This window comes from Equus przewalskii, chromosome 13 (assembly GCF_037783145.1).
Source record: "Equus przewalskii isolate Varuska chromosome 13, EquPr2, whole genome shotgun sequence".
Classification (NCBI taxonomy): domain Eukaryota; kingdom Metazoa; phylum Chordata; class Mammalia; order Perissodactyla; family Equidae; genus Equus; species Equus przewalskii.
In genome coordinates, this window is record NC_091843.1 from 14,094,387 (window position 1) to 14,166,475 (window position 72,089).

At 35.8% G+C, this 72,089-nt stretch overlaps 1 long non-coding RNA gene across 3 annotated transcripts; it reads left to right on the top strand.

Annotated features, from left to right (window-relative positions):
* The first annotated feature begins 19,062 nt into the window (after window positions 1–19,062).
* Window positions 19,063–45,193, top strand: LOC139075045 (uncharacterized). 3 transcript variants are annotated; one of them, XR_011525070.1, is made up of 4 exons: window positions 19,063–19,276; window positions 19,663–19,768; window positions 43,711–43,844; window positions 43,953–45,193. It is a non-coding gene; the product is annotated as an uncharacterized lncRNA (long non-coding RNA). The 3 variants fall into 3 exon arrangements; XR_011525071.1 differs by lacking the exon at window positions 19,663–19,768; XR_011525072.1 differs by lacking the exons at window positions 19,063–19,276; window positions 19,663–19,768 and adding an exon at window positions 40,163–41,738.
* The last annotated feature ends 26,896 nt before the right edge of the window (window positions 45,194–72,089 follow it).

Sequence of the window (72,089 nt, forward strand, 5' to 3'; positions counted from 1 at the left end):
TACTCAGGCAAGGGAAACTTAGGGAAAAATAAACAAATGGGACTTCATCAAACTAAAGAGCTTCTGCAAGTCAAAGGAAACCAGGAACAAAATGAAAAGACAACCCACCAACTGGGAGAAAATATTTGCAAATCGTATATGCGACAAGGGGTTAAGATGTTCAACATCACTAATCATCAGGGAAGCGCAAATCAAAACTACACTGAGGTATCACCTTACACCCATTAGAATGGCTGTAATCAACAAGACAAAAATAACACTTGTTGGAGAGGACATGGAGAAAAGGGAACCCTCACATACTGCTGGTGGGAATGCAAATTCGTGTAGGCATTATGGAAAACCGTATGGAGATTTCTCAAAAAATTAAAAATGGAAAGATCATATGACCCACCTATCCCACTACTGGGTATTTATCCAAAGAACTTGAAATCAGCAATTCAAAGAGACTTATGCACCCCTATGTTCATTGCAGCATTATTCACAATAGCCAAGATGTGGAAGCAACCCAAGTGCTTCTCCACTGATGAATGGATAAAGAAGATGTGGTATATAAATACAATGGAATATTATTCACACACAAAAAAGGCAAAACCGTCCGATTTGTGACAACATGAAAGGACCTTGACAGTATTATGTTAAACAAAATAAGCAATACAGAGAAAGACAAATACCATATGATTTCACTCACATGTGGAAGATAAGCAAACACATGGACAAAGAGAACAGATCAGTGGTTACCAGAGGGAAAGGGGTTTGCGGGCACAGACATAAGGTGTAAGGGGGCACATTTATATGGTGGCTGGCAAATAATAATGTGCAACTGAAATTGCACAATGTTATAAACTATTATGACCTCAATAAAATAAAAAAATTAATAAAAGAATACATTGCACGTAAATAACTAGGAACCATGGGGATTTAAAGGTCTCAGACTGAAAAAAATAACACATATAACTTGGAATCTAAGCAGCAGGATATTAGAACTGTGGATTGTAGTTCCTGGAAGGCCTCCTGTGTAGCCTCTTTCTTTCTTTTCTTCCTCCCCCCCCCAGCTTTATTGAGGTATAATTGACAAAATTGTAAGATATTTAAAGTGTACATGATTTGATTTACATATACATTGTGAAAGGATTCCCACATTGAGTTAATTAACACATGCATCACCTCAAATAGTTATCCCTTTAGTTTTTCTTGGGGAGAAGACATGAAGTATTTGGATGAATCTTCATTCTGTCTTTTGTTTTATGAAGTTTGCTTTTCTAATAATACTACCAGTATGATGTTTACCTTGTCCAAATTCAAAGACATGAAGATATTCTCTTTTTGTTTAACTTACTTTATTTTTAAAACATTTTAATTGGAGTTCTGATTAATTAAATTATCTACCTTCATCAAGCATTTAATCCATGTATATTTAATGTAATTACTGGTAAGGTAGAATTTATGTCTGCCATTTTGCTCTTTCTTTTATATGTCTTACATCTTTTAGTTTCTTTATTCCTTTATTAATTCTTTTGTGTTAAATAGACATTTGTAGTGTACCACTTTAATTTCCTTGTTGATTCTTTTACCATATATTCTTAAATTGTTTTCTTAGTGGTTGCACTGGAGATTACAATCAGCATCTTAATTTATAAAATTCTAGTTCAGTTTAACACCAACTTATTTGAAATAGTACAAAAACAAAAACAAAACCTTGCTCCTTTATAGCTCCATTCTTTCTCTCCTTCTTTGTGCTGTTATTGTCATGCAAATTACATATTATACATTACATTCCCATGAACATGGATTCATAATTATGTTCCACACGGTTGTCTTTTATATCAGATAAGAGAGAAAAGAATTACAAACAAAAAATCCTTTTGTATTGTTTTGTATATTTATGTATGTTGTTACTCTTACTGGTGCTCCTTATTTTTTGTGTGTGGATTTGAGTTACTGCCCAGTGTCCTTTCATTTTAGCCTGAAGAACTCTCTTTAGTATTTTTTGTAGGGCGGGTCTGCTATCAACAAAGTTTCTCAGATATTTTTTCTGGGAATGTCTTAATTTTTCCTGTATTTTTGAAAGATAGTTTTGCTGGATACAGAATCCCTTGCTGACCCTCTTTTTCTTTCAGCACTTTGAATATATCATCCCACTACATTCTGGCTTCCTGGTTTCCGGTTAGCAATCAGTTGTTACTCTTATTGAAGATCCCTTGTACATGATGAGTCACTTCTCTCTTGCTGCTTTTAAGATTTTGTCTTTGGATTTCAATAGTTTCATTATGATGTGACTAGGTGTAGATCTTTTTGTGTATATCTTGCTTGGATTTTGTTGAGCTTCTTGGATATGTAGATTGTTTTTCATCAAATATGAGAAGTCTGTAGCCATTATTTCTTCAAAAAATATTTCGGCCACTGTCTCTTTCTCTCCTCTCTTCTTGGAGCTGCCACTTTGTGTAGGTTGGTACACTTTATGATGTCCTAGGTTTCTGAGGCATTGTTCCTTCTTCTTCATTCTTTTTTTACTTTCTTGTTTTATGCATGTCTCATAATTTTTTTGTTAGCAACTGGACATTTTAAATAATACAATGTGGTGACTTTGGAAATCAGATTCTCCCCCTCCCAGAGGGTTTGTGGTTGTTGTTGCTGTTTGTTGTTGTTTCTATGTCTAGTGATTTTTCTGAACTATTTCGGTAAAATTCTATATTCTTTGTGTTGTGTGGTCTTTGAAGTCTTTGCTTTGTTAACTTAGTGGTCAGATAAGTGTCTGAAGCCAGTAAGTCTCCCAGTCTTTGCTGGGAGTACCTTTAACATTCACCAGGCAATTGACAACTCAGCCTCAGCCTTTACTTCCTGCTTGTGCAGAGCCTCAAGGTCAGCCAGAGGTGATGACTTAGAGACTTCTCAGTTTTTTCCTGAGCATGTGTACAGACTAGGACACAGACACAGTACTACACATACATGTGTACTTCTGGATTACCAGGGATATGTCAGAGATTTTCAATGATTCTACAGATATTTCACTCCCTAGCTTCCCTTTTTAAATGTTTAGTTAGTCTATTGTTTGCACCAACTGTTATCCATTGCCTCAGGCAGTAATGAAGTGAAATAATTGTCTGTAATTCTTTTTGACAAACACCCCCAGGCACAAGGCTTTTGCACTGAGGGAGCTCCAACTCAGGTCAAATAAAGCTAGCTTTTCCTGGGAGCCACCAGACAAGTCAAATAAAGACAATTTTCTGGGAATGAGGTTTTGAAGAAGCCCCAACTCTGTTCTGGAGGCTACGAGGCTCCTTGTTTTCGTTGTAATTGTAGGATGTTGATTTTTAAGGATAATGTGAAGCTGGACAGTAAGGGATAGGAACAGGGAAAGTTCAAATGCCTCAGAACTTGTTCTTATTTAGATTCAGCACTTTTCTCTGGAATAAATGCTTTGTGGGTTGCTGCAATCTTTGGTTAATTTCCAGAACTCTGAAAAAGTTGATTCTAAGAATTGTTTTCCAGTTTTTCTGTTACTTTTATGGAGAAGAAAATTTCTGGAGGTCCTTATTCCACAATTTCACTGCCATTCCTCCTCAGATACAGCAGTTAACAAAAGAAAACTCTAAAGTAACAATCATGAATAGTTCAGGAAAATAGAGGAAAGAAATGGACAATCTGTAAGAAAGGATGGAGAATTACACCAGCAAATTGGAATCTATTAAAAGCGTCAAGTGAACATTATAATAAAGAAAAATACAGTATCTAAAATTATGATCTCACTGGATAAGTTTAACAGCATACTGAACACAGCAGAAGACAGAATTAGTAAAACAAAAGAACAATAAGAAGACCAAAAGAAGTACAGACAGAGAAAAAAGAAACAATGAAAAAACCAAAAGATAACAGTATAAGACACCTGTGGAATCAGCTCAGATGTTCTACCATATGCTTAACTGGGGTTCTAGAATGAAAGGACAGAGAGAATGGTGTAGAAGCAATCTTCAAAGAAATAATGGCTGATAATTTCCCAAGCTGATGAAAGGCATAGGTCTCAAGATTTCAAATGCTCTGCACACCCCAAGTAGGTAAACACAAAGAAAACCACACCTATGCAGATCAGAGTCAAATTATTGAAACCCAAAGACAAGTATAAAATCTTAAAGTTAAAGACTATGATGTGACATTTCAACAAAAGTAATGGAAGCCACAAGATAATGGGAACACCACCTTCAACACATTGAAAGAAAATAATAACCAACCTAGAATTCTATACCAGTAAAATAACCTAAAAGATGAAGGTGAAATAAACATTTTTTTTAATTTTCTAATGTATTAGATAATTTGAATAAGAAAATGTGTCTCATCTCTGTTTTTAAGACTAGTTTTTAGACCAGCTTTAGATTTACAACAAAACTGAGGGGGAAGTACAATGATTTCCCATATGCCCCTGAGCCACACACATGTACAGCCTCTCCCATTATCAACATCACTCACCAGAATTGTACCTTTTTTTTTTTTGACAAGGATCAACCTACATTAACACATCATAATCTTCCAAAGCCCATAGTTTTATGTTAGGTTCACTCTTGATATCATACATTCCCCAGGTTTGAACAAATGTATAATGACATGTATCCATCAATATGGTATCATACAGTATGTTCACTGTCCCCAAACTTGTGTGTGCTCTGCCTATTCATCTTTCCACACCCCTAGCAACCACTGATCTATTCATTGTCTCCATAGTTTTGTCTTTTCTAGTATGTCATGTAGTTGGAATCATAGTATGTAGCCTTTTCAAATTGGCTTCTTTCACTTAGCAGTATGCATTTAAGTTTCCTCCATGTCTTCCCATGGCTTGATAGCTCATTTCTCTTTAGCATTGATTAATACCCCATTGTCTGGATGTACCACCATTCACCTACTGAAGGACATTTTAGTTGCTTCCAAGTTTTTGGCAATTATGAATAAAACTGCTAAAATCATCTATGTGCAGATTTTGTGTGGACACAAGCTTCTCCTCTTTTTTTGAGACTTTTTTTCTTTTTAGACAAGTTTTAAGTACACAGCAAAATTGAGAGACAGATACAGAGATTTTTCATATACTGTCTGTCCACACACATGTGTAGCCTCTCCCATTATCAACATCCCCCAGCAGAATGGTATATTTGTTACAATTGATAAACTTACACATCATATTGACACCTCATATCACCCAAAGTCCATATTTACATTATGTTTCATTCCTAGCGTTCTACATTTTACAGGTTTGTCAAATATATAATGATATGTACCCATCATCATAGTATTATATGGAGTATTTTCACTGCCCTGAAAATTCTCGGCGCTTTGCCAAAATAAACATTTTTGAAGAAGCAAAAACTCATAAATAAAAAGAACATTATAGAAATAGCACACAAATAAATATAAAACTCTTATCATGATAAGCACTATGAAAAAGAGTTACAAAGTGCTGTAAGAGTATTGAATGAGATTGCATCTCATTCAGGATAGGCTCAAGGAAGCAACCGAATAATGAGTAGGAGTTAAAGACTGAAACTAGGACAGCATGAAAGTTTAAAAGAATGTAACCTCTCAGTAAAGCGATTAATCAAGGATTTGCAATCACACCCTGTGTTTAAAGTTAATTCTTTCTTTTACTAGGTAGGACTAGATATTTAAGCAACTTTTCATGAATGATGATACTATTTATTATGAATATTAATAGAATTAAATAAAATAAAGTCTATAGCAAATTTCAGGGGCAATAAAAAGACTTCCCTTACTGGAAGACTAATAGGTCAGAATCCAAAATTACATCCCTATTCATGTATTTTTTAATTTTTCTTAACTTATTTTGAGATAGAATTGATATAGCCACCCTAGAGGGTCTAGTGGTTAAGATTCGCTCTCTCATTGCCGTGGCCCAAGTTCGTCTCTGAGTCAGGGAACCACATCACCCATCTGTTGGTCGTCATACTGTGGCAGCTGTATGTTGCTATGATGCTGAAAGCTATGCCGCTGATATTTCGAATACCAGCAGGGCCACTCGTGGTGGACAGGTTTCAGCAGAGCTTCCAGACTAAGACAGACTAGGAAGAAGGACCTGGCCACCTACTTCCGAAAAAAAAAGGCCATGAAAACCCTATAAATAGCAGCAGAGCATTATCTGATACAGTGCCAGAAGGTGAGAGGATGGCACAAAAAGAGGGAGCAGGGTCCTGCTCTGTTGTACACAGGGTCTCTATGAGGCAGAATTGACTCAAGGGCACTAACAACAAAAAAATAATTGACATACAACATTATATTAGTTTCTGGTGCACAATGTAATGTTTTGATACTTGTACATATTGTGAAATGATCAAGACAATATGTAGTTACAAAAATGTTTTTGATGAGAACGTTTAAAATCTACTTTCTTAGCAACCTTAAAATATACATTACAGTAGGGTTAACCATAGTCACCATGCTGCCATAAGTGTCACCCACTAGTATGTTTTTAAAGATTCATTTTCTCTACAAAATTAAATGCCCCATTGGAGAAGTGAAAATTTAATCTCTTAGTTATTTACTCCTGGTTAATAATAGTTATTTACTCAATGGTAAATGCAGTTACCAGTGGGTTTTTAAGGACTAAAAGAGAAGAGAGAGAACAGATTATTTGTGTATTGGGTGTCTGTGTCAGGGTGGAATAAAGAGGAGAAATTATGCATTGCTAGAAAACATGACATATCTGGCAGGATAAGGGACAAGAAAACACATTTCATCAGCATTCCTATTATGAAGAAGAATGAATTTTACTCTTTCTCAAAAGTGGGAAGGTTGGATGGGGACAGGATTAGAAGAGGAGTGCATTTACTACTTAAAATTAAGTTAAAATGCCAAGCTGCAAGTGTTCCTTCTCAGAAGTACTGTAGAAATAATTTGAGATTCTGGATATCTTCCTCCAGGAAGAATATAGTTTTGCTTTGTGGCAGGCGGTTACAGTAGGGGTAGATGATATTTGTCTTGTCTGGATTTTAACTAGATCAAAATTGGCTTTTAGTCATTTTGAAGGACTCGTCTATTTCTTGTCTGCAGTTGCCAATTCCCTAGTCTAGCTTTGACTGTCAAGCAGACATTCCAGATATAGTTACTATGTGGTTGGAAATCATCATGGTGACATAATTAGTGGCTTAAAATTTGGGTCATTTTGTTAGTAGTTTTTCTTACTTGCTGTGCGTGTGTTCATTTCAATTCTAGTGTCAGAATGTTGGTACCAAACTTCCAGATAAAAACATAGAAAACTCCGTTTTCATCCATATTATACCATTCTCTGTGTGCCCCTCCCCCAACACTCTCTCATGGTGACTCTGAAGTCCCTCATCCTCACAGTCTGGGTCTCTGTTTAATTACTGATGAGAGATACAATGTAGCAAATTCAGCTCCCTGGCCTACCTGGACCTATGATCTGTAATACCTTCAAGGACTTCTTTCTTTCTAAATGGGGAGATTGAACAAATGTGTTTTCTCCTCTCCCTCCAAAATAGAACTAAAATTACTGTAGAGTAATTTTGAAATAGCCACGCAGACAAAGACAATGTGAGAAGAGACAAACTCAGATGACAGAAGTTAAGCCAATTTTGGAAGATGCAAAATAGATTGATATCTGACTTAGAGAGAAGAAAGCTAAAACTGAACTTCCTGCAAGTGAGTAGAGAGGGTGGGAAGAGCTAACAAGACGTGGGCTAAATGTGTGGCAAGCCTCGGGAATTCAAGACGCTAAATCTTGAGGCAGAAATGTGGAGTAGAGATGAAAATTGGAGGATTGGTTGAATGTCTGAATAAAGGAGCAGTTAGACCTTGTCTTAGGTAGGGATGAATTCTAAGAAAAATAGCTTAAAATGAGGATTCTTATGCAACTGGTTTATTGAATAGTGTTCTCAGGAGAAACCTGTAAGGCAAAGAGGAAAGCAGGATAGAGCAGGGGAGGAAGCTAAGTAAAATGCAGTTTCAGCTCAAATCTGAACTCAGCCTGATCTCTGATCTCTAGATCCTGGTCTACAGTATGAATGACCTCACAGAATTTTCTCCCATTTAGGAAGGGAGGTCAAGTTTTTGTACCCTCGTTTGAATCATTCATTGGCTGCAGAGACGACCACTAAAATGTGTGTGGCCCTGGGCAAATATGTTTTTATGGAGCTGCATCAATTAAGAAGGTTTTATTTAGGGCCAGCCCTGTGGCTGAGTGATTAAGTTCATATGCCCTTCTTCGGCGGCCCAGGGTTTTGCTAGTTCGGATCTTGGGCGTGGACATGGCACTGCTCATCAGGCCATGCTGAGGCAGCGTCCCACATGCCACAACTAGAAAGACCCACAACTAAAATATACAACTATGTACTGGGGGGATTTGGGGAGAAAAAGCAGAAAAAAAAGAAGATTGGCAATAATTGTTAGCTCAGGTGCCAATCTTTAAAAAAGAAAAAAAGAATGTTTTATTTAAAAACATATAAAATGAACAAGTTCATGTAAGGTATAGTGATTTACTGATGAACATTTTGAACAATGAGGAAGAGAAGATATAGATATTAGGGTTATCATTTTAGAATTTCAGCAGAAAGATAAAACAACATAGTTTTCATCTATGTCTTCTCTTGGGCTCTTTCAGCTATAATCACTACATTCTTAGAGTATTGCTGACACCTCTGCCTTCCATACCACCTCCATCAAGGGGGATATGAAAGGGGTGCATGGGCAGAGCGAGGAGAGCCATCCTATAAACACAAGGAATGTCCATTTTTTACCCGACATGGCTAAAAAACAAACTAGGAGAGTATAACCTCTCCATAGAAGACAGAGGCAAGAAAAATATTGATTGGAAGGGCACATTGGATTGCAAAGCAAAGGAACTGAAAATTTTAGGAGGAGACAGAGACAGGCACGCAGACTATCTGACATATGGTGTAGATTCTGCAGGGGTGTTGATGATACTGGAAAACTGTGAATAAAGTAAAGAACATCTACTGACACCCCCCATCATTGGGGGCTGTAGAACATAGGTAGTATGGTGGTGGGAACATGGACAGGCAACAGGCAACACATGGGCCCACACACAGGCTAAAGCTCACAGGTCAATGATAAACCATTGGTAACCAAGAGATCTGATCTTATCCTGTGTGTGACATAAGTGACAGTCACCTCAAATCAGTATTTCAGCACCATTCCAGTGGCCTAAACTCACATGATTCTATAAAAGAAATATTTGCTGGTCAGTGAGAGGGACGTCAGGCTGCTTTTCTGGAATTGGGGTCAGCCATGGGACCCTAGGCTACCCCCTAGTCTCGCATCCTGGATTTCCTCAGGATATCTGGTAGACCTCACATTAGCAGGGTTAGGGAAGTGCCCCAAAGGGCAGTAATGGAGTATAGGTCCAGGGCTCAGGCTTAAGACTCTCCCCACACCCAAACCTTCCCAGATGGTGCGTCTGGCCCCAGCCAGCCCAAAGTGTGAGAGGGGGACTTCTGCTGAAGAAGGCACTCTGAAGCACAAGGGTCACTCAGAACACTGGCACTCACATCTCCTCTATGCCCAAGGAAGAATATTGTACTATGCTTCTCCGAGAAAGCTGAGAAGCCCCATATAAAAGATATTCAGATACTAAAGACTGGAGGATTCCCAACAAAGTACTTATCGCCCCACCGTGAGACCCCGCCAGTAAACAAGGCTTGCTCCAGCACATAGAACAATCAACCTTTTATATAGTATCTCACTGTCGAATGTGAATAAACAGTCCATAATCAAAATTCAAAACCTCCTATTTGAGAAAACAGGAAAAACAAACCAATTCACAGAAACTTGGAGGAAACAAATAATGTAGGGAAAGCGAAATACTTCAAAATCACTATATACAGTTTACTCAGAGAAACACACAGAAAAAATGTCACATGTGGATAACACTAAATACAAACATATAAAAAAAGAAGTTTCTGAGGACAAGGAAGAGCTCATATAAATAAAACTAATAGCATAAGCATAATAAAAGGTAGATCGAAAGATTAGAAGAAAAATGGAGGAAATCTCCCCAAAAATAGAACTGAAAGACAAAGAGGTAGAAAATAAAAGAGAGCAAAAAAACCACTATGAAATGAGAAGATTAACAAGGAGAGCCAATGTCCAATTAAAAAGAATTTCTATTAGAACTGGAATGAGGTAAATTAACAAATAATAACAATAAACTGTAATTTGACAAAAGCAAAGGACAAAAATTTCCAGATTTAATTGAAAAAGACTTATGCCAAAGCATATTACCAGGAAATATAAGAAGAAGAGGAACAAAGAAAAATTCTTTAAAACTTTCCAGCTTATAAACAAACAAAAAGTAACAAATAAAAAAGGATCATATTAGAGGATTGGATATCAAAGTAGTATTAGAGAGTTGTACTTCCAGCACTGTTGGATTGTTCAAGGGCTTATTATGAAACACATTACCTTACTTTCAGCCATGAAGTAGATGCTAATTTTCAAAAGGATTATACTTCGACCTATTAGAATTAATTCAGGTGCCTCGAACATTGGCTGATAAAAAAAGTGTGAGGTACTTGGATTAATAAATAACATTTTTAAAGGTGAGAAAGAGGCATTTTTTATCCTGTTATATTAAAATAGGTGATAGATCTATACAATACAAAGGACATGGGTAAATTTAACAATTTTACTGAGGAAAATACATCAAGAATGCTGATGAGATATCACTCTGACAAGCAAGGAGTAGTCTATAAAAATGAACCAACTTGCTCCTTGATGTGAAGAAAAATCAGAAAAAGGATAAGACAATTAGGAGATCAAGGAATCATGTCTAAGACTTAAGTGGCAAATGGATGATAATTTAGGCAACAGCAAGAAAATTATTTTGGAGACACGTTAATTATATTCGCATTTTGAAAGCTACATTGTAGAAAGGTGAGGGATCTGGATAAAATCCTCAAAAGCCTGAAAAATTCACAGTTGAAACCTTAACTCTCCTCTCACCTGTACTAGTTTCAGAATTAAAACACTCCATTAGGCATTAATAACTTGAGATTCTCTTTCAGTTCAAAAGTACAAGTTGCCACATTATCCAGAGAAGAAAAGTCACACGCACACACATACACATGACCCATAATCTGTCAAGCTACTAAATTATTTTACATGTTTTTCTACCAACAAGCTGGCTTTCTGTCTATCTTTATGAAAACAAAGATTCACTTCTCAGAGCCTAATGGCTGACATGCTCCATTCAGCCCTGTAACAAAGTGTCCCAGTTAGAAGGGTAAATATTTGGCTTCCAGCTTAGATTTAACACTGCCAATTCCTTTCCTTTTATTGGTGTTCTTCCATTCCCTGAAAACTTCTTTTTCCTTTTAGAAAAAAAGAGGACATGGAAGGCAAAGATATTGCTTGGATTTTAAAAGGCTGAAAGTTAAAACCCTGCGGCCAGTTTTCCGGTTGGTCTTCAGGGGCGTCAGGGAGCTTTATAGAGCCAGGAACCCAGGCTGTAAATTAGGGTCTACGCCCTCTCTAACCTCTTTTAAATTGTTGCAGAAATATGTCATTCTGATGTTTAAAATCACTTTTGATTAAAATATTAAGCATTTTTGACATAAATTCATGACTCTATAGAACATTTGACTGAAGAATCAGAAGATGTGTTTTTCCCAATTGTTGTTTTAAATAATATTTGAACTGATATTCGGCTGAATTGCTCTTTTTAGGGGGAAGAAGATAAAGCTATCTTATGAATATTTATATACAAATGTTAATTTAAAACAGTACGTGAACTACAAGATTAAATTAAAAATAAAGTGTTTCAGTCTGAAATATAAAATCATCAATTATAAATTTAGCAGTGTGGTCCAGTGTATAAGGCCAACCATGAAGCCAGATGTCAAATTCTGCTGTGAGAAATCCAGTTTAGTTATTCAAACCATTTTCTTACCCTAGTGGTAGTCAAAAATATATTTTAATTAAAAAGTTACAAAATTTGGGGGTGGGAAAGACCTTGTAGACAATCTAATCTAATATCACCATTTTAGAGAATGAGAAACAAAGGACTTTAACAAGACAGAATCTCATCTTTTGCAAAGCTTGGTTTATGTGTTAATCTAGCAGTTGCTGATATTGATAGTTATAAAATTTCAAATACCTGATTTGACTGATTTTTCTATATTTGACTACCTATTTGAATTGACTTTTTTGTAGTCAATATTCAAATGAATCGGGAATTGGGAGAAAACATTTCAACAATTAATCTATCCTCTAGAAGCGATCTTGCAGAAAATGTTCACTGAGCTCAAATTATCTACTTTGGCTTCCAGGTTTATCAGTCTCACCAGTAAATGACAACTTCCCACTTCATTTAACCTGCCTCAAAACGGGCCAAAGGTAGGAAAAAATTGTGTCTGAACAATACGGGACCCCATAAACAACAACTAGATGTCTAGGGAAAGCCATGAATAAATAATTACTCTGTAAACCAAATTAACATATAACTTTAAAAGGGGAAAATGAAAAGAAAAAAATACAAGCTGAGCCAATCCTTTTCAAGGGGAATAAAAAAAACAACTGTCCTTTCCCGTTGAACCCAATTCTATCTCTTGCCCTATTTGCTGGCAACATGTTTAGAATTTGTCTTTGTGTATGTGCGTATTGCTTTATTTCCCTTCATTGTTAGCAGCCTTATCCATTCTTCTAACAATAGAAATCTCAGGAGAACATTTTCTCTAATCCTACTCCCAACTGTTAGTTCGGTTTGTTTATCTACTTTCTTGACTCACAGCCCAAACCTTCTGTATCAGTTTTGTTCCCAACAAGGGGAGCAGGAAAAGGACTCGTATGGCATTTTTAGAGCCATTTGTTATTGTGGCAGTGAGGAATCTGTAACACTCTGCACAGATTGTCAGTTTGTCCTATGATGGGAGAAATGGTAGTTAGACGAATAGGAAATTTGTGGTTTGCTTCTTAAAAATCCTTGTGTCTTTTACAATCACGATGGAAATGAAAGTGAAAAGAGCCTAGGAAATGAGAGTTAGGAGATAAACGTTATATCTTTCCTCTTGTTTATAAATTGTAATCTCAAAGGGGACAGGAGAATGAGTCTACAGCTTCATACCCCTTCGTTTAATGTCTCTGACTCATAGATACCCCAGCACACGCGTTCACAATGCCCGCTCAAGTATGCACACATCACCCTTCTCAGTTTCCTCATCCACAAAGAGAAGAAATAGACTGAGATTAACACGAAGGAAACTTCTAGCTCTACCATTCTGTGAAATGCTCTATTAAAGCAATAAAATAGAATAAATGCCATCAGTTGGCATCATTAAAAAGAATGTGATAAGCTGTTCTTTATTCTTTTTAGTGGAGCTGATATCCTCCGCTTCTGAAAAATTTATTCATGCTACACATTTCAAAGTGGGATTTACTTTGCTTGGATGTAGTTAGCTTTGAAGTAGAACTTCCTTTATCCAATTTTTTTCTTCTCTTTTGTTAATTTTTAAAAAGTTATATTTGCTACAATGTAGAGAGTTGGAAAATATTTTTTGGCATAAAAATCCACATTTTTAATGCAAAGATAATTTTAAGGTATTTTCCAGTGTTTTCTCATATCCACTTGGCATATTTATAATGATGAGAGACTAATAACATTATCCTATATTTCCACATAACATGAAATAAGCATTTCCCATGTTTTTCCCAGTCCTCAATACAATTATTTTAATGGTTGAAATGGTCTAATCATAGAGAGGATATACCCAAATTTTCTAGTCTATTTCATACAGTTGGACATACGGATGGTTTACAACTTTGCACTACTAAAAAGATGGTTCAATAAGCAAGTTTACACAGCTTTTTTCTTTATGCAAGGTGACTTTTCATTGCCAGCTAATGAGATTTGGCATAAACTGAAAGTAGTTACAAATCCATGTAGTCACTAATTGTTACCTGCTCTTCCTTCCCCCAAAAGCAATCCCAGCCCCCTTCCTTAGTTAATCTAATTTGCAATTTTTCTCTGAGTCTCAACCGAAAGTGTTACTTCCTTAAGAAGTCCCTCGCTGAGCCTCTCCATACTGTAGGTGGTTTCCACGATTATGTATTTCCACGGTATTTCCCTTCAGCGTTACTAGATGTTACACGTTTAATATCAACCTTCTATAATAGATTCTAAACATTATGAGGAGAGGAAAAGACACCTTTCTTGCTCATCTTAGTAATCTAGTGGATTCCTGGTGCCTAGTAGGTATTTAACAATGTTGTAAATTTTAATTTGAGAATAGGACTAACAAGAGGTGAAAAAGAGTTCTACATACTCAAATGACTTTCTTAAAGTATTTCAGTTCCAACAGCTGCTTTTGAAGTGAAAGACTTAATTAAAACTCAAATAGGTTTAATAAAAACACCCACAGTCTCCCATATAAATGACTATTCGCATTCAAACCAACAAGTTACTAAAATAGAGACACCCATTTGTTTTCTTAATTCACTGGATGTGGTTATTTGCATAGAACCTTTCCCAAATTGGTTTTGGTTTCCCTAGCTGGATCCAAGAGCATCACAGAAGGACCATTTCAACATTCTTTTCTCAGGTAGTTGCAGGGAAAGCTCATGATAAAGGGTCCACATACTTGCTAAAGAAGCAGATAATAATGTCAGTAATGAAAAGAAAACATTTTAGAGAAATTCAAATTAAGAAGAATATCACATGAATGCATTTTAGAGAGAACAGAAGTATTTCTTTTAGTGAACTGGCTTTCAAAAATGAGATCCAAAAGAATAATAAAAAATGAAAATTCATACAAGTTTCTTGGCATCATGTGCCTGTGGTTTTTACATGAAATTGCATAGAATCTTAGAACTATTTGCAGGCCATTCTAGAGAATAAGAGGAAGTACAAGTGAGCTGGGCTGTCTATTTGTCCTAGCGTATTTTTATATTTTCATCTGTTTTTTAAAACTGAAATAGAAATATAAAATATTTCTTGATTAAGAGTTTCCGCCACTAACTCATTTTTTTTTCTCTAAAGGATTTAAGGTTAACTAAATACTTGACTAAATATTTAACTCCATTAGTTCATTTCTAAAATGTTTATAAACATAAACTATGTGGCTAGGACTGTGATATTTAATCACAACACAAGATGAATAAAACATGACTATCCAAAACAGGAGACAAACGTAAATTTTATTGATATATTAGAGTTATTATGTGCTAAGTGCTGTAGAAATATAGGAATAACACTGTCTTGGAAAAATCAGTGAAAGCTTCATATTTAAACATCTTCTTTTTTGGGGGGGTGGGGAGAAGATTAGCCCTAAGCTAACATCTGCAGCCAATCCTCCTTTTTTTTACTGAGGAAGACCGGCCCTGTGCTAACATCCGTGCCCATCTTCCTCTATTTGATACATGGAACACCTGCCACAGCATGGCTTGACAAGTGGTGCCATGTCTGTACCCGGGATCCAAACCAGCGAATCTCGGCCGCCGAAGCGGAACTTAACTGCTGTGCCACCAGTTTGGCCCCTAAACATGTTTTTGATGGATAGAGAAAGGACTTCAAAGTAGAGAAGGTGTGTCTGGGCATTTAAGGCAAAGAAGCAATTCATGTGAAAAACATGGATGAATTGTGAAACGTTCCCTATGGCTGGAGTCTATGATGTATGACGTGGCATTGGAAGAGATAAGTTTGAAGAGGTAATTTGGGGCCATATTTTGAAGAAATGCAAGTTCCTGGTACACTATGAAAGGAAAAAAACAAAAAACATTGAACTGGGAGATAGGATATGTTAGGAGAACCGGATGGAACTATCAAAATAATACAGATAAGAATTAAGGAGGATTTAGATTACAAGGGATATACAATAAGGGTAAAGGATGCAGAATAGATTTGTGAGCTATTTCTGAAACAGAATATATAGAACTTTGTGGCTGATTGTATGTGAGTGGCAAAGACAAGATAAGCATGATTTTAAATATTCTAACTAGAAAGGGAGCCTGCAGGGTCACAGACAGGAGATAAAGAGAATAACTTTGCAGACAGACCTAGGTTTGAACACTGACTCAATTCTACTTGCTAGTCAAGTGATTTTAGGCAGGTAACTTCATTTTTCTGAGATTCAATTTCCTCTTTTGATTAAAACAAATATTTTTGTGAGTATTCAAAGAAATAATGTCTACAAATGTTTCACGCAGTGTCTGGCACACTCTAAGTGTTCATTAAACCTTTATTGTTATCATGATTGGTTCAGAGGCCAATGTCTAATGTAAAGTCATAAGATTCCCCATTTTTCCAAAGGTGCTGACTTTTTCTTTTCCAGATGGTTTAGATGTGAGTACTGGATGTGTGCATAATGATTGTTCTGTTCTGTCATCCCAACTAATGGGATTACAATGGACTCAACAAATATTTATTCAGGACTCAATACATGCCTGGTACTCTTCCAGATGCTCAGTTCACCTACATTAAAAGGTAGAACTTAAAAAATGGGCAGAGGAACTGAACAGACATTTTTCCAAAGAAGACATACAAATGGCCAACAGGTACATGAAAAAGTACTAAATATCAGGGAAATGCAAATTAGAACCACAATGAGACATCACCTCACACCTGTTAGAATGGCTATTATCAAAAAGACAAGAAATAACAAGTGTTGGTGAGGATGTAGAGAAAAAGGAACCCTCATGTACTATTGGTGGGAATATAAATTGGTGCAGCCACTACGTAAAACAGTATGGAGGTTCCTCGAAACTTGAAAATAGAACTACCATATGATCCAGCAATCTTACTTCTAGGTATAGATCCAAAGGAATTGAAATCACTATGTCAAAGAGATATCTGCACCCCCATGTTTACTGCAACATTATTTGCAACAGCCAAAACATGGAAACAACCTAAGTGTCCACCAACAGATGAATGGACAAAGAAAATATGGTATATAAACATACATACGTATATATATTATATATGTATATATACATAATGGGATATTAATCAACCATAAAGACGAAGAATAAAATTCTGCCACTTGTGACAACATAGATGGACCTTGAGGGCAATTATGCTAAGTGAAATAAGACAGACAGGGAAAGACAAATACTGTATGATCTCCTTGGACATGTGGAATCTAAAAAAACAAAGTGAACTCATAAAACAACAGATTGGTGGTTGCAAGAGATAGAGGGTGGGGGTTAGGGAAATGGGTGAAGGTGGTCAAAAGGTACAAACTTCCAGTTATAGGAGCAATCAGCTCTGGGGATGTAATGTGCAGCATGGTGACACAGTGAATAATACTGCATTGTATATTTGAATGTTCCTAAGATAGTAGATCTTAAAAATTCTCACCACAAGGAAAAAAAATTGTCTAACTACGTGAGGTCATGGATGTTAATTAAATTTATTGGGGTAATCATTTCCCAACATACACATATATCAAATTACTGTGTTGTACACTTTAAACTAATACAATGTTATATGTCAATTATGTCTTAGTAAAACTGAGAAAAAAAAAAAACAAAAAAGAAAGAGGCCCAACTTGTTTAAGAAAACGTTTAATAAAAAACAAACCAGCAAACAGAAACCACTTTATTTCAGAACTTGTCTAAGTAAACAATTTTAAAAAATGGATCATGTAAAACAATTAAATGACGTAAAAAATGAAAGTAGTGTCTTTCAGTAGAGTGGCCAGGAATGATCTCTTTGAGGCGCTCTGAAGAGGATAGAGATTGAATGTGTTTGAATCCCATAGGATGATCTCGAAGATTACATGAGGTAATTACGTTGAGCTTGTCTTCGGGAGAAATGAATGCAGCTAATCTGGGCTTCTAGCTAAGTACAGGAGTATGAAGTCCACATTTTTCCTGTTACTACCACATTTCTCCTTCCTCTCCAAGCACTGAGCCCTCTATCTTTCTGTATTTCTAAATTTTTAAACAGAACAACCTGGACGAACCGTACTCTCTTTGTCTTATAATATTTTATCTTGTCCTTCTTACTAGTTGGTATAAAAGATCATGGGGTTTTGGTATTTGTCACATCCACTGACGCTGAATGAGGACTTTGGAAAACACCCTTGGAACATGTGAAATACGCTAAAACCCAACAGCGATTTTATGAAGGTATAAATGTTACATAGTGCCACAGATTCATGAGGATACGATAGGAGACTTCTAAGGGCAAAGTTCCAAATAAAAGTGAAAATAGCAGTGGCAAGCTGATGATTCTCCCTCTGCCAGTGCTCTTCTTGTTATCCTGCTGGGAAGCTATAGGAACTCGAAGAGACTGAAATGTAACAATGGAAAAAGAATCTCCTGTAATTTACATGTAACATTCATAATTCAATTCTTGAAACCAGGCAAGAGATGTCCATGGAACTGTCTCATCAATAACATTTTCCAAATTTCTATTACCTGGGACTCAAGCGAACATTCATGATAGTTGCATTTGTGGTCATTTATCTGCAAAGACCATAGTTTAGAGCCTGACTCACGGAGACTATTCAATAAATAGCTAGTAATTGGAATAATCCAAGAATGATATGATCTCTATTTTTGTGTTAATTTTACTTTGAATATTGAAAATACATATTTAGGTATGTATTTATTTTAAAGTAGTTAAAATGATAAGTATGCTGGATACTGCTTCTCTTGAATTATTGCATGATTTTCCATCTCTCGCAAACTCTGTAAATTTTTGGTCCTCAAAAGTCAAGTAAAACTAATTGTTTCACAACCTTGTAATATTTTATACAGGAGCACTTCATTTGTTTCTGGCATTTTATCAGAACTGAAACTGCTTAAATCACAGAGTATTGAATTTAGCTCTTCTTTTATTAGTTTCAACATACTGTACCAGAAGGGTGAGATGGTTGTTGGCCTCAAACGACTGATTTCTACTCAACAAGGCATAAAGGAAAAGAACTCCTGGGCAACTTGATAGGAAATATGTCATCCACAGGTCAACAGGCTGCAACCACCCAAATTCATTTGTTTAGGCCTGATTAAGTCCAGCAGGGGGAGTATGAAAATGAATTCAAAAGGATCAAATAAGAGAGAAGCATCAGGAAAACCAAGTATCATACGCTTTCATTTCTTCCTACAATAGGAAGCTGTTGCCCTGTGCTGTCAAGTTCATGAACTTGCTAACAGCTTTTTATAGGAACAGTGCGTTTTCTACATTTGATCTAAAAGAGACATATCTGAGTGTTCACCAGTGTCCACTTGCATCCTGAATTGTGGCAGCATGGAACTCTTCACTGTCTGACATTTCCAAATTGGTCTTGGATACAACGCTTTGTGTGAGGTAAACCTGGTGCACTCCCAATCCTTCCTTGAAAAGGTTGACAAGAAACCCCAAATGAGACCATGTTTCACCGTCTAGTTGGCATTGCATGGTAGAGTGCAAGTTGAAGGTGGAGGGAAGTGGGGTCAGGAAAGAAAAGACGAAGCATGTAATTAAAGTACTTCTATCAGTAAGAAAAAGATCTATTTTTCTTTGAAAACTAAGGTAACTTTTTTTTAATCAATAATAAGGGACAACTGATATTTTAATAATGTATTATTTCTGATTTAAATACTGAAGTGTTTGGTTTCTATGCTTTTGGTGGTCTTCCTTTTTGTTCCATGGGTCTTTTAGTCATTTGGGAACGAATGGGCCCAAGTAGATGGAGTGTCTATGTTGCCCCCTAGTGGAATGCAGTGTTACAGCCATGATCTTCTGTTGAAGTTGGAATCAGTGCTCTTTGCCGTGCCAGTCTTTGGATCTTTCATATTCTCTGGCTCATTCTTCTTAACGGTAAGAGTAGAACTTTCACCTTGTTCCGCTTTCAAAATTTACTAGTTCTAAACTTTGAACAATTTTCTGACTTTCTCTCAACCATTTTTTCCTCATCCATAAAATGGGAACATTAATGCCACCTACTTCCAGGGGTGGTTGTGAGCACTAACTTTGATAGTGCCAGTGATGTCTACTGTACAATGCTTATCAATAGTAACTACTTGGTAAAAAGCTAGCTCTAATAATAAGTAATACTAATATTCTAGAAAACTCATATGTGTGAAAAAAAGGGAGGACATAGCGTTTCCTCTGGCGTTTGCTTTTCATTCTGATATATAAAGCTGTATTTGTAGATATCTACGAGTTTGAAACCAGTGAGGTCCTTACCTGTGTAAACTGTCATTTCACTGCTTCCACTTAGCTATCTCACAATTAAACACTCACCCAAAATTATCCTATTCACAATGAAGTAACTAGTGGGCCATGAAATGTTCACACTATGGGTTAGGACCAAATGCACGATTCAATTCTCTCTCTTCTTAGAAACTGTCGCTTTTGAAAGGCCACACAAAGTGATAGAAGTAATATGGAGGCAAGTCTTCTTATACATTGCACTGGCAGATAGATATAAAATATCCATCCCAATAATTAATTCCTCAGCTGTCTCTGCCACCTACTCTCCAATAGATAATTCCATTAAACGTGTGCTGAGCACATATGCTAGAGGCTCTTTGCTGCAATTTACACACATTGGTTCCTGATTCCTTTTAGGAAATTTTAAATGGTGAAAAGAGATAAACACTCTGATTATCTATGTGTCTGATAAATGAATGCCGCAACAAAATTTTACAGCTAAAAAGGTTAGCTAGTTAAGTGAGATTTTTTTTGTGCATTGAAAGGTCAGATTTTTTTCTTCCATTGCTGTGAAATTGCTTCTGCTTTTTAGCAAATCTTCTAAGACAGCTCTTCTCCTTGCAATGTTGACAAGGACACGAGAAGGATGTGGCCTGAGGAAATCAAATGAGCAGCATAAAATCCTGGCTGGAATCGCAGGCAGCCCACAGTTTGCGGTTTTTGAAAGTCTGTCAAAAAAGTTGCGTAATATGAAAGTGGAGACAGGACTTCTGAACAAAAATCAATAGCTGGATCTTTTGAACTGCCCATGTACAAAGTTCTAATGAAAATGTCCTTGAGGGGAGTTTTAATAGTGGACTTTGAGATCAGCTTCACCACCGGTCTGATAACACTACAGAACATTTGAAGTTTTCAAAGGATCCAAGCCCTGAAAAGTTTGGCTCCAACACTGAGGATGTAAATGCCTCTGAGGGATTTGAGAAATAGCAACCCACTGCTGAAGAATATACAATGTATGTGTTTCCTGAACCGTGTCAAATTTTAGCCACAGGATACAATTTACTTCAAGGGGGTTGATAGCTCTCTAAAAAGCGGCACTCCACGTTCAAACCAATAATTGATAAGGCACCAGGTACCACGTACTCAGGGCGCAGGGATGACTGAAAAGAAATCACCCAGGAGAGCTGATTAGAAGATACATTTTCTAAATAAGTTTGATTTAATCTTCTGACCAAGTGGGTACTTATATTCCTTGACAGTGCTTTTCTCTTTCTTTCTTTTCCTTTTTTCTTTCATTTCTTTCTCTTTTTTTCATATTTGTTCACCTCAGTTTCAGCTAGAAAATTATATTCACAGCTCTAAAAATCACTATAGTAGCACCAGTGTACAAATCGGAGGTGAACATTTTAGGTCAATTACTGCCAATTCTTTAGTTTTCTCATCTCCAAATCTTAAACAAAAATATCCCTTAGCTGTGGATGAAAATTTCTTACTCGGTAGATTGGAAAATATCAAACAAATAAGCAAAATACACATTCACTAACATTCACAAAATCTGGCCTCCAAAACTGGAAATGTTTCAGTTCTCAATTAAGCTGCTTTTGGAAAATTTATATTTATGCTATCCTTGAAAATATCAACCTACCTACCCAGCAAAGGTAAGCAAAACTGTTTTTGTGAAGTGAGTGATAAAGAAAATTGATTTTTTTTCCTGTTGGTCTCTACTCTAGCTGTCAAATCCCCCTGTTGCACACAGAACAGAGTAATAGCTTAAAAATAAAATTACCAACTAGTGTTTAGAGGGTTGTATCATTGATTTGAACTATTTTTTCATTTTTATATTATTTTTTCTTTTTTTTGAGGAAGATTAGCCCTGAGCTAACATCTACCGCTAATCCTCCTCTTTTTACTGAGGAAGACTGGCCCTGAGCTAACATCCATGCCCATCTTCCTCTACTTTATATGTGGGACACCTGCCTCGGCATGGCTTGCCAAGGGGTGCCATGTCCCCACCCCGGATCGGAACCAGCAAAGCCCTGGCCGCTGAAGCAGAATGTGGGAATTTCACTGCTGCGCCACCAGGCTGGCCCCTGAACTATTTTTTAATATTAAGTAAATATACTACAATTATGTTGTTATTAATATGATCTGGATAGGACTGTTACTTTTTATTACTACTAATTATTCATTCAAAGTCACTATGGCTAAACTGAGGGGTTTTTTCCTGTTATTTCCTCTCAGACAAATTTTACAAGGCAAGAAGATTATTTTAAAAACATAGGAGGTTGTGTAACTTGTCCCACATTAGGATTTAAACCCGGACTATCTGACTTCCCCATCCCGAACCCAAGCTCTCAGTCACTCTTTAGCCACACTGCCTCTGGAGACTCCTGATCAGCTGCTCAGATGCCAACAAAAACAGCATAGATGGCATCACCAGAGTTCGGTGTTAAAACTCAGCAGTCGTAATTGATGGTTTGAGTCTCGGGATTGGTTACTGTCTTAGACGGGGCTCCAGAGGAGTAGAGTCTGAAACAGGAAGGCTTGTGCAGGTGACTTATTGAGGGAGCACTCTCGGATAAAAACCAACAGTCACAAACCTATGTGGAAGTGAGAGGAGCAAAACAGAGCAGGGGGCAAAGCCAAGCAAAGATGTGGGATCTACTGAAGTCTAACCTCAGCCTGCTCCCACAGGGAGCTCTGGAGCCTGAGGAATACCACAGAGTTATTCCACCTTGACACAAGGGCGTCAGGCATATCAGTCGTATATAGACTATTGTCTACCATGAGAGGGGGGAGGAGGGGCATAAACTGAGAAGTATCTCTGTGTAAATTGATTCCCAGCAGGCAAGGGCAGTTCCCCAGAAAAATGTGCTTCTGTGAGCCACTTAGCGTCAGTAATCACAGCAGCCAGGGGAAAGGTGTCCTGTCAAGCAAAGAGGATGTGGGAAGGGCAACAACAGCAGCTCCTGTAGGTGGGAAGAGAAGGTAGGAGGTTGGTTGAAAGATGATGCCATCAGTGTACTTTGTTTTCCAGTATAACTACCAGTAACCTGGAGGAGAGACTGGCTTCTTCTCCCAGTCTGCTACTAATGTTGTCCTTCATTAAATGTTTCTTAACTTCTTTAGGTCTCCGGTATCTCGTTAGTAAAACATGCTTCGTGGACCAGACTATCTCCAAGGTGGAATGCAGTTTTTAAAATCATGGTTCCATTTCCAAAATTTTTTCCCTAGAATATTTTTTCTCCCCAAAACAAATGTTTAGTTAATCTGTATTTCCTATGTCTGGAGTTTAATTATAAGTTTCCTACAATAAGAATTAGACTCCCTGAAGAAATGGGAGTTTCCCTTTTAGACATGGGAATAATCTGAACTTTATATACTACTGGTTATTCACATCTGTCTAGATTTTATGAAATTACTGCAGACTCAGCAAGTCTTATCCACTTAGAATATTTCTCCTGATATTGGCCTCAAGGAATGCGTCTCTAGATCATTAATTAGAGTACCATCATTTTCCCTGATGATCAATTTTGAGTAGAGGACTCATCTTTGAATCATATTTCTCCAATTTTTATCATGTCACACTTTCTTTCATTCATTTCCAGTTACTGCCATCACTTGGGTTCACACGCTTAACCCTTGATGGCTATGTTATCAATGGTTCTATTCCTCTCCCCTGACACATTTTACATGCTGCTGCAGGATGTCTTCCGACAGCTGTACCTTTTTACAGAATCCCCTCCACTGAAAATGGGAAACAAAAAAAAAACCATCACCGCAAAAAAAAGTAACTATGTGAGCTGATGGATATATAAACTAGCCTAGTTGTGGTGATCATTTCACAATGTGTATGTATACTAAAACATAAAGTTGCACACCTTAAATATATACAAATGCTGTTTGTCAATTATATCCCAAGAAAGCTGAAAATGAAATAAAAGAAACTTTAATAGAAAACAAGAAACAAATAACTTCCCAAGTTCTTTTACTTTGGTATCCAATGACCTTCAAAAGAAAAACGTTTCAAAGTCGTGCTTACAACTTTATCTACAAAAGAAGGTATAGTATAGAGTTAAAAGCACAGGCTGTGGAGACAGACTGAATTGCAATTACTGCTTTACCAGTAATTGCTGTGTGAAGTTACTTCACTTTTCTGTGTTTCATTTTCCTCAACTATAAAAGGGAGATGATAAAAGTACCTATCGAACTAGGATATTATGAGTGTTAAGAGTTAACAAATGTAAAATGTTTAGATCAGTGCCCGACACACATTAGGGCTCACCAAAAGTTATGATTATTAATTATTAATGGTTATCTCTGTTTCAGTCAAACAGGTCTATTCAATATTTCAAAATATTTCTTATAATTTTCAAACATTCATTTTCTTGTTAATTCTTTCAACAGCTATTTATTAAGCACCTAACTTGTGCAATGTGAACAGCACCAGTTTAGGGTATAAAAACAAAAAAGGACTCTGCCTTTATGTAAATTACAGTCTAAAGTGAAAGTAGACATTAATGAGTAATGCCAATAAATGTCCACATGCTCATTCTATGTTCTTCCTTTCTCCCACTTAGAATACCTTCCTCCTTATTCTCTACCTGTTGATTTCTAACATTTTTGTCAAGGCCTAGTTCAAACTCAAGGGATTTATTTCTTTGGAAGAGGATGCTTGAGTCAAAACAAATTTTCTATACTGAATATTGATATAACAATTATGTTCTATTCTATTATGGAGTTACTAATTTACACATTGCTTATATCTTCTCCTTAAATTTAAATCACATTCTCATGTTCTTTGGATAGATACTCAGCAGTGGAATAGCTGGATCACATGGTAGTTCTATTACTAATTTTTCCAGAAATCTCCATACTGTTTTCCATAGTGGCTACACCAGTTTGCATTCTCACCAGCAGTCTATGAGACTTCCCCTTTCTCCGCATCCCCTTCAACACTTGTTATTTCTTGTCTTGTTAATTATAGCCATTCTGATGGGTGTGAGATGATACCTCATTGTAGCTTTGGTTTGCATTTCCCTACTAATTAGTGATGTTGAACATCTTTTGATGTGCCTATTAGCCAACTGTATATCTTCTTTGGAAAAATGTGTGTTCGAATCTTTTGTCCGTTTTTTAATTTTGTTGTTGTTGAGATGTATGAGTTCTTTATATATTTTGGTTATTAACCCCTTATTGGATATAGTTTGCAAATATGTTCTCCCAATTGTTAGGTTGTCTTTTCGTTTTGTCGATGGTTTCCTTTGCTGTGCAGAAGTTTTTTAGCTTGATGTAGTCCCATTTGTTTATTTTTTTATTGCTTCCCTTGCCTGGTCAGACACATTATTTGAAAATATGTTGGTAAGACCGATGTCAAAGAGTGTACTGACTATGTTTTCTTCTAGAATTTTTATGGTTTCAGGTCTTCCATTAAAGTCTTTAACCCATTTTGTGTTAATTTTTGTGTGTAGTATTAGACAATGGTCTACTTTCATTCTTTTGCATGTGGCTGTCCAGTTTCCCTAACACCATTTATTGAAGAGACTTTCCTTTCTCCATTGTATGTTCTTGGCTCCATTGTCAAAAATTAGCTGTCCATAGACGTGTGGCTTTATTTCTGGGCTCTCAATCCTGTTCCATTGATCTGTGTGTCTGTTTTTGTGCCAGTACCAAGCTGTTTTGATTACTATAGCTTTGTAGAATATGTTGGAATCAGGGAATATGATACCTCCAGCTTTGTTCTTTTTTCTCAGGACTCCTTTGGCTATTCAGGTTGTTTTGTTCTATATAAATTTTAGGATTCTTTGCTCTATTTCTGTGAAAAATATCATTGGAACTTTGACAGAGATCACACTGAATCTGTAGATTGCTTTAGGAAGTATGGACATTTTAACTATGTTAATTCTTTCAATCCAAGAGGATGGAATATCTCTTAATTTCTTTGTGTCTTCTTCAATTTCTTTCAACAATGTTTTGTAGTTTTCAAAGCACAGGTCTTTTTTGGTCCAAAGAACATGAAAACATGAATGCGTAAAGATATATGCACCCCTATGTTCATTGCAGCCTTATTCACAATAGCCAAGACTTGAAAGCAACCTAGGTGCTCATCAAGGGGCAAATGGATAAAGAAGAGGTGATATATATAAGCAATGGAATACTACTCAGCCATAAAAGAAGATGAAATTTTGCCATTTGCAACAACATGGATGGACCTGGAGAGTATTATGCTAAGTGAAAGAAGTCAGAGGAAGAAAGTCAAATACCACATAATCTCGCTCATAAATAGAAGATAAAAACAACAAATAATCACAGAGAGACAGAGATTGGAGTGGTCGTTACCAGAGGGGAAAGCGGGGAGAGAGGTGGGCAAAATGGGTGATTAGGCATATGTGTATGGTGGTGGATGTTAATTATTCTTTGGGTGGTGAACATGATGTAATCTACACAGAAATCGAATTATAATGATGTACACCTGAAATTTATATAATATTATAATCCAATGTTACCTCAATAAAGAAAAAAAAGAAAAACTTAAATCACAGCATTCTTGAGGACACAGACCAAAATATTCTCTTGTGTCTTTCTTCAAATGCCTACCAATGTCTTGAACAGGAACTGTGAAAAGCATATTAGTTGACAAGTGATCAATCTTTCAATCTGTTGCCTCAGACAAAGATTTTAGCTTAATGATCTGTTGCCGCAGATATTTTCTGGCCTGCTTTGTCGAGATGGTCTGATAGTCTTGTTCATCAAAGAAAGAATGATAGTGACCAAAATCTATTCCATTGGCAAAGGGAGGCTTCAACAAGAAGAACCAGAAAACACTGAAGACTAAATCTCTGATTTCTCCAATGTAAAGAAATAGAAAACAAGAAGTCCTTGTTGCTGAAGGTACAGCCTTTGTTAACAGGGAGCTCTTTCTTCAAGATGGAGAAGAATTCATCTAGCTTAGAGCTGGCCAAACAGATTGCCAAGCTCTAGGGGAAAAGGTATCATTAACTTCAGATTTCGTGCAAGCAAAAGAATTTCTTAAAACATCTATGATGCTTGCCACAGAAGCAGAATTCTAGCCTGCCACACCAGCTATCACACACACTTACTAGCTTCAGCTCAAGATACATGCCCTTATTTGGTTTCATCTCGCTTGCTAGCCATGCATGTGACATTCGTCCTGGAATTTCTCTCATCCCATCTCATCTAATCATCTCTTTGTCTAAGTCCCTTTGTTATTAGAGCCTTGAATTCTCCTGGAACCCTCTCAGTTTGATCTTAGCTGGGAATCCCCAAAGATTCACATTCCTTATGTACTTAACTATTTATTGGGAGCCTGCTTCAGCCTCGCATTGTTCTAGAAATTTGGCATATAACATAACCAAGGCCAAAGAAACAATGTTTCTATCCACAAGGACCTTATACTCAAGTAGAGGAAGGCTAAAATAAACAAACTATTAAATATATATAATATATGCGGGGGTTTATAAGAGCTGTGGAGAAAAAGAGACAGGATAACAGGATGTAGAACGCCAACCTGATGGTAGAGGAGTCGAAGGAGTGATTACTATTCTATATGGAATAGTCAGGGAAAGCCACTCTTTATACAGTAGTTAAGAATCCAGGATCTAGAATCACATTTCCTGGATGTGAATCTCAGATCTATCATTAACTAGTCTTATGATCTTTGGAAATTTTTTGTTTTCGTTTTATATTTTAGTCTCTCGCTTGTAAAATGTGAATGTAAAATATTATCAACTGCATAAAGTTATTGTAAGGAGTAAGTGAGATGACATTTAACACTTAGAAAAGAGGCCTAGAATGTATTAAGTACTTTGCAAATACTCATTATTATTGTTATTGTTATTGATCAAATCTAACTGCTAACCCCTCAAAAATCTAGAAGACCACAACTTGGCCTTTCATAAGAGTTTGGGCATGTTTGGAGAAATAGTGACGAGGCAATTTGACTGAGCATCTTACTACTAGTAACTTCTGGCTCTCTTTTTCATGAAGGATGTGATGCGGTTACATATTGCGGTTACAATATGTGTAAGGGTGTACAGTCATACAGGCTAAGGTACAATATGTAGCACGATCCTACTCCCATGGAAAATAACTGGGGAAACTAGTTGAATGAGAAAATAAATATAACTCTCTACATTAGGAACACTTCATTTATTAAGTATTGTACTTGAATTTGGATTTCTTCATAAATACTTTAAAAAGTTATAAAAAAAATGTGTTCCCATTTTCAATCTTATGGGTAATAGGATAACATCAGCTATGCACAAATTCAGCCTTCAAATTAATAGGCATCCTAAGTGACCTCTTGGGATTTATTCCCCCTTGACAACCAGTGGATGCTAAGGAGAAGAGCCAAAATCATAATTTTTGATTCTAGTGGTTAGAAAATACTACTTTTCCCCCCCATACTTTCCATAATGGAAGAGAATTCCAATGGACTGCTTCTCTCTTCTATAATGCACTTGAGTCAATTCCATATCAAACGGCAGAGAAGGAAGTCAGGATTTAATCATCACCTGCCTCTTGGTTAAATTGATGAAGTCCACTTTTCTCCTGGTGAATATTCACTTAGCTCTGATTGAATCAGTACTTTAATACCATAAGTGGACAGAAGTCTTTAGAGAGATTTCTCTACCCCAATCATTAAAATGTTTTCTGCTTTAACTATAGACCAAGTATAAAGTATGCCACGGTTTCCTACCACTGTAACAAATGTGTAAGGCAGACATATAAGTGATTTAAGGACAGTTGGAAATGAAACAAGATTTTTGTCATTATTCTCATTCCACTAATCTGTTTTGAAACACAAAATGCAAATCCACAAGGGTATGCTTAATATAAAACAATGAAAAATGAATGAAATGAATTTTTCATTATGTTTTTCAAACTAGCATAATATACAAAGAAGCAAGTTTTCTGCTCTACTAAAAACAAATCAAAAGACCACCAGAAAATTAAAATAAAACATAACAACACTAGAATTATAAAAGACAAAAATTCAATTTAAAGTCAAATAAAATGTCAATTACTTTTTTCGACTGAAGGAAGCAAATGTATTCTAGAAAGGCTAAATATATTTTTCAGTATAAAAGAATTAGCAAATTCTATGCATATAGAAGATTCGAATGTTGATGTGCTTTAATAAAGAAAGATAAGTAATGGTTATTCCACTCAGGAAGTATTGTGTAACGCTCTGCTTCCATATCAATTAACACTAGCAAGGAAATCGCTTTCATTATTATTATTAAATTATAATCTAGATGACTCATTGAGGCCAAGAATATACTATATAACACTTTGTCACTAGTGCATTTGTCCTTCTATATTTAACAAGTTTTTCAAGAAAGCCTTCCCAAAATTTCTCCCCACAGCAAAAAGCTCTCATATCTTCTTCCATGGAAATCCTGATCTGACCAGTAATCCATCAAAGATCAAAGCAATGGAATCCTACAAAGAAGCTGATCTGTACAAGCTTGGACAGGATGGAAGGATCTGTGATCTTTGAGGCTGAACAGAGCCTCTGAGACCAATAGCTTTAAACTTTGAAGTTGCATGGCTTGTTGAAGTGAAAAATCAGCTTACAGTAGGAGGGGAGAGGTCAGAGCAGGAGAGAGAAGAAATAATAAACATATCTTCATAACTTTTAATTGGTGAACCTCGCTGGTGGGGAAGAAATGATCTCAATATGGGGATAATTTAACTCAGTCCTTTTCCATTACATATCTTCTTTTTAGCACCAAATGTGAACACCTTCTCTTCTTGCATCTTATCCTACCACCACGCAATGAATCAGCAGAGACTGGTTGAGCAATGTCGGAGGGAGCCATAAGTTGGCCCTAAAGTTAATAGTATTAGTCTGAAATATAAAAAGCTACTGTTTAGTGGATCCAAAATTGCTGATTATTAGCAACTGCATGTAGTTCAACCAAAAAAGGAAAACCAGAATAAAGGATAGATAACTAGAAATTCTATTTTTGTGGGAATATACTGTAGGACATTCTACTAAATTGGCATGGGGCAGGTGCCAGTGGAGTGGAACACTCCAACTTTCCAAATATCTTTTACACATTACTTCATTCTAGCAGCAGCAAATCTTGTTAAAAAGCGTGAACATATCAACAAGTAATGATATGGAAGGATACCCAAGATGTACTACTGAAAGCAAATAAAAACATTGCTAAACTACGTCTCAGTTTTATAAGTCTGTTTATTAGTAAATGTATACAGAAAATGTAGCAAAACATACATGGTAATTGTTAGCAGGAATTAACAATGATTGTTGTCTCTGGGGAGTGAAATTATGGAAGCCTTCAAATTTCTGTGTTATATTTCTGAAATGTCTAAATTTATTTTGTAACCTGTGTTACTTCGGTAATCAGAAAAATAAAGACACTATATTTAATAGAAACAGCATTTATAATAAGTTATTGGCTTGCCAACAATTCTACCTTTTAGAATACAGAGAAAATGACAAACTAACTTCCATTCTGAGTGATACAGACCTAGCTGGGGAAGTGAATGTAAAGGAGAGCTCTTTTGCCATCTCTCATTCCTTTTCTTCCTCATTTTCATCCTCTGCCTTAATTTTTTATTCATAGGTCTTTTCCATACTACATTATCCGTGTAACTTAATTTTAATTCCTATCTTACAGTTGGGAAAAATGAGATCAGAGTTACTCAGCGATAAGTCCCTGAACATAGAGCTAACAGGGAACCCACCAAGAATTTGAATTCAGGTCTTGAAACTCTATACTGCTGAGTTTTTCCTGTAGTCTACATTACCAAATAAACTTGTTACCTTAAGCTTATAATTCAAGCAGGGAATCTGGGGCATATTTAAATCTACTTAAATCTCATTTCATAAAATCACAGGAAAAAAATCCTAACAGGCATAACTCATTGTTTCAGATGGGGAAGCTACTACAAGAGTTTTGAGAGACTTATAAAATTAGCATCTGATAGTACAGTTGGGGGGGTCTTAAAGAAGAAGAAATCATGAATTCATTGAAAGAGAAATCCACAACAGCGTACAAAAGGCTTAGAACTTTCAGGGATGAAGAGAAGTGGTTGACTGGATTGCAAAAATGGTAATAGCAAAACAAAAGCTGAAAATGAATTAAGCTGGTGAATAATGTTAAAAGTAACAATTGGCAATTTTGTAATATTTTGAATAGGAACAACAACCAGGTAAAGAAGGGATGCTTGATGAAATGCAAATGGTATAACACAGTCAAATACTATGTTTGCTCAATATTATTTGTCAAGAAAATGATCTTCAGACTAGAAAATGTAGAGCAATAACTGAAGGTCAATTCAGTGAATATATTACTTTTAAAAGCTTATCTAAATGAGTACAGATACAGACGAGCTGCATTCCAGGGTCCTGAAAGAACTTAGAAATGTGATTGTTGGCAGATAGGCAAGTTTTTAAGAATTTTATATGAGGATATTTTCTAAAACATGAAGAAGCTGGGATTAAATAAACTGTGGGCCAGACAGCTCGTGACTGACTCTGTGAAAATGATGTATGAGTATTTTAGAAAGCAAGGAATAGAAGCCAATATCAAAATGCTTGTACCACAACTAGCTTTTTTTTTTTTTTTGAGGAAGATTAGCCCTGAGCTAAAATCCACCGCCAATCCTCCTTTTTTTTGCTGGGGAAGATTGGCTTTGAGCTAACGTCTGTGCACATCTTCCTCTATTTCCTATGTGGGATGCCTGTCACAGCATGGCTTGACAAGCAGTGCTAGGTCCGTGCCAGGGATCCAAACCGGTGAACCCCAGGCTGCCAAAGCAGAGTGTGTAAACTTAACCACTGCACCACTGGGCGGGCCCCAGCTTATTGTTCTTTTTTATAATGAAACTAGACTGACAGAAAATTATATAAACATAGTTTATCTGGAGTTTGCAAGGCATTTAACAACATATTTCATGATATTCTTACAGGATGTGATGGAGAAGCACGCTTTGATAATAATATACAGTCACGTGTCACTTAATGACAAGGGTTTCATGGTTGTGTGAACATCATAGAGTATACTAATGCAACCCTGGATGGTACAGCCTATTACGCACCTAAACTGTATGGTAGTCATCTTATGGGATCACTCTCATATATGTGGTCTGTCGTTGACCAAAATGTCATTACGCTGTGCATGATTGTAATTAGGTGGATTTACAATTGGTATTAAATCCTTACCTTGAGGGTCCTGATGAAAGGATATGTGACAACTTGGAGAAAATTCTCTAGTGGTGTGATGTCTAGCAGCACTTCTAAGTTTGTATGAACATATCCTTGTACCATTCAACATTTTCCGGGTGAGTTGTATGAGGACATTAATCTAATACTGATTATACTAAATTTGCATATGACCCTAATTTGGAAGATATGACCCATGAAGATCTAAAATAGTGAGAATGATAGACCAAATCTAATCATGATACTTAATTAGTAAATGTAATTTCTGCACTTTGATCTATCTAATCAGCAACTGTAAAAGTAGAGAATAGATGAGGCCTAGGTTAATACAAAAAATAAATATATATATATGCATACACACATATACCCATTTGTAGGGAACATCTCTTTTTTTGTACACCCCAAATTCATTTACTCTTCATCAAACAGCACCTTAGTTTTCCATTAGGGAACCAGTTTGCTCAACTCTCAGGCCCATAGCTGACTCTCAATGTCTGATTTCATTTCCTGACTCCTGGGTGTGGGCATGTGATTCAGATGTGGACAATGAGAAATTTGCATCCCTGTAGCCAAAGGAATTGGTGCAGATGAAGGAAAGTAACACAAGATGGATGAATCAAGCCATCTCCAAGACTTTTGCTAGAACTATTGAGAAGACCATCTCTCTACTGAGGTTGCTCAGCTGTAGGACTATAAGCCTTGAGCTTCTGGCAGCTATCTTAGTAATTTATGGGAAGAACTTGCATGAGAATCAAGCCAACATAAAGGAAAGCCAAACTGGGAGTTGGAAAAAGACGGATTCTTGATAGCATTGTTTGAAACCAGGATCTAGACATGTCTAAAGCCAGAGACCATTCTTGGAGTATTATATCCAATTTTGAATCATGTGTTCCAAAGGCAAGCAAAGACAAGCTGAAGAGTATTACATATTCTTCAATTAAATTCAACCAAATTCTGATTGGTTTAACCAGCTAAATGCTAAAATTTGCTTCCAAACTTTAAATAAGATTTCAAAAATTATTAAAATGGATTATTATAAAATGTCTACTCAAACCTAGCTTCTATATTTCTAATTAGGAACTGTATTTGCTCCTTATAAAATTCTGATTAGGCTCTTAGTTCATTATTTTAAAAGATTCTATTCTTTCATTCAGTAAACTACTATTGTAGTGATAACTATGTGTCAAGAATACATTAATCAAAGCAACACGCAATTGGGAAATTACTGTAACTGATAAAACTATGCATATGTTGCCAAAATAAATTCAATACATTTTAAAGGAAAATTTCAGTAAGATTCTTATATACATTTCAAACTCCTCTACTTATAAAAAACATACAAAATGAAAGGGCAATAAGTACCTTGAAAGAATATGTGCAATAAACAAGGTGCTATTACGATTGACAAAGAATGTTCTCAAATCAAGAAAAGAAAAAAGGGAAGCAAAAACGAGAAAAAATTCACCAACTAAAATGGAAATGGATCATGCATGGAAATTAACCATAAAAAACAACACAATTATCAATAAAACTTATAAAAAGTTAAACTACATAAGAATAAAAATTATCCAAATGAAAACAATAATGAGATTATTTTGCCTGTTTAGCAAAGATTGTCAAATTTTATTGTTTTATTCCCATCAGTTGATTGGGAGTATAAATTGGTAAAATATTATTTTATTTTGGTGAGGAAGATTGATCCTGAGCTAACATCTGTAGCCAATTCCCTCTTTTTGCTTGAAGAAGAGTGACCCTGAACTAACATCTGTGCCAATCTTCCTCCATTTTGTATATGGAACGCTGCCACAGCATGGCTTGATGTGCAGTTCATATGTCCGTGCCTGGGCTCCAAACGCTTGAACCCTGGGCCACCGAAGCAGAGCATGCGAACTTAATCACTATACCACTGGGCCAGCCCCTGGTAAAATATTTTTTGAAAGCAATTTGATAAATTTATCAAAAGCCCCAAATATGATCGTATTCTTTGACTCAGTTATTACACTGCTTATATTTAATCCTGAAGAAAATCAGCGATATAAAAGTATGTTTGTTGCAGTATTATTTATACTATTGAAAATGCACAGCAAAATATCCATAAAGAAAGAAATGATTTTAAATTAATTGGTTTTTATTTATACAATCGGATGCTAAGTAACCATTAAAGTCATGCCCTCAAAAAAATAAAAATAAATACACATTACATTGCTAAGTTTAAAAAATAAAATAAACTTTAGGGGCAAGCCCAGTGTCGCAGCAGTTAAGTTCGCATGTTCTGTTTCGGTGGCCTGGGTTCACCTGTTAGGATCCCCGGTGTGGACATGACACCACTTGTCAAGCCATGCTGTGGTAGGCGTCCCACATATAAAGTAGAGGAAGATGGGTATAGATGTTAGCTCAGGGCCAGTCTTCCTCAGCAAGAAGAGAAGGATTGGCTGCATATGTTAGCCTAGGGCTAATATTTCCTCCCCCCCAAAAAAGTTTACATGTTATGTTTCCAATTTTTATGTTAAAAATTCCAATTTTTAAGCATTTTAAATGGTTGCAAATGAACACACCAATGCATATTTTTTCTTTGAGTGTATGTGATTTTCTTTTGTAAATATTATCATACATTAAGAAAATACCCAGGGGCCAGCCCCATGGCCGAGTGGTTAAGTTCGTGTGCTTCGCTTCCACGACCCAGGGTTTCACTGGTTCAGATGCTGGACGGGGATATGGCACCACTCATTAGGCCTTGCTGAGGTGGTGTTCCACATGCCACAACTAGAAGGACCCACAACTAAAATATACAACTCTGTACTGGGGGGATTTGGGGAGAAAAATCAGAAAAAAACCTCAAAAAACGATTGGCAACAGTAGTTAGCTCAGGTGCCAATCTTTAAAAAAAGAAAAAAAGAGGAAGAAAATGCCCAGATCCTAAGCATAGAGTTTGATGAACCCCCTGAAACTAACTTGTGCCCCTTTCAGTCCTTACGTCAGAACAAAGATAGTTACTATCCTGACTTCTCATACTATGAATTAGCTTTGCCTGTTTTTGAAGTTTATATAAATGGAATAGTGTGATATGTACTCTTTTGTCTGGCGTTTTGGGCTCCTTATCACGTTCATGAAATGCATCCATGTGGTTATGTGAAATCACAATTCATTCATTTTCATTGCTTTATTGTCTTTCATTCTCTGAATACACTACAACATATTTACATCAATTCTACTGTTGACCACTTGGGTAGTTTCCAGTTTTAGTTATCACAAATAGTGCAGTTATGAAGATCCTCAAGGTTTATGTCTTCCAGAGAATGTATATATGCATTTCTATCGGTTATAGTCTTGGGAGGGGAGATAGAGAGTCATAGAGCATGGCTATGATCACCTGCAGTAAATACTGCTAGAGTTTTCAAAGTGTTTTCCACCAATTTTATACTACCACCAGCAGGATTCTTGTTTCTCCACACCCTTGACAACATTTGACATTATTCTTTGTCTGTCTTTGTTTTAGCCATTCTGGTAGGCATTCAATAGTATTTTTTTGTAGTTTTAATTAACATATTTTGATGACTAGTGAAATAGGATTATACTTGATTTTAATTTTCTTCCCTATACTGTCTTGTATTTTTAAATATCTCTACTATGAACAAGTATAAATCCAATAATTACAAATACAAATCTCTAAACAAATGTGCATGTACTGCTTTGTTACCATATAATTTTTCTGAAATCAATTGTTGCTTGTACATTTTATCTCATAAATGAAATTGCAACTTCAAAATCAAGGATAACAATTCTTATTTTATTCCCTATAGCTTAGAACAGAATATTTGTAATTTGGAAATGCCAGTTAGCAAGATACCCTTGTTTAAATTTCTTACTCATTATTCGAAGGCTTAGGCTTGACATCATTTATTTTATATGGAGGAAAGAAAGAAGGAAAAAAGTAAATTGAATGTTTTTTTCCCCCAAATTCAATTCAAACTATGGTTCTTCCTATAATGTTAAATAAACATATATTTCACGCATATGCTGGTTTTTGCATGTTTACTATGAGCATATATGACCATTTCAATAAAAAAAATGGGCTTTTAAAATGAATAAGTATTACAAACTATTACAAAATAAGCATACGATTTATTTATATGCTCATCAATGATATTAAGCACTTAAAAGGATTAGCATATAATATAATCAATAAGTTTAGACTAAATATTTGCCTACGAACCGCTCCATAATGCCTAGGTAATGTCCAGCCACACTAGTTGTAAATTCTCTGGGTTCTAACACTTTTCATTAACAAATATCTCTGCCTGAGTAAATCACGCCTGGAATTATGGGAGAGAGCCAGCTCTTCCACCTTCCTAAAGCACAGACATATGTGACTAGAAAGCTGTCATTGTTCTATACTTTCCCTCGGAGTGCACAAAGCTGGGTGTAGTGAAATATCAAGTTTGCATAGGTTGGAAGGTGAGGACAAGGAAAATCGGGAAGATATTTTCTTTTTCTTCATTGATATTTATCTATAAAACTTGTTCGTAGAAAGGAGGAAATCATTTTAGTGTAGAAAAGCTGTTTCTGAGAAATACAGTGAGAGAAGCTCTACTCACTGCAAAGGACACACCAAAATGTCAGCAAGTATAAGCGAATATTCACAAAGCCTAAATTGGTAGGTCTGTCACCTCTTAAGAACTACCTTTATCTTCCTTATCCCTAGAAGAAGATCCTTCAGTGGAGATATTTCCTCTTATCCTTTAGAATAGCTCTTTGCAGACATTAGAAGAGATTTTGAGGGGAGGAGGTACTTGCTTAAGACGAAAAGCACCATTGTGTGTAGAAGGATGTCTGATACTTAAATTATGAAGCAAATGAAAAGATTATGGAACATTTCTCATACAAATCATAAGAACCTTTTAGAAACTAAATCTGATTTAAGAAGGTAAACGTGTTGTCATAAGGCATTTTGAATGACATTATTAAATGTCGTAAACTGAAGATTAACTTTCCTTGGTATAAATTTGCTTCCATCTGAACAGCAAAGATTCTAAATAATCCCTCAAAAGACTGGGGAGAAGTTGGCAGCTTGTGTAAGCCTTTTACCCTTCTTTAATGTGAAAGTAAACTGTGAAAGCCATCATGTCTAAGAAAAGGGTAATCAAGAAAAATATCATTAAAGTGTGTTTGAGATTAACTGTTGCACGAAAGAGCTTGTCTGATACCTTACACAAGTAACTGGATTTTGTTTTCCAATGTATGCTGATTGACTCAACGGTCAGAGCAGACTGAATTGTATTTTTGTAAGGCTCTTCAACAGGCAGCCAAATAAATAGCTTTTGCCCCGCTGCATGGTCTGCTGTTTGCTTAAGCAAAAATCCAATTTCTGGAGAGGACTCCACGAAGGCTAAATTCCCTGCCATTTACAAGTGTCCCATTAGAGTAGCTTTCTATATGGAAATAACATTCCAAGACAAGGAGAGAAACGTTAGGTCTGAGGTCCGCTGTTCCTGATGTGTTTTATTATTTCTTTTTCATTTGAAGAGGAGAGCTGTTCTCCCAGGAGAAAGGAGGAAAAAGAGAGAGTCGTGTTTGAATACAAATGTCTCAAGAAACTGGAGCTTCTTTTAAAAGTGAAATCTCTCCTTTTTTTGGTATGCATCAAGGACAAGGGGAAAACTGACAGCTTCGCACTCAGGCTGTCTCTCATTAAAAGATTTTTTTAATTAAGAATTCAAAGGAAAAAACTCCAAGTGGAGCAGCATATATTAGAGATGGGGAGGCTTGGGTTTGATTACTGTTTCCTTTAGTGCATCTGGAGGAAGCTTTTATTTGAAAATAGCCACGATTAGACTGAGACAACCTGTGTGTCTGGTTCATAGGGTACCATATGAAGGCCTGGAAGTTTTGCAATAGCCTTTTTCTTGAAAGTGAGAAAAATAAATCTTAATAGAGGTTCATAAATTTTCAGGAATGTTTTAACTAACAAAACTAGTGTCGCTGATGTTAATAAAATGCTCATTGATTTTTTTAAAATCAATTATTGGCATATAAAATCTCTGTAATGGATTAAAGTGTCTAGTCAAATATATGCTTGTTTTTTAAACAATTGATTTATATTCTTGCAAATGAATAGCCATGCCCCTTTACATTAGCTGCCTTTAGCTTTTAATTTAAAGAAATGAACACACATTTAGTATCGTAATATAGTTATTTAAAAAGAATTTACCTAAAAGGACAAATAAACTCATAGAAAGTGTTCTAGAAAACGTAGTTGTATTACAATGTTAGTTTGTTTGAATTAGATAAATGCCTATTGACTTAGTTGTTACACATACTATAGAAACTAAAAAGTAAATTGATGTTTCCACGAAAGCTTCACAAAAGGAAAAGTCTAAAATATCACCATGAGGACAAGGTAATTCTGTTTATCAAATTTCCTTTTCATACAGCTCAAGAGTGGTGGAGTTTGTTTATTCATGATCATCAGGGCTCGACTTTAATATTACTAAATGTCATGTAAAAAATAATAATAAGTCAAGTAAAGCTCCAGTAGTACACAATCTTTGGGAAACAAATCTAGTCAAAGGAACCTGAAAGGGTTTTTCTCTGAATCCTATTAGTCTCACTTCATGTTAGGAAATAACATTAGAGTGAAACATACCTTTAACTGAGAGCCTTTATTTAGTGCAAAGAGAAGCATTCTACTACTTCTTTGAGTATCATGATTCCCACTGGGAAAAAAACGAGAAAGACATATAATCCAAGGCAACTAAGAGAACTTGACTGTTAGAGAGGTCTTGTATCTTGACCGTGCCCAAATCTTTACACAAATGTAACCAAAGCAGGACTATTGGAAGAATATGGAACAGAGGAGAAAACAGTAGGCTCAGGGCAACCTCCATGATGTTGGGTATTTGCTCCATCCCTTCGCCTTTAAGTTTCCTTATTTGTAAAAGCAAAAATTTTATTTATGTCTTTATTTTTTTGGTGAGGAAGAATTACCCTGAGCTAACATCTGTTGCCAATCTTCTTCTTTTTGCTTGAGGAAGGTTGGCCCTGAGCTATCATCTGTGCCAATCTTCCTCTATTTTGTATGTGGGTTGCTGCCACAGCAAGGCTTGATGAGTAGTATACATCTGCATGTGGGCTCCAAACCCCACGAACCCATGTTGCCAAAGCAGCGCATGTAGAAATTAACCACTTTACCACTATGCCAGCCCCTTGAAAGCAAGGAATTTTGAGTAGGTTTTCTTTAAGTCCATTTGACCTTCCAACTTAGTGATCCTATATGACTTGCAGGACTTTATAAAAATTTATTTCCTTGTACTTAAGCTGTCCTGAATTTGATCACCTTTTCTGACTTATCATACATATAAGCAGAGCTGGCTTTGTCTTTAGCATCACTTTCACCAACATGTTGGTGTTAGGAAGACAGGAATTTGGTCAAGATAGATCTGTGTTCACAAACTACCAAGTGGTTGTTCATGGTTAGAAATAGAACTCCATTTACGGGATTTGCACTGTCTACATGATAGAACTTAATTTTTCACAACAGCCAAATGTTTGCTCATATTTCCTTCACTTGCTATGTATACCTATGGTTGAGATGCTGTATACATCATACACAGAATTATTCCACGCTCTTAAATTGCCAGTCAAGCTGAGGAAGTGTGTCAGCCAGAGACCAAGATAATATTTTCAGGTGCTAGATGTGTTTATTTAAAAAAGGGATAAAACACTTCATTCAAATTAGATAAAAATGCTATTCAGAATTATTTGCAGGTGTCAGGAAAAGAAAAAAACAACAAAGTACCCTACACAATCATATTCCTTCCTGTCACTAGGACTTAGAATTTCATTTTGAGAAGTATCACTCATCATTGGACAACTACTGAGCTAGAAGCCTATTGCTTTTTGATGGCATTTTAAGATGAAGCCATCAAGGTACATTTGGTTCTGGCCACTTAATGTTAAAAGGGAGAGATAAAGAACACATTATCATTTTGTTTCTTGATTCAAAATTTAAATTGAGTAGCTGGGGACGATGATATAATCCACAATATGAGTTCTGATTCTATCCTCCAGAGACTATCAGACCTTTGTTATCACTGAGGGCTGGATTCACTTTTGACACATAACTCGTTTAGAATGAGAAACTCACAGGGCAGGCAATGGGAGGTTTACACTGAAGCTGCCTCCTAGAGGCCAGCAGCTCAAATGAGAAAGTAGGATCCTACGGACATTTTCATTTGGTACCATTCTGCCTGTTGCTGAGATCTTGGAAGCATTTTGGTTGTCTCAGGAGGTGAAGAGGGAGCTGAACAAATCCAGATTGGATTTTTGCTCTTCTCCATCCAGTAAAGAAAAATGGAAAGTTTCATTCCAGTGAAGCCTGGGTGATCCATGCCAGCGCCTCTGGATTCAATTTGAAAAAAATTTTTTTATCCGGTGGTGAACACGATGTAATGTATACAGAATTCGAAATATGATGTACATACGAAAAAATAAAAATTAAAAAAAAAATTTTAGAGCATCCATAAAAACTAAATAAGAACAAAATTCTTGCCTACTCTACATAATATCCAGAATACTATTTTCATCATTTTTTAGTCTGTCAATTATATTTTGTTTCCAGTAAACTTAAGGCTATCTTTTCTTGATTATTTCAGAAATATTTAAGATTAACAGATAGTAGTTATCTGTTAACGATTAAAAGTACTTATGAAATTCATGTTAACAGGTTTCAGAACCCTTAACTTATGTAGAACCAAATTACAATATTATAATAAAATTCATAATATTAAAATTATTTAAGGGTTATCGATTTGAATGAGGTGTGTATATGTGGGTAACTTTTCATTATGAGTGCAAATTTTTTGACTCAAGGAATTCTTAGAATTAAACTATGCAGATAACTGAACACTGTCAGTGTGAGCACAAGCAACATTTCTGTGTGCCTGTTAGTCTATGTCTTCTTAACTTAGAACTGTCTGGTACCCATATTCCTGCCTCCCTCCCCTATTACCCACATCCACTGCCCCCAAATCTCTTGCTTCAATTCTGATTCAACTACTCCTGCTGAATGAACAGTTGTACTCTCTCCTTACCAGCCTTGGCCACAGCCTACTGGATTAAAGGTGAACACTTTAGCCAAACTGGATCATTCATATTTTCTCTACCTAGGAATTAGAATCAGAATGAAGAGATTCTATATAGTGATGAGAGTCTATCTTTCCCTAAAACTAGGGCATCAAAGCAGAGAGAGCCAGTGCATAGAGTGAAGTGCACACATGTCCACAGAAAAGTACAGTCAGCAGAGCATATAGCGCCAGAGAGACAAAGAAGCCTTTCTGCCATTCCAGTTCTGTGTTCATTCCTGTTTGGAGGAAGAACTATACCTCCTCACCTTTGATCGAGATGGCCTGTATACTTCTGGTAAATTCTACTCTTTGTCTTTTTCTTTCACCATAAGCTGGTCTGATTGAGGTATCTGTTACTTGTATCCAAAAGAACCGCATCATGCACAGCAGACGAGAGAAAAACAGATTAATATCTAACTGCCCTCAAGAAAAGAGATAACGAGCAAAATAATTACCCCAAGTAAGTTTCGAAAGAGGAATGGAAACTGGAAAATATAGTGCATTTTATTATCATATTAAACTGTCAAGCCCAGCATCTTTTTAATTAAATAACATTTGTTTTAGGAAGCTCCAGAGCTATCCTGAGCTGAATCCAAGTTTGTCCATACCACTGCTGATCTTGGCCTTGTAAGAAAATGGTTTGGATTCTGACTTCTGAGACGTTCACTTTGATCAGATTCTTACTTTAATACTCAGACTTTGGAAACTTTGAAATAACTCAAAATAGATGTATTAAAAAGTGTGTTCTGAGATAGTACATGTCATCATGGAGTTCTGGATTTTATGCTTAAGGCAGGAATAATAAATATAGAATTGCATTAATCTTGTTCAAAGAACTTTCTGCAGCATCTCCTTCTGACAATTATATTTTATACCAAAGTCAAATTGAAATCAAATTTTTAAAAATTAAGAAGCATAGAAGACTTAATCCTTTATAGATCCAGGAAATACAATAATGGTAGTTTTTTTAGAGGAAATTTTGATCTTTAAAATAAGACAGAAACAAACTCAATTAATTATATTTCAAATCTTTTAAACAAATTTAAGTTTTAGAAACATATCATCTTCACTTATTAACAAAAATATATATTCTCATCAATCTACCAATGTGGCCAATTTTCTGTTAGTAGTAGAATGTCGATTTTAAATGATTGTGTTAGCGATGTGATTTACATGGTTGTATGCATATAACAATTCACATATACATATATCACTCTTTGTAAAGTTTTTGATAAAGTGCTAACTTTAATTGAGTACTATCAAGAGTTTTAATAAATGTGAAGAAATCGTTTTGTGACTTATTTTAAGAATAAATTTTACCTCCATGTAAATTGCTCTTGTCTCTCTCCCTACCTAACCGTCAATGCAGTGAATACTTTAGTAATATATTCAAAAATTGATATTTCAAGTGCCATTAAAAAATCTGATCAACAATTTGCCATGGGCAAATCTAGAAATTCACACTTGAAGTAGTAGAAATTCTCAGTTCTTTTTTTCCCCACTAAGCCTCTCCTATCCCTTCAGATTCACATGCATAATGATTCAGTTTTCATATTAAACTTTGCAACTTCTATCAAAAATTACTGGAGTTGAATGCACAAATATTATTTCATCTTTTATTGTGTGATTAACTAAAATCTCTCAGACACACTTATAAAAATGAAACTTTAAACATGACGGTTAGGTAATGGCTTATCACTTTATAGTTTTATTGAAACTGCAGATGTGACAAAATGTGTCACAGAAAATAATTAGTGTATAATACAAAATTAAAAATAGTAGATGCTCATAAAGAGCTTACTGTGTCCTAGGTACTATGATTTATATGTATTAACTAATTAATAGTCTTAAAATATATGTTTTGGTCCTATTTCTATTTTAAAGATGAAGAAATTAAGTTATAGATAGAGTAATTAGCACACCCAGGCTGACAGAGCAAGTAAGTGTGTAGAAATGAGATTTGACTTCAGGGCATATGGCTCCTCAGTCTATGCTTTCTGCCATTAAAGTTTATCATCTCACAAAAGAGGACCAAAAAAAAAAAAAAGGGCTCTCATACTGATAGTAAGGTATGTGCTGAGTAATTTACTATTTAATCTGTGCAAAAATCCTTATTTATAATCAAAGAGTGAGTTTGAGGAGATTAAGTAACTTGTCTAAGGACACACATATTTGGAGCAACATCCCCGGTTCAGAGCAATAGCCATTAGCATTGCAGCCTAGTTTCTTCCTCTGCCTAATCCTGCCTCCTTCCTTCCCTTCCACAGGTGCTGATCCCATGAGCACTCCCTAATAAATTTCTTGCAGGTTAATCTCCATCTAAAAATTTGCTTCTCAGAAAACTCAACATGCAACACATGATAAAAGGCATTTATTCGCTCAGACAACTGAACATCTAGTGGTAAGTTTGTCATCAAAGTTCATTTGATTAAGAGGTTAGAATGAAGTTCTTTCTGTTTTCTGTTCTCCCTTTCAGTGTCAGCTTCACTCCATGGCTTATTTTTTGCAGGGGTGGAAAAATCATTCCCATACTTCCAGTCCTCACGCTTGCCGGTCACCCCATCCAGAAGGAGATTCCAAATGAAGTTCACTGTGATTGGACTGTTTAACTCACAAAATAGAGAGTTGGAAAGTGCTAACTGGCTTAAACAAATGAGTGGTTACCCCAAGAGCTTGAGGTGGAGTCATCTTCCACTGGGTTGCTTTGAGGAAGTGGAGCGTGGCCAAAGCAAAATCTGGTTGCCGTTAGAAAAGGAGGATGAATAGGTGTTGAATGTTGGGTAGTTGATAAACATCTATAATACTCCCTAAGAGGGAGAAGAGAAACAGAATAGTCCTCTCTTTTTTCATTCAGTTCCCTCCGCAGTTTTCAAATGAGAAATATTCCCCTCAACTTTTTATTAGCTAACTCGGATTATCCACAGTTTAAAATTCATTTCCTCCACAGTGCCATCTGTGTCATGTCAAAGACAAGTTTAGAGGTTCCCCCACAATATTCCCACAGAGTAATGTATCGACACTACCACATTTTATTTAATCACCTGTTTAATACTTTTGTCTTAGAGAGGACAATTGATTCTTTGAGGGCAGATCCCGCATCTTGTTCATCATTGTATCTGCTGCTGGTAACCCAGGGCTTGACAAGCAAAAGACATTCCATTGTTTTGGAATAAGTACATAAATCAATGCGAATGCTGGCTTTTCCTGGACATGTGCCCAAGAGGTTTTTAATAGTGTGAAGGATCCATAATTCTAACTTCTCTACTGATGAGCTCATTAATAACAGAAAAAAAAAATAGGCCAAGAGGAAGAAAGCAAAGGATCACTCTCCCTCACTAGATTGTAACTTCCCTGAGAACAGAAAATATAAACACAGATAAATCTTGCCTGTTGAGAATGTGCATATTAAATGTGCATTCACAGATGAGAGAAGAAAGCCAGGCTCGTTCATACTTATGTCTAAACTGCTGGTAAGAATTTTTTTAAAAACCACAGAGGACAGAATTTCACGGAGGAGAAAGTGATCATGGTTTTTAGGGTGCTAAATAAGTTTGAGGTCATTAAACAAGATAGGAAATTCAAAAGAAGGAGCCTTTGCTTTTTGAAGCTGGTGCATCATGAGTTTGTTTATGAATATGCCGAAGTTGGGAAACTGAAGAGGATTTGAGTGAACAAATGTAGAAAGCAAGAAGAACCACCAGTTTGTAATAGTTGATACTTCTATTAAGAAAAATATATTTTGTCTGTACAGTGCTAGTTCCTTAAGAATTTTGTTTATAAGTAAAGTTACTGGTCTTCTTGGAAGATCGTACACACCTATTCCTTGCTTATTCACTTCAATTTATTCCTAGAAATTCTGCTGCTAAGTGAAAAAGTTATAACATGAAAAAATATTTTCCTTTAATTTTAACGAGAAAAAATATGATATAGTCCAACCTAACCCAAGATATTTTTACAGGTAGAAAATTATATCAATTAACAAGAAAAACAAGTTTATACAAGTGATAAATAACAATCTGAAAATAAACAAACACAGTCGTTTGTATGTAACATGTAATATAATGAATACATATTGTACTTGCTGAAGCAGGATACCTAACAGCGGCTGGGGACCGGCAGAGAATGTGTGTAAGGGAGTCATTCTTCGGAATTCACTGTTTTTGAGACATTTCCTTAATCAATTTTACAGACTTTACAGGCCCATAGTCATTTTACACTCAACTTAAATGTAAAGTTAAAATACTTTTGGAGGAAAATTAAGGACAAACAAGAGGGCACTTTAAAACAAGTATGAAACACACGTATGGATAACAGACAAATATTTATAGAAGATGCTCCCTCTACATCCTTCTCACTTATCATATATAGACAAAGAAAAACATGTTGGGATCATTCAAAAGTGAATGGTGCACAATTCAATTTTGTTCCATATGATATACTCTGAATACAAACTATTGTGTCATGAAAATTGATGAGTGTTTCATTGCCTAAAATCGTCAGGTGAAAATATCATTTCTTATAGTGTAGTTATTTAGTAAGTTTTAGGATGAATGACTCATTATACTGAAAAAAGGAGCCATTGTCAATAAATAGTTTAACTCGTCAAGAGCTATTACGGGGAAAAATAATTAATTGAAGAGTAGTTATGCAAAATGTCTCTACTTGTCTGACTATCTATATATCCTGCTATATTAGAACTTATCACATTAAGAAAAATATATTGTTCTGATCACCCCAGAGTGCTTTTATTCCCATTATGTTTTCATTTTTGTGCAACTAATCATAAATATTACACTTTGTTTTATATATAGTACTCACTCACTCACTTACTCACTCAGAGTTTCATTATTGAGACAATAATGAATGCAATTCACTGTAGCCTACTATTTTCCAAGCATTGTATTAGATGTTGTATACAAAATTATGGCCATTAGCATAAAAATAATAGAGATAACGCAATTCTAATCAACTTTCAAAAGCCAGGCTAAATTCCAGATTTACCTCAAGGTTCTATAGCCCTTTCTGAAATCCCACGTTTCAGTGCAATTTTTAAAAATATAAAACAGATGCAGAAAAAAAGCACAAATCATAGGTTCACAGCATAATGAATTTTTACGAAATGAAGAAAGCCCTCTGACCAGGCCCTGAATCAAGAAGCAGAACATCACTGGAACTCCACAAGTGTGATCATGTCTCTTTACCAACCGCCTCCCTAAAGGGTAACCTCCATTTTGAGTTCTCACACCATAGAGAGTTTGGACTTTATTAAGTGTAACCATACAGTTTGTATCAGAAAGAAGTATATGTCTTCTTTCACCCAATAGTGTGTGTGCAAGATCATCCTATTTTTACATATTGTAATAATTGACTAGTTGTCACTATTGTCTGGTGTTGTTGATTGGACTAATACAGAATTTCTTTTTCCATTCTACTGTATGTGGGGCTTTTTTCCCATTTTTGGGCTACTATATATATGCTAATATATATATGTGCTAATATATGTGCTATTAATATGTACAAGTTGCATATTCATGTACAATTCATGTTGATACATTTTCATTTCTTTTGGGTAAAAACCTAGGCATGGAATGGCTGGCTTAAATGATAAGCATATATTTAAATTAATCAGAAACAAAGTGTTTTCCAAAGTGATTGTACCATATTCCATTTTCACTGGTATATCATTTTAAATTTCCACTGGTTTCTAAGAGGACTGAGAGGAGGCCTGGCATCACCCTCCCGGGTGTTCGGACAAGCAACAAGGGGACCCCCTCCACCACCCATCCCTGCAGGGCTAGGATTAGCTGCCTGTGGGCTTCTCTATCCCCAGCCAATCACCAGGGAGGAGTTCTTGAAGGGTTTCTTTCTTTCCCTCCTGTTTAGCTTCCAGAAGCCAGACCCAGAGGTCTGCCGGTGCTCAGTAGTTGCTGGCATAGGGAGGGTGAGCTCTGTTTAAATTAAATAAATAAATAAATAAATGAATAAATAAATTTCCACCCCTTTCAGTGCTTCCACATCCCCTCCAATACTTGCTATGGTCAACCTTTTAATTTAAGCCATTCTACAGGGTGTTTTATTATGTCTCCATATGGTTTTAATTTGCACTTCCCTGATGACTAATGAGGTTGAGCACATATGAAAATATGCTTAGCTGCCATTTTTATAGCTCCTCTTATTTTTTTTGGTGAAGAAGATTGGCCCTGAGCTAACATCTATTGCCAATCGTCCTCTTTTAACCTGAGGTAGATTGTCACTGAGCTAACATCTGTGTCAATCTTCCTCCATTTTATGTGGGAGGCTGCCACAGCATGGCCTGACGAGTGGTGCTAGATCTGTGCCCAGGATCCAAACCTGCAAATTCTGGGCTGCTGACGTGGAGTGTGCGAACTTAACTGCTATGCCACAGGGCTGGCTGCTAATCTTGCTCTTTTTTTTGCTTGAGGAAGATTAACCCTGCATGGCTGCCTTTTTGAAGTATCTAAATATTTTGCCTATTTTTTTCAACTGAGTGGTTGTCTACTTACTATTAAGTTGCAAGAGTTATTGGTATTTGATAGACAAAAGTTTTTGTCATATATATGTTTTGAGAATATTTTCTCTCAGTCTCTGACTTGCTTTTTCATTTTTTCTTAATTGTATCCTCAAAGGGCAGAAGTGAAATTTATCCATTTCTTAATTGTTGTTTTTTGCTTCCTAAGAAATATTTACCCTCTTTCCCCAAGTCATGAGGACTTTCTCAAGTGTTTTGGTTTAGAAGCTTATTATTTTTCTTTTATACTTAGGTATATTATCCATCTTGCATTAATGCTTGTATATGGTATGAGACGGGAGTCAAGGTTCATATTTCTTCAAATAGATATTGAATTGCTCCAGGACCGTTGGTTGAAAAGACTTGCTTTCACCCATTACATTTCTTTGATGCCTTTGCTGAAAATAAATAAACCATGTATGAGTGGACTTATTTCAGGACTCTATTCTGTTTTATTGGCCTAATTGTCTAGTCATATGTCACACTGGTTTGAATAATTTTACTTTATAATAAGTTAGAATCAGGTACTATATGTCCTCCAAATTTTTTTCTTTTTAAAGAACACTTGCCTATTCAAGGACCTCTGCATTTCTATATAAATTTTAGATTTACCTTGTCAATTTTACAAAACAAATTAAAAACAAATTAAAAAATAAATTACAAAAACAAATTAAAAACCTGTGGGACTTGGATTGGGGTGTCATTTTATCTATAGATCAGTTTGGGGATAACTGACCTCTTAATTATACTGTGTTCTAAACAATTCATTTAATAAATCCTACCAATCAATTCAATTAATTTATTTAGATATTCTTTCATTTCTCTCAGCAATGTTTTATATGTATATTTTTTATGCTGTGAACTTGCTAAATATATTAGCTTTAGTATATTTTCTGTAGATGTATTAGGACTTCTCGCATTCACGTTGTGTGTAAATTAAAACAATCTTACTTCCCCCTTTGAAGATGTCTTTAATTGTTTTCTTCATGGTCAGGTTCTACAGCACAATGTTGAAAGAACTGGTAAGAAGAGTATTTGCCTTGTTCCTAATCTTAGGGGAAAAAAAATCATTCAATCTTTCATCATTAAATATTTTGTTGGCCGTAGGATTTTTGAAGATGCTTTTTATCTGAATAAGGAAGTGCCCTCTTATTCCTAGTTTTCTGAATGCTTTTATTATGAATAGGTGTTAATTTTTATCAAACAATTTTTCTGTGTTTATTGAGATGATCATATGGATTTTATTCTTTATTCTGGTGATTGATTTTCAAATGTTGAACTAGCATTCCTGGAAGTAACACAAATTGGCCATGGTGTATCTTCCTTTATACAGGTATAGCTATATTCAAGTTGCTAATATTTGTTAAGCATTTTCACATGAATTTTCATGAGAGATTTTGTATGTAATTTTTTTTATTCTTGTAATGTTCTTGCCTGATTTTCTTAGCACGATTATGCTGAGGTGAAAAGTGTTCCTTTTCTTCTTTATTTTCTGAAAGAATTTATTTAGAATTGATATTATTTATTTCTTAAATATCTGGGCCTGGACTTGTCTTTGTGGGAAACACAAATACAAATCTAGTTTCTTTAATAGAAATAAGGCTATTCAGATATTTCATTTTTCCAGTGTCCTCATGTGATCAAAATTATAAAATGTATTTGTATAAAATTGTTTATATATTGGGGCTAGCCCAGTGGCCAAGTGGTCAAGTTCTCGAGTTCCACTTTGGCGGCCCAGGGTTTCGCCGGTTCAGATCCTGGCTGCAGACATGGTGCCACTCATCAGGCCATGCTGAGGTGGCATCCCACATGCCACAACTAGAAGGACCCACAACTAAAAGTATACAATTATCTATTGGGGGGATTTAGGGAGATAAAGCAAAAAAAAAAAAAATTGGCAAGTTGTTAGCTCAGGTGCCAATCTTTGAAAAAAAAATTGTGTATATACTCCCTTATTTCCTTTTAGTAACGGTAGAATGGAATATTTAGTGGTATACTTTCTCTGACTCTACTTGTTTTCTATTTTTTTCGTGGTCAGTAGTAAGATAGTCAATCTAAGCTTTCATATTTTTAAAATGCTAATTCTTTATTTTCCCCATTGTTTCTGCATTTTACATGATTATATTCATCTTTGCTTTTGTTGTTGTTTCTACTTATATTGCATTTAATTTTTTAATATAGTCACTTCAAGCAATAAGTTTTTCTCTAAGCACTGCTTTTGCTGCATTTCACAGATTTTGATATATCTTTTTTCATTCATATTATTATCTAATTTTATTTCTGATTTCTTCATTGACCCAAAGATAATTTAGGAATGTTAGAAATCTGTAGTTTAATTTCTAAATTTTGAGGAAGTTTTCAAATATTGTTCTGATATTGATTTCTAATGTAATTCTATTTTGATCAGAGAACTTTGATGAATTAAACCCTTTAAAATTTATTGAACCGTTGTGTGGCATATAATATGATCTATTTCATGGAACATATAAAGTGCATTTGAAAAAGTGTATATTTTGTTAATATTGATTGGACTCGTATAAATGTCAATCGGTTCAAGTTGGTTGATGATCTATCACGTTGGTGGTTTAAATCTGTCTTTGTTGATTTTTTGTCACCTTGCTTTATCCATTTCTGTTACAGCAATGTTAAGTATCCAAACCTGAGTGTGAATTTGTCCCTAGGTTCTGTCAGTTTCTGTTTTTATGTGTTCTGAAGCTCTTTTAGTAGGTACATACAAACTTAGGGTTGCTATATCTTCTTGATGAATTATAAGTTTAATCCTTAATAAATATTCTTCTCTTTTGCTGATAAAATGCATTGTCTCGAAGTTTGCTTTTTCTGATCATAACATATTCACTTCAGTTTTCTTATGATTAGTGTTCACATAGAATATATTTTTTCATCCTTTTACTTCTAGCCTATATCCTTAAATTTAAATTTAAATTTCTTCTCTTGTAAACAGAATATATTTGGGTCTTGATTGTGTTCATTTAGTCTAACAATTAGTGCTTTTAATTGGAAAATTTTGTCAATTAGCGCTTAATGTAACTATTGATATGGTTGATTTCAAGTCTACCATCTGTTATATTTTCTCTATTTGTTCCTTCTCTTCATTTCTCTTTTTCCTTCCTTTTTTGCCTTCTTTTGATTAGTCAAGTATTGTCTGGTATTCAGTACTTATCTCCTCTATTGACTCCTTAGGAATACCCTTTTGTTATAATTTTTGTTGTTGCTGTAAGGATTAAAATATACTTGAAATAATATTTAAAAATTCACATATAATATGAGGGCTTACAAAAATGTAATTTCATTTGCCACCATCCAGTCCTTTGCGATATTGTCATGTATGTTTATTTTACACAAGTTTTAAATCCAAAATACATTGCTGTTATATTGGTGGTTAATTTTTTTAAGTAAATCTTTTTTATTTACCTAAGTCTTTACAGTTTCTTGTACTCCATTCTTTCATGTAGATCTGGGATTCCTTCTGATACAATTTTCACTCACCCTGAGGGACCTCCTTTAATATTTCCCTAATGAAGTTGTGCTTGTAACAAATTTTCTCAGCTTTTGCTTATATGAAAAAGTCTTTGTTTCACCATCATTTTTAAATTTTTTTATTTTTAAATATTGGCACCTGAGCTAACAACTGTTGCCCATCTTCTTTTTTTTTTTTTTTTTTTTGCTTTTTCTCCCCAAATCACCCCAGTACATAGTTGTATGTGTTTTTTAGTTGTGGGTCATTCTAGTCGTGGCATGTGGGATGCCGCGTCAGCATGGCCTGACGAGCGGTGTCATGTCCGCGCCCAGGGTCCGAACCAGCGAAACCCTGGGCCGCTGAAGAGGAGCGTGCGAACTAAAGCACTCGGCCATGGGGCCGGCCCTCTCACCATCATTTTTAAAGGATATAACCCATAGAATTAGACTTCTATGTGGCTTTTTTCTCTTTGGCTGTTTAAAAATATGATTCCATTGTCTTCTGACTTACATTTATCTAATAAGAAGTTAGCAACAGTTTCATTATTTTCCTATTTATACTGCTTCTCTTGTTCTTTGGCTGCTTTTGCTATTTTCCCCTTGTCTTTAGGTAAGTTTATCTTGCATTGATGAGTTTTATATTTTCTCAGATTTAGAACATCCCTCTTCTGTCTTCTGTTTCTTCAATTACATATAAATTAGACAACATGAATTTTTCCCACAAGTCGCTAACACGTTTCTTTTTCCTAGTTCTTTTTTCTTTCTATGCTTTAGTTTATTTCTCCTAATATGCCTTTAAGTCTACTGAATTTTTTCTTCTCTAGTATCTATCTTCTGTTGAGCTATACAGAAAAATTTTCATTTCTTGAATGTCTATTTGGTACTCTTTTATATTTTTAATTTTTCTGTTGATTTTCTCCACCTGTCATTCATTGCATACACTTTTTAACTCAAGTACTGAACATTTTCATAATAGCTGTTTTAAAGTTCTTGTCCACTAATTCCAACAAATGTGGATCTCTAGAGGTATTCCACTGACTGACTTTTCTCATAGTAATGGTTCGTCTTTTCCTTTTTTGGCAGATCGGGTGAGGGAATGTTTACGTGTTTTAGAAATTTTCTACTTTCAGAGTCTGAATTTTGTTTTCTTTCTTTAACGGTTATTGAGTTGTACAGTTTTACTCTGTTGAAGCTTTGTTTTGAGCTTTGTTAGAGTAAGTTTAAAATAGATTTACTGTTAAACTTTGACCTTCCTGTGGAATCGACTGAGTGTTTGTTAAGTTCGGAAAGGTTTCTCTCTTATGGATGGTATGGACACCAATGTCTCCCAGCGCTGTGTAATTTCTGCATTGTTTTTTTGGCTCACAGACCTTCAATAGCTGTTCTCTGCCAAATATTGCAGTGTTTTACCACATGCACATATTAGTATTGGTTAAATACTCAAGTGGAACTTTATGCAGATTTCTCACACTCCTTCTCTGCACAGATCCCTTGTCCCCAGTACACTGTTCCACAAATTCCAACACTTCAGCAGCCCCAAACTCTGATTTCTATTTTCTCCAATCAGTGAGATTTCTAGTTTCTGTTTGAGCACCATTTCCCTGTGTCACATTTTGGAAAGTATTTCTGGGTAAAACTCTGAAATGGAAGTTGAGCACATCTGCTACATTTACCTTTTCTCAAGGATCTCTTCCGTGTGCTGCCATTAGCTAATATCTGAGACTAGTGGCCTCATATATTTTATCCAATTTCATAGTGATTATGGAGGCAAGTCTGATACCTATTACACCATCATGGTTGAAATAAGAAATCTGTCCATGACATCTTAGTAATTTTTACATCCTTTGTTTCATCACATTTGACTAAAATTTTGATCTCCTCTGACCACTCAAGCCATTCTTTAGTACAACTGCCTCTTTGAAATAAAGCTCATAGTTTTGCTTATGCCATACTAAATAGACCCTTCTAAATGAATGAGATGGGCGTAGTAATTTTTTGCATATGGAGAAAAAAATAGAAATAAAATTTTAATTTTATATAGTTTTCATTTAAAACATTCCCTGAAATGCCCTTTTTCCTCAGTATTTGGTGATTGAACAACCCGATGTCATATAATTTTACAAAGAATAATAAGTGACTGTCAAGACCATTAAGGGATTAATATAGCTGCTGGTGACTCATTGTTAACTACCTTCAAATCTCCGGGTAAAAAAAACAAGTGAAATAAAAACCTAGTGGTGCATATATCTTTCATGCCTGTATGGTGCCCAGAAAAGTTTGAGTCATTGATACTCATTGGCTGAGTGAGGGAAATAAAGTCAAGAGTTCACACCACTGGAAAAATATCCTCCTCTATAATAAATGAATCATTCCTTATCCCAAGTTTCAATGCCTGTTTAGTGAGAATTTAGAGGATTTGAGTGGGAGATGGAGTACTAACAATATAACCCAATCCCTTCATTTTACAAAGGAAAAAACTCGTGTCAGAGAGATAGCACAGAATGGGAGGAACAGGTACTTTGGGGTGAGATTAGGTCTAGTATCGACTATTGACTCTACTGCTTAACAGCTATAACATATGAAACAAGTCAACATCGTTGAAGTTCAGTTTCCTCATTTCTAAAATGGGCATAACTGTTAAACTTACAGAATTATTATGAAGAGTAACACTCAAATACTTACAATTCACCTGGAAGAATGTTCAAATTTTTTAAAATTCTATTTTCTTTCCATTTTATTTGCCCAAAGACACATCGTAAGTAATTGAGAGCTCTACAATCAGGCCCAATTTTCTTTATGTACACACACTGAACTTCACAATAGACCAAAATTCATTTCACTTAGCAACTCACCTATAGAGAACATAGACAAGTTATATACTTATTACTTTGTATCTGTATGACCAAAAAAACGGCATTATCTGGTGAAACTGTAGAAAAGTTTGTTGGACAGTAAATTTCAAGTACTTTTCAAAGGACCCACTGCTGCTTTTATAATATATTTTTCATGTCTGATTAATGAGAAACTTTTGAAACAATTTAATCTATCTAGGGATGTGAATGTTAGTTTCTATTTTTCAAGGCTGATTACAGAAGAACTTCTAAAGCAGTTTAATCTGTTCAGGGATGCTAAACAAATATGTCAACATTCATTTTGCATTTACGTCTGCAGCAGTTAAAGGAAGAAATGTGGAAATAAACAGAATTTAGAATTTGCTCTCCCTCTCTTTTAAGAACTCAGAGACTCCAGTGCATTTCATCTTTTCATAGAGGATTCAAACGCCTAACTGAGATAAATATATTTTAGATTGAAGTTTTTAGTAGCTTTACCAAGCAGTTTATGGGTTGGCACTTTGCCACAAGTGATCTATAACCTTATAGCTCACTATTATGCAAATACAAATTTGGCAAGAAGACATGTGTTCTAAGATTTTCTCTAAGGACAATCACATATTTCAAATTTTGAATACAAAATTATGTTTGACTTCTAATTTGAACCTGCCTTACTCTTAAAAATAAATAATATAAAATCTGTCCTGTAGTACTTTGGTTGAGACAATTTCTTTTCTTCTTTTTCTATATTTCAATTTTAGTTCTTTATATCTGCAGTAAATATTACATATGATGCACATACACATGTATGTGTTGCCTCCTGAATATATATATAAACATATTTTTATATATATTATATATATATAACATTTGGAATCTTCTCTTGAGAGAAACATAAAACATTTTCTCAATAAAACCATAGAATGGTGGAAAATATATTTTATATTAGTAAATATATTCCAAATTGTTAAAATTCATACATCCAAACACCGTTAATTAATTCTACAAAATGAGGCTGACAAGTTCACATGCATTCAATCATGTTTTATAGGGAATTAGTACTGGAGAGTGACAGATGAAATGTAATCAAGATTGGATGTGAGTAATTAATCTGAGAAAACTCAGTCTGGGGAAAAAAGTTTTTCTTTCAGTCTTCTTAAATTTAGCAAATTGGGTTCAATACCACGGTTGTGGTAGACAACATTTCCCATCACGCTTGCATCTACTCTGATACAGATACGGCCTATTGTCGAATCTCAATGGTGTCAAATGAAGGTAAACAACAGTTTTCATATCTGAAAATATACTGAACACTGGACTATTTATAGTTTTCCCAACAATCAAATAAATGTCTGACAAACTTTGTTTCAATGTGCTAGGTAAATCAGGACACACATGAAGCAAGATGTATTACTTAAAATTCATTGTGAGTTTTTAGATTGTTTCACCCTGTTTGGGGATTTTCAATATCAGATTAAATTGCACAATGAATCAGGAGGCTAAAGGACTCTAAGGAAGGAATGCAGTTAGGTGAGATGATAGGGACCAGATTTAGCATAAGATAACATACAGACAACTCTTGGCAGAGATTCAGGTCTACGGTAGACACTCAATAAGTTATAAAGAAGAGGAAGAGGTGGATGATGATGATGATAATGATAAAACAATGTTCTGAGAAAAAAATTTTAAATAAGAGTCATCCTGTATGATATGTGCTGTAGAGTTACAATTTATTAGTCTGTGATCTGTATGTTTGTTTAGTTACTTAACACTTTGATCTTTACTTTGTGAAAGTATAAGAGAGGACAATTCTAATCATCATTGCCATGATCATGGAGGCAACTGATGATATCAATGGTTGAACTCATGGCCATGGTTGATAGCCAGTTATCATGATGATTTGTTTGACTATATATCCAAGTTTAGTGAGAAGAAGAAACAAAAAAAAGAGAGGGAAAGAGAACAAGAGGATCTGACCATTGAGGTCTTTCAGTCTTGATAAACTGCTTCAAAGAAAAGGAGTGCAAATATAATTGATTTCAAGAAATACTTATTAAACACCAATTTGGAATTTAGTCTGTGCTAAATCCTTTGAACAATGGCAAAACAAAGTAAGGCTACCTTTCTGAATGCAGAGAATTGTCTTTGAAATTAGATATCCTCTGAGGTAAAGAGAAAGGTCAAATAAAATTCTTGTTTGCAAATATATTTTCAATTATCCATGTCTGAAATATTTGTGGCAGATATTAAGTCTACTTGTAATACCTAGAAAGCTTTGGATCATATGACTGTCATTAGTTTGAGCATCATCAGGAAATAGTTAAATTTCATTTTAGCATAAAAATATTAGAAATTCAAATTAATTATAAAAGATGTCATCTAAAAGCATATGAATGCTCAAAATGTTCTATTATTAATAATTACTATCATTGGCTATTTTGAATTCTACATTACATTCTATGGCTTTGAGAATTCCTATTCAAGTGTTATCTACAAATATACAGTGGTAAGATATGGCAAGTTGGTTGCAATATAGGCATAATAAATCTTCAATAACTAGTTAGTTTCAAGTTTAAGAGAATTGTGAAAGATAAAATGTCTAAGCTACCATCCATCTGATCTTATTAACTGAGGTCATGATTACAGATTTGTCACCCCAGACCACAGGCTAATAGATCACAACTTTATAGCACATATCACAAAGTTTCTCCGAAAACCGTGCTTTGCTTTAATCACATGTTTTTTCAAGTTGCAACTTATTCAGAGGGGAAAAAAAAAGTTGAGTTACACATTCGCTACCCAGGCCTGCATAATAAGGAAAATGTTAATTATCTAACAGCATGTTCACATTTTCTACTAGTTGGCAAGTATAGCATTTTGGCTGCTATCACTTCTCCAATAGGTACTGGAGTTTTACACATTTGTTATCAGCACAGAATTTGCCTTGTCTAGTTGTACTGCCTACATATTCCACTGTTCCAGGAGTCATTTAAGCATATAATAAATTGAGTTTCAATGAGCTGGAACCTCCCGCTTCAGCCGACTTTTCAGCAAATTATTTTCCAGCTGTAGCTTTAGCAGGAGTTTTTCCCACTCTTGCAAAGATGGCTGTAATGGCCACATATTTTATATGCCAATTCTAAAATAATTTTAATCGGCTAGTTATTATGCATTAAGTCAGTGATGAGCAAATTTAAAAAGGGTTCAAATCACTCTATGGGTATGGCAAGTATCTTTAATAGACTTCGTATTTTGGCAGTAAAACCTGATGCAACAAAAAACAAGGCCAATATATTTGGGGCTTTGCCATAGAGCAGGAAAAATGCTGTTTTGCCATTTATACTATACTTTTCTGCATATTGTTGTTCCAACAAACATCACCGGAGTATGAAGCAAGTCTTGATGTTTGAGGATCAGAGAACCCCAAACTTTGACTCTAGCTTAATCACTTACATCTGTTCCCATTTAAACTCAAGTTCTCTCTTGAAGAAAATAGACATGGAGGGTATTCAAATGAACCAGACAGAGATGGACATTGTGCCGTGGATCACTGGTATATCCCATTTAGAATTCTGTATATACTTGGCAGTGGTCTTATTGGAGATACAGATGTAGATACATCTTTCTATAGACATATATAAAACATAAATATGGGGGCTGGCCTGGTGGCACAGTGGTTAAGTTCTCACATTCCACTTTGGCGATCTGGGGTTGGCTGGTTTGGATCCTGGGTGCGGACATGGCACCGCTTGGCAAGCCATGTTGTGGTAGACGTCCCACATATAAAGTAGAGGAAGATGGGTATGGATGTTAGCTCAGGGCCAGTCTTCCTCAGCAAAAGGAGGAGGATTGGCAGCAGTTAGCTCAGGGCTAGTCTTCCTCAAAAAAAAAAAATTTTCAAAAAAAAAAGTAAATATGTCAGGATATATCTAACACTAGTCATGTGTAGAAAGAGACACCAAGTACTTTACTGTCAACTGTTGACATTTGTCTGTTGTAGTTTTCACCTTTCTTTGATATTATACCTTCTTTTATTTGAGTAATTCTTCCCACCTCTATGCGGACCCACAAGGAATGGCAGAGAACAATGGGAAATGTAGGCAGAAATAAAGTAGAGTGTGTTTTGCAAAGTTTGCAGGCCTATTGAAAGACGTCACAAGTAAGTTATATTTCAGGCAGGGACTTGAGGAATGTTACATTCAAGAACTGGCAACCCTAAGAAATTGAAGGGAAAACTGATCAGCTGCAGCAGCTGGAAATTTTCTGTGATGTGCCTTAATTTTTACTGGGACACTACAAAGTTTGCTAAGCACTCCAGCACCATTTAGGGCTGCCATCTCTGTTCTAAAAGGGACGCGTCCTAAGCATAATTGTGATTGTGGAACTCTTAACATTAGCAATGTCTGTGACCTTAGGCAAATAATTTACCAATCTTGAGTCAACATTTCCTTATCACTAAAATAAGAGTATTGAGTTAAATGACCTCAAGTTCCTCTCTAGCTCTAACTTTTTGTCTTTCTTTTGGAAAGGAAGTCACTGTGTTGCTGATTATCTTGTTCAAGTTCACACAACTAATAAATTGTACAGGAAGAGTTTGAATTCAGGTTTTTGTTGTTGTTTGTTGTTTAATATCACCAAAGCCCATGCTCTTAAACACCATACAACACTACTTTTCATGACAATGTTCTTTATTCTGAGGAGAGCATAGCCCAGCCTCCTAGGGAGAAGAACTTATAAGTAGAAAAATTTCCACAAACAAAGGCTTTAAACAAGTTGCCTTTCTGAGATAATTATTCTTGCATTTCATCTTTAGGAAGTCTTCTTCTAAATGGTACTCTTTTAAGTATTTCGTTCTGTCATTCTTTACCTATCTCCTAATCTTATTCTTTTGTTTGTTCTGTATTGCTCTGTTTCATATTTTTTCTGCTTGGAGTATCATGTTGATCATCTACATCTATGGGCCGCATATATTATATTTCCATTCTCTGTGAAATTTTATTCTCTTTACTTGATCTTTGTGAAGTGAGTATTAAAGAGATGGTCGATCTAAACCCTTAAATTTAACCCGTTGAATTCCTTTTCATTAGTTTCTTAAACTCACATCTCTAGTTCAGTTGCTAAATATAGTGAGTGATTACAATATCAACACTTGGTTACTGGTTTACTGACCATTCAACAGCCCACTTTCATCCCCATGTGGGCATATGCCATGTTTTCCTCAGTGTTCTGTATCCTCCAGCACTAAGTGCAGAGCAAAATAAGTAGTTGATGAGTGTTGACACAATTAAGGGATAAATTTACTTTCCCATATAATATTTTTCTCCAGCAACTCTTAGCCATTTATCCATTTCACAAAGGAAAGAGGAAGTGAATATCTTTACAGTCACCAAGTGAAAAAGGGAGAGATGGCTCTACATGCTCCATTTTTGCAATAAATAAAACGGTAGGTTGGGGGACATGCTTAAAACAGAAGTTAACTTAAATTTCTAATTTACTTCACCCACGAAGAAATTTGATCACCAGATGCCTCTAAAATCAGAGTCATTGTTCAACAACATAAATTATATCACACTAAATGCATACTTAAAACTTTCCGATGGTACGTCATTGTATCTAATATAGAATCTAAACTCCATAGGATCACAAATTCCCACTTGATTTGGGCCCTACATACCTGCTTGAACTGATATGAGATCTCATAATTTTTCATCTTCATTCTCTGGTCTCCAGATATACTAGCCATCTTTACATTCTCAATTATAGAAAGCTTCAATCCACATATGTCCTGAAACTAGCTCTCCTATGGGCCTGAAAAGTTCTTTCTTCAAGTTTTTTAGTGGTTAGTTTCTTATTATACTCAAGATCTTAGCCTAAATATCACGTCCTCAGAGAAGCTTCCTCTGATCACCCACAATAGCTACCCAGTCGCTCTCTATCTTGGAAATCTATGTTAAATCTTATTGTACAATGTACATCTCCGTAGGATGTTTAATGATTTCTTGTTTGTTTGTTTCTCTCTCTTTCACAAGAATATACATTTCGTCTTCTTAGGTGATGGAAAAAAGTAATTAAAGCCATGGGTTGTAGAGTCAGACTGCTGTGGCTTGAATTGAGACACCGATACTTCCTAAATGGATTACTTTCTACAAGTCCATTCCATTCTCTAAGATTAGAGCATCCTACAAAAAATGGGATAAAAATAGCATCTCCTAAGGTTGTTGTGAGGATAGGATGAGATAATGCATAGGTCTCAACAATGCTACTCATTATTGTTCACCACTGTACACCCAGGGCCTATCACAGTTTGTAAGGCCTTATAACTTGATAAATATTTATGGAATGAATAAATGAATGAATGCAATAACATTATTGTGAATATTATTAAGAAAACAAACCTTTCTTCCAACGCTCTTTCTATGTTTTCTGTCACATTCTTTCCCATCCACTCAGTGGTTTTTCATCATTTTTCTCCCCTCCTTCCCTTATCATCTTTATTCATTCTCAACTGGCTCTCTTTATCCCTTGAATTTTAACACACTCAGGATTCTCCCATATTAAAGAAAATGAAACAAAAAACACTCCTTCTGTATCCTTTTTCTGTTTTTTATGGCCTTTAAGAGTAGCTAAACTTGTCTCCATTCATTCCTAAAGCTATTACGTTATGGCTTCTATCTCATTACTTTCCTGGGATTGCTGCTTACAAGGCCACCAGAAAAGTTCTTTGTTCTTAAGTCCACTAGACAATTTCTAATCTTTATCTTACTTACTTATCAGTTGCAGTTTACACTTTGGATAATGCATAGGCACTGAAACCACAGAGATCTGATTTAAATTGTGCTTCACACATTAAGGAATTTTGAGGCCTTGGGCAAGTTGCTTAATCCTGAGCTTCAATCTCCTCAAATGCAAAATGATAATGAAACTAATCTGCCTCATTCAATTACTTACTCAACATTTATTTATCAAGATCCCACTCTGTGTCAGGCCATGTTGTAAGCACTGGAGGTATATATATCAGTGAGCAAAAGAGACAAAAATTCTTACTCACATGGATCTTATAATCTAGTCATTATTAAACAAAATGAATAAACATATTATGTAATATGTTAGTTGATAAAAGGTGAAAGTAAAATAAATACAGAATGATGAGTGGGTGGGGAGAGTTGCTATTTTAGTTAGAAAATTGCAATTTTAGATAGGGTGTGCTTTCTTGAGATGGTGACATTTAACCAGAGATTTCAAGGAGGTATAACTATTGGTAGAGGGTAGGGGTTGGGGTGGACAATGTTTCAGGCAGAGAACAGGAAGTGCAGAGGTATTCAAATGGAAGCAAGATGGTATGTTCAAGGAACTATAAGAAACCAACGTGGCTGTGGCTGGAGTGATGCAAAATAAAAACAAACATAGAAAAAAAGGTCAGAGAGATAATGTGGAATGAGACTTAAATGAAAAAGAGGTTATTCAGGACCTGTAAGCCATCACAAGGATTTTTATTTTTACATTGAGTGAAATGGGAACCCATTGGTGTACTTTGAATATGATCAGTTCGACTGGTGTGTTGAGACCAAGGCAAGAGAAGGAGCATGAAGACCACTTAGGAAGATATTACAGTAATGAATGTGAAGGAAAATGGTAGTTTATATCAGTGATAGCAATGGAAATAATGAGAAGTGATCAGATTCCTGATATACTTTAAAGGTAAGGTCAATTAGATTTCCTGATTAGATGAAGTGCATGAGGAAGAGAAGTCAAGGATAACTCAAACTTTGGCTTGGCTGACCAGCAGAGAGCATTTACTATTTACTACAATGGGTAAGATTTCAGGGGGAACTAACTGATTTGGGGAACTCAATTGTGTTGATGTTAAGTTTGAGAAGTCTTTATACATTCAGGAGTAGACATTGAACATATGATTTTGGCGTTCAGAGGAGACATCAGGATCGTAAATAAAAATTTGTGAGTCATCAGCATATAAATAGTACTTAAAGTCAGGACACTAGATAAGAACATGAAGAGAAGAAATGAGACTGTAAAAAGGTAAAGAGATCCAAGAACTAAATCCTAGGAGACTCCACTGTTTAGAGGATGAGAAGATAAGAAACCTGAAAAAAAGACTGAAATTGAGCAGTCATTAAGTTAGAAGGAAAACCAAGAGAGTGTGTTCTCCTAAATGCCAAGTTCAGAAAGTGTTTTAAGGAGGAGAGACTATTCAACTGTGGAACTGCTGCTGAATAGCCAAGATGAAGACTGAGAAAAAGTCACTGGCTTTAGCAAAGTAGATTAGTTAGTGACCTCAATAAGCGCAGTTTATCATGAGTGGAGGGAAAAGTTGGAATGATGTGTATCCAAGAGAGAACTAGTTTCAAATTAAGAATGCAGATTGAATCCATAAATACAAATTTTGCTCCTCCTAAACACCACTACAGCTACAATAGAGTTTTTGTTTGTTTTCCATTTAGACGTAAACTCATAGAGTGGGAAGAACAGGAGAAAAAAACCAGTAACAACACTGAGTATGCTAGAAATATGATAGATGGAGAGAAAGGGATTTACTAGACCCTAGACAGAAAAATTGTAAACTGGGTAGGGAAAATCTAAACACTAAACTGATTTAGACCTCAGATTGGTGGGTATAGGTATTTAGAATGCTTAACTCAGAGAATCGCAACACTTTTTCCAGAAAGCTAGCTCCCATAATATCACTACCCAGACCTTTACTCTCTAGTAGATGCTTGGAACAGCTTTATCTGAGGAATGCAACCAATCTAAGAAAAAATATCAAAATATACTCATCTAAGGAATCCCCAGCAAACAGCCTGCCCAGTTAAGTACACAGTGAAACTCAAAGTCGACAGTCACCACGTAAGTAGTCATAGCTTCAAATTACCTCTTAACTTTCTTAATCTACACATGAACAGACAACCAGGATTACCAAATATTTGAAGAAATCCCCTAATATGGAAGATAGAGACCAAAACCAAAGAGCCAACACAATGAAACATGGATGGAATAGGAATTATTCAGGAATCTATCATCTTTACCTTCAGCCTAATATGAGATTATGTCCTGTCATATAGCAAAACTAGGATGTCATTTTTGAAGGATTATTTAGAGAACAAAAATGACCCTTGGTGTGGCTGGCCTTGTAGCCGAGTGGTTAAGTTTGCAGACTCTGCTTCTGCAGGGGAAGGTTTCACAGGTTCGGATCTTGGGAGTGGACATGGCACCACTCATCAGGCCACGCTGAGGTGGCGTCCCACACAGCACAACCAGAAGGATCTACAACTAGAATATACAATTATGTACTGGTGGGCTTTGGGGAGAAGAAGAAGAAAAAAAAGAAAATTGGCAACAGTTGTTAGCTCAGGTGTCAATCTTCAAAAACAAAAAAAAGGCCCTTGCTAATTAAAAACAAGGCGGAAAATGAAAAAACATCAATAGAAGGATTGAAAGATAAAGTTAAAAAGATAATCGAGAAAGCATATCAAAAGGAATGATAATGGAAGGCAGGAGAAAAAGGATAGGCATATTAGAGCACATAATGTCATCTCACATTTGAATAAGAGAAGTTCCAAAAAACTGAGAAAAGAAAAAAAAAAAGAGTGGGGAAAAAATCACAAATAAAATATTTCGAGAAAATTTCCAGCCCTAAAGAATATGAGTTTCCGGATTAAGGTCCCATAGATTGTCTAGAATGACTATTAAAAATAGGTGAAATTCCAGAAACACACTGGCAAAGAGACTATTCAAAGAGCTTCCAAAGAGAAAAGTATAAGTCATATGCAGACATTAGAAATCAGAAGGACTGGAGATTTCTCAAATGGCTCTATCAGATGCTTGAAGACAATGGAGTAATGCCCTCAAAATTCTGAAGGAAAATAATTTCCAACTTAAAACTACATACTCAGCTAAATTACGTATCAAGGGATAGAGCAGAATGAAGCAATTTTAATTCACATAAAATCTTTAGAAAAGTATACCTCCCACATACCTGTTTTTTAGAAAGTTACTAGAGAATGTGTTTTATCAAAATTTATCAAAATAAATAATTATCAAAATAAAGGTGTAAACCAAAATTGAGAAATATGTGGCATGCAGGATATCTGAGCCAAGAGAGACTAGCAGGTTTACCACGATGGAGAAGGAATAGAAATATCTTTCCATTACACCTTTTAGGTACCCTCCCATCCCTCTATACTCTTACTGCTCACAGCTTATGCCATGCTTGTCCTCTTTATGCTTTGCACATGCTGCTCCCATAACCCAAGGATGTTTATCTAACTATCTTCTAATCATCCTTTAGTATTTCCTACAGAAGTAGCTACCCCTCTACTTACTACCTAAAAGCTTTCACTCATGCTCTAGTCTCAGTAAGGTGACATTGTTTAGAGCTCTCCAAGAACCTAGAGAAGTCTGAAATACTCTGTATTTCGTCTCCTTACAAGTCTGGCTTTCTTCCATTGAACTACATATCCCCCGAGGGCAGGGGCCAGGTTATCTTGCCTTTGTATCTCTAGTATCCAGTCTGATACTCAATAAATATTGAATGAGTAAATGAAGGAAAAAATTTAAATCATTATTTAGAGATATGTATCTGATTAAAGAGCTCATTAAGTTCCTAAGTGATAACAGAATTACAAATAATGGAACAGTATATCCCTCTATAGCTACCACTTACTCAGTGCTTGTATTCAGTGAGTAGCTCTCTCAGTCTCCTATCTATTACATCATAGAATAGCGATTTGAACGCACATCTGTTGAACTCGTGTCCAAGCTCTGTATTACTACACAGCTCACCCTCTGCGAAGAGTGGAGAGGTTCTAATGCACAAATATATACAGGTTAATTAGGACAGCCTCTTTTAGAGAAAGAGAGGTTTTGTAGCAAAATGGAGTCTATGAACTCCAGTTGTATGAGAACAGACAAGCCAGTGTATTCCTTTTAAACTGATGGAAAAAAATAACACCTTTCTTCCCTAGATGAGAGTCTACCTGCCAGAACTAACCCTGGAGTGAGTTTTATGAGCAAGTTATAACCTCTGTAAAGCAAAGAATGTAATAGAAATGCTGACAGAGCCCTCCTTACGATGAGTTTAGAAGGTACAGCTATAAAACAGAAGTAATTTCTGGAATTTGGAAATTATGCATGACTGTAAAGAAAAACATATTTGCCATAAATTGAAGCCCACACCTGCATGGGGGATATATTGGCTCCCACTTAATTCAAGGTCAGCAATAACTTTAAAACAAATTCTATTAAACTCTCATCAAGCTGTTCAAGTTAAAACTAAAAGGAAAAAAAATAACAAGCAAATTCTCTTCAGAACACTAAATCATGCAAAATTTTAAATAAACTTAAATTCAGCTAAAGGAAAGTAGGAAAAAACTCTTCCCTTTAAAATGCTTCTCCTGAAACAGCAAAAGAATCCAATACTTTGAAAAAAAAATAGCAAGAGATTGTGAGTGTTCTACAAGCAAAACGCTAGGAATCCGGTTACAGAGAAAATGATAGTGAAACAAACAATTTATCAATCGTTCAAACAGCCACTTATCAACTGAGGACTCTTTGATGGAACTTTTAAAATGTCTGTCTTCCACCTCTAGGGACCAGGAACAGATTAGGGAAGATTTCAAAGGACGCAAAGTTAGTCTATTGACATTCCTGTTGTGCGTTTTCTGTCCTACTCAGGCAGAAGTGATTAGATATTTTTTACCTAAAGTTTTCCTTTAAGGCTTTTCTCCTTGTCTCCTCCCCTTGACACCATTGCTCTGTAATGCTTACCTCTGCAATCCTTTGGCCTCCATCTAATCTCACCCATCCTGTGTCTCTTGATTTTGCTTCATTCGTAAAATATGTTTGAAAGGTCTTAGGCCTGACCATCAAAGAGAACTAGCACTGTATCCAAATCTTGTTTGTGTATATCCATAATTGATTGGGTTAGATCGAGCAAGTTGTTCATTTATTTCCAATGCTATTTTATTTTACCAAAAAAGGAGGAGCCAATAAAACTTACCTATGTTAATAGAAATGCCCAGGAAAATCCCATTTTGTGGGCCAATGCCCCTGTTATTTGGGCACATGGTAATGAGAGCTTTTATCCACTTTAGTAACCCCAATATCTATAAATAATTAGGTGAAGCTAATGTCTTAAATTAAAAGCAGACTGATGCCCTTAAATGACAATGCATGTTGATAAATTTAGATACAAATGCAGGGTTTCAAATCTAAAAGGTTCTTTAATATTTTGTAATATTTTTTAAAAGCAATGGTGGACTATTTGGGTATGGGCACACTAAGTCTCTAAAACCTGGACATGTTTGAGAAAAGATAGGACAAAAACCAGCAAACTAAGATCCCTATTATTATTTCTTGAGTGCATCTGAGACAATAGGACCCACCGGATGTAAGTGTCTATTGTAAGTTATTATACCTATGATGTCTGTGTTGTTCTTTGTTATAATCCTGTGGTTTGGTACGATGCCTGACACTTAGCAGGTATCAATAAATCATTTTTGAATAAACGAAAGAATGAGTGTAGGGAATGCAGACCAAGTCAATAGATATTTTTCCAGCTAAGAAAAGGAATAAAGCAGTATGAAAGCAGATGGAACCGAAACAGGGAGACTTGGGATGTTTCTTCTTTTTTTTTTGAGGAAGATTAGTCCTGAGCTAACATCTGCCACCAACCCTCCTCTTTTTGCTGAGGAAGACTGGCCCTGAGCTAACATCTGTGCCCATCTTCTTCTATTTTTCATATGTAGAAAGCCTGCCACAAAATGGCTTGATAAGCAGTGCCTAGGTCTGTGGCCAGGATCTGAACCAGCAAACCCCAGGCTGCTGAAGCAGAGTGTGTGAACTGAAGCACTGTGCCACTGGGCCAGCCCCAGGATGCTTCATTTTTTTAATTATAAAACTAGAGCATGTTTGAAAGCCAATGGGACAAATATAGTAGAGGAAAAATAGATTGGTAATAGAGATGAAGGAGAGAGAATTAAAATAAATGTAACTGACAGATCACAGTCTGCACAATGGAGAGAAAACAGGCTCCAGAGAAATGGACAGATTGGCCTGCTTCCAGGCAGTCCACTTCCTCCATGTCAGAAGAGGACAGAAGGAGAAACAGCTCAAAAGGCAGGTAGCTTTATACTTTTATTAACTGGAATTTGAAGTTGTTGTATAACGGCCAATTGCCTGGAGTTTGAAGCTTATAAACGTTTTAGCCTCCTTTATAAGATAAAGAATTCAAAATTACAAATACAGTTTAAGTAAAAGTCCTTGGAAGGAGCCTGTGAAAGTGAGTGTACCCTTATCTTAAATTTTATTATTTTTGTGGGAAATGTCTTCCTCTGCCTAAAATTAAATCCTGGCTCCACATCTCATTACCTATGTGAACTTGGGCTATTTATCAATCTTTCTATGCCCAAGTTTCTTCATCTTTAAAATGGAGGCAAAGGGGCCAGTCCTGGTGGCCTACTAGTTAAGTTTGGTGTGCTCCCCTTTGGCGGCCCAGGTTCAGTTCCTGTGTGCAGATCTACACGGTTGATTAGCAACCATGCTATGCTGGCAGCCCACATACTAAAAAGTAGAGGAGGACTGGCAGGAATGTTAGCTCAGGGCAAATCTTCCTCAGCAAAAAAAAAAAAAAAAAAAAATGGGGGACAGAGGTGATATCCATATCATAGGGTTTTTAGAGATGATAAGATAAGATAACCCATGTACACGTGTTGGAAAAGAATCATATAAAGGATTAGATACAATAATCCATGTAAGGATAATCCATATAAAGCACTTAGTTCATTCTCAGTAAATGTTGAATATTATTATAGAGTCCCTGAAGCATAGCAAGAACACAGTAATGTCAGCTTCTATTCCAGCTAGATGAGAAGTAATATTTAAGAGATCACATTATACTTCATTTGAAATCTAAAGAATTTCTAGTGCACATTAGACTCACAAAAATTATCTTTTATTACTATCCCTTCCTCTGCTCCTCCTTCTACTTCTCCTCCTCTTGCTTTTCCTCCTTTTCCTCTTCTATCACTGGAACTATGTCGGAGCAGAAAATCCATACATAAACTCACTAGCATGCCCTCCAGAGGGGAGAAATTGTGCCATTTATATCTGAAACGCAGAGCATTACGCACATGTTAGCTACTCAGCAAATTTTTGCTGTTAAGAAAATTATTGATATTATGCCATCGTCCATTGTTCAAGAACCTGATAAAACATGAATGCTAAAAGTTGTTGCAGAACCAATGGCGGACTCGATGCCCTTGTAGAGTATATGACAATTCCCTTTCACTGTTGTAGCCCTAAGTGCGACAGCTGTATAACCCTAACTCTGACAGAGCTGGCTTTCAGTAAATGCTTAGCAGGTGAATGGTTCATCATGAGGGAAGGAAGGTAGACACCAAGGGTCACTAACTGGAGTTTTACACACACTGCTAAGCTCCAAGAGAGAGAACGCCTACAAAGTATTCTCTATGAGAAAATGTTCATTTTGATGTCTGTCACCAAAAGAAATTTAAAAAATGCTAAAAATATTTACTTCCAGTATTCATAACCAAAAAGCTATTCATTCAGTTTTCTGCAGTGGCACATACTCAAATGATGCATAAAATATTTAACACTGTTGTTCTCCAGGTTTATTAATGATTGCTAACTCATTTATTCTCATGCTGAAAATCTTGCCCGAAGCATCTCGCGTTTTGTAAGGTACTAAAGTGACTTGGGTTGCAACCAAATCTGTAGTAATTAGTCAGCTGAATCTGTAAGAAATTATCGTGATACTTTGTTATTATGGAAAATAATTCACAATCTAAGTATTTACCTCAGAATATTTCTATCCACCATATGTCCATGCCTGCGCAATTTGAAGGAATAAAAGAGAATCCTTGCAAACAAATAAAGGTTTCTGGCTTTATTGGGTAGAGTGATTACCCCTATGTATATTTGTAATAAGCAAAGCACAAAATGAGAAATAAGAAAGTGACTAATGCTAGTGGTAATAAAAATATGGCTTTTTTTCCTCTATAAGTCATTGTAAAAGGCTTTCTTGAGTAAAACTTGGATGGTAGAGAAATCTATTTCTTATAAAGTTTGGATGGAAATTTGAAAATATTCAAGATAAAAACTCAAGGCCATTCAATATAAGAGGCAGGAATAACAATGTACAAAATGCCAACTCCCGATGAAGTAGATTCAAGCCTGAGCTAGCCTGCAGAACAGCCATGCGCCTGGGCAGAGGCAATTCCTCCTCTGTCCGTTGCCAGTCTTTCAGAAGCTGATGTAAGAGTCTTGCTAGTTGGAGTTATGATTTGACATCTGGAATGACTTCTTATATCAGAAACTGAAAGTAGGTAGCATCTGGTCCACCTCCTTTATTCAATGAAAAAGACTATCAAGCTCAGAGAGTTAAGTGACTGATCCAAGTTAACACAGCTAATTTGAGCACAATTATTGAAAGCGGGCCAGCAAGAGGAGGTACAGTGGGTAGGATCTTGTAATCATTCACCTCATAGTTGAAATTCCAGCTCTATCATTACAGACCTCCACAAGCAGTGTATGGTGTGGTGCATTGGAAGGCTAGTACATACCCAAGAGGATCTGATCGAGTTAGCTTCAGCTTCCATATCAGCAGAAACCAGCAGAAACATTGCCCTTTTCCAGCCTGTTTTATTCTTTACATTACAAAAAGAAAATAGAAGGCTGCAGGATTTATTAATACCTAAGATTAATTGGTGAATATTCTATTTGAGATACAGCCAGAGGTGCTTGAGAAGAAAAGTCACATGTTTATTGTTGCTTTTTGGATGGGCTCAGTTCGTAGATATTTTGGGAAGCTGGTGGCCTAAGCTGGTGGGGACGGGGAGGAATTCATGATAGTTAAGGCTAACAGGTAAACAAATCATCCCAATGGCTGAGCTCTATAGGTGACATTCTAACACATAATGTTTACCCATTGGAAGTTATTATACTCAGATTTGACTCAGGCCAGTGTCAGCGTCCTAGAGGATGTCATCTGGTAGAGGGGACAGCAAGTGTTTCCATAAAGTGATACTACTTAAGGTCAAAAGTATCTAGCTCTCAGTCCCAGTAGACCAATCTTTTGGGACAGGCAAACTAATGGGGGAATAGCGAAAAGTGTCCAACGACGGGATTGGCAGAATACAGGCCAGAGTTAGGGTCCCAGCCAGGGAAAATATTGCTTTGAGAGGGACTTAGATCCCTGTGGGAGACAGGAAACCAAAGTACAAGATACAAACTGGAATACAAGTATCAAATTTGAGAAACTTAAAGTGCTAGGCCTACAAAGCCTAACGTATTTCCATTCTGACCCATTTTTATGGACTGTGGAACCTTATAAAGTACTCCCTGAATTGGTTGTGAGAGACTCAGGAACCAAGTGTGGCTGAGCCCTGAGGAACAGGGTATTATGGAGTCCAGCTGGTCAGAGTTGGATGGCAGTTGACACCAACATCCTACAAATGCTGGGCAAGATTTGTCAGTGAATGGGACATGGCTAGATGAATGAGAGTCACTCAACAGTCAAGAAAAACACAGTTGAGTTTCATCTGGAAATGAGTTCAATTTTGTCTTGTCCTGCTTTTAAAATAAACACATCTTAATTCTTGAAATTCCTCTTGAATAGGTTTTACACATAAAAATAATCATTTTATCCAGTGATTATCATAGTGTTCTGCTATCTCACATCTTTTCATAAAATGAATGCTTAAAACCCAAAAGCATGTGTGCATGTTTTAAGGAAGTTTCCAGAAGGTAAATTCAAAGTAACAGAGCTGTAACACAGAAGTAAGAAACTAATCACTCTTCGTGTACTTTCCATACAAGAAGTGAGTCAGTGAGCGGGCCACCAGACAATAAAGAGGATTGCAGGGAGAAAACAGACTCCTCTTCAAAGAGGAAATTATTTGAATGATAGCACTGGATAGAAATTACTTCTCCCATACAAAAACAAGCTAAATCTTGACAATATTCTCTTACATTTTAAAGTGCAGCATTACTCAGAATCTCCATCAAGGGCATAATGAGCAAGTTAGCCTTAGGTTATAGGACTGAAGCAGAAACTGTGCAGTTCCCCAGTGAGCAAACAATAAGATCAAAATCCAGATGAAAAGCTTACTATATGTATATTTATATAAATTTATATTTTATATAAACGATTATATATTTATCAGAAGGTCAGCACGAGAGTTATAAGAGGTGAACGTTATCAAAAGTAGGAATGTGAAGAAAGCATCTCCGAAAAAGAATTAACAGGACTCATTGCAACTCTACATTTATTAGCCATGAAATCTTGTGTTACTATAACCTTACTTTGCCCCAATGTCCCCATCTGTAAAATGGAGATTATAGTAACAGGCCATTCATCATAGGGTTGATAAAGTTTTGAACTAAAATGAAATAATTTATGTAAATATAGCATATACAATAATTCATGGTTGTCATTCAATAACTTTTAGCTATTATTATTAAGGCAGGTTTCATGGAGATGTTCAGAAATTAACCAAAAAAAAAAAATTTAAACTCATGTTAACACGGCAGTAAATTAGGAAACCAGCATTAATATGCCCATCTGTATTCACTCGCTTGTCAAGGACTTGCTTACTAAATAAGATAATCCATTTATCAGACCTTTCTAATTAATAAGAACACAGCTCCTCTCCCTGTGCTCTTTTATCAGATATATGACATTAGTGGCAAAATGACATGACAGTGATATAAAAATTACAACATTAACAGGCTCTGAATAAATAAAACCTGAAGCAAAATCTTTCCTGGTGCCAAG